Here is a 72,089-nt window from a genome sequence, read left to right as displayed (position 1 = left end):
TGATCTATTTATCTTTGCAAGCTCTAAAAATATTCAATTGCTACGTCTATGTAATCACATTTATTTTTGTCACATAAATCACTGTTATTTTAATGTTATTTTTTATTTTGCATAATTAATTTTTTCTTGTATACAAATTTTAGTTTACTAACATTATATACACGTGCAACGTATGTACCGTAAGACTAGGAATTGATCTATGGACCTATTCACTTTTCACCATGCCTCCCAATTCGCTCTAATCTTCCTCAAGGTACGTGGCTATCCTACCACATAATCCATATGCTACTCTGCCACTTCCACTTCGGTCAAACCATCTCCTTTAAGCAACTTCTCGACCTCTGCTTTTTATACTTGGCCTGCTAGTAATCCAACCACCGTGAGACACCTCCCGTCATGTCCTTCCTCATACTCCACTACCCAAATATTGCCTCAAATCAAATCCATACCTGTAGCACCGGGACTAATGAATTGCTACCAAATCTAAACCTCCTAGAAGATCATCTTTCTCGAGCCATCAACACTAGAAACACCAATTCGATTCTGAAACTGCTACACTCCGCTATCTCTGACAACCGCTTCTTAGGCGCTACTTTCCTAACATCCTGCCCCGAAGGCAAATTGAAGAAGACCATAACACCGGCGAATCTTAACGCATTCCAACAAGGACGATGATACCACATCACAAATGAGAATTCCACCACGGTTGAAAATACCAAGTCCCGTCACTTCATCAACCAAGGCCTAAACATCCATAGTCTGATTGCCTTTCTTTTGTTGGAATTAAATGCTGAACCTCTAAATCATGCACTGGGAAATCCTCCTTTCAAGTCATTCATTGTCTCGACACATAAACAAGCACCCTACTATTACACCAACATTATTTGATAACAACACATAGACATCATAGTAATCCGTGCATAATCTCAAAACCATAGGGAATACCGATACTGAGCCGAAACAACAGAACATCCTTCCGCAAGGCGCTGATAATGGCCTGCCCGAACACGCAAGGAAAAGCATCCTGCACCACGTGTGCGGTACCGCTAAAACTCCTCAATGCCCAATTGATAACAAGCGCCCCACGTCGCATAAGATTGAGTAGAAAGGAAATAAAGGCACAGGCCTCAATGGAATCAAACTGAACAATGAGGAAATCAAGAAGGGAAGTGCTCCTAACAGTCTTGTAGCCTCTCGAAGATAAGTACAGATGTCTCTGTACCGACTCGCAAGACTCTACTAGACTTGCTCATGACTCGTGATACCTAAGTGAACCTAACACTCTGATACAAAGATGTCACGATCCAAAATTCACTATAGGTCGTGATGGCGCCTAACGCCGTCGTCAGGCAAGCCAACGGTGATTGATCAATTTAATTACTCATTTTATTACTTTGAAATCATAATTTTTATTAATTAAATATTATGAAATATAATTTACAGGTAAATGATAATATTTACATGAACTACAATAATGAACAACCCGTAGGAACCCCCAAAACCTAGTGTCACAAGTGCATGAGCATCAACTAGGAAATATAATAAAATACAACATCTGTGTGGAATACAAATTATACAGGAGAATATAAATAACTCTGATGGAGACTCTGCAGGCTGCGGATCGTAACATGGAATGCAGCTCACGGTGAAGTCCCCGCAATAGCCATGCCTTTGCACCCAAAAGGCCACCAGATATATATGTACCTGCATAATAAGTGCAGCAAGTCTAGCAGGAGTATGTAAATCAACGCGTACCCAGTAAGTATCTAGCCTAACCCCAGAGAAGTAGTGATGAGGGGTCGACATCGACACTTACTAGTGGTCCAATGAGACAGATACAATAAAAGTACACAGATGTGAGCCAGAGTAAATAAATGAAACAACAAGTATAAATACATAGAAAAATTTTTCTCTCAACAATAACTCAAGCTCTCAGGTAGTAGTTACCTCCTCAATTGGAGTACATATATATGATGGACCTCACCAGATAGGTCGTCATAGTTTAAATCAGGAAACCTCGCAGATATACTGGCTTCTTGTCAATTATTACTCACTATTTCGTTAGAGTATTTTTATAGAAATGCCGAGGCGTATGGCCCGATCCCATCATAATATGTGCACTGCCGAGGGTCGAACAGCATGAACCATAGATACATCTATTATATTGCCGAGGTGAACGGCCTGCTCCCATGAGAGTGTGATACATAATCCTACCGAGGTGAACGGCCTGATCCCATCATAATGTGCGCACTATCGAGGGTCGAACAACACAAACCATAGATGTATCTATTAAACTACCGAGGCGAACGGCCCGATCCCATTAGAATAAGAATATTTAATGGTTCCTTGACCCCACTCACGAATAGACGTGTGAGTTATACATTTTTAAGGGAAACATTTTGATAAAACGCATAACGCGGGAGAAATTCGTAAGAGGAGTACAATTATTTCGAGGCAAATCATGAAGCACGGCGAATCTCTACAATAGCAAGTTTATCACTCTACACAAGTCTAGTCTCAAGTCGCAACCTAAAATAAAGGAATTTCATAGGCAAGAGACAACTCAAATAGTACAATTATAGCATAGCAGGAGCCTAAGTCTACCTGGACATAACATGAATCTAGCTACGTACGGACTCTCGTCACCTTGTGCGTACGTAGACCCCGCAACAAGTAGCACATAACAAATACATCACCTAGGGGTAGTTTCCCCCTCATATAGTTAGACAAGAGACTTACCTCGCTCCGAAGTTCCATAGCCGTCTCCAACGCCACTCTAATACCTCAAACGGATGCCCGTCTCTCCAAAACTAGTCAAACAAATGTGCAAATCCATAAATATATACTCTATTACCCATAATTAATTAATTTATAACAATTCTCCACTTCGCTCGAATAGTCGATAAAGTCAACCCTAGGGCCCACGTACACAGATTTTGAAAATTTTCGAAGATAATCATTACCCATAACACCATGAACTCAAATATATAATTTATTCCAAATTTCATTTCCAAAATTGTGGTCAGAATCCAAAATTACCAAATTTCTATGTCACAACCCAATTTCACTTATAGGTCGTGATGCGTCCAATACTACAACTAGGCAAGCCAACTTAATAAATTAAGCATATACTGACAAAATTTAAAACCAAGAAAATAATAAAACCCAAATTTTACCAATGTGTGTACCAAGACCTGGTGTCACAAGTGTATGAGCATTTAGTAAATTATACAAAACTTCAAATACTGTTTGAAATAAAAATAGACAGAATGAAAATACAAGGAGAGACATTAGTAGCTGCAGAACGGCTCAGAAAGTGCAGCTCACCACTATGCCCCTGGATAACGTAGGTGTAAGACGATAGGTCCCCCACTAGTACTTGCCCCAGGTCCTGCACAAAGAATAAAATGTGCAGTAAGTGCAGTATGAGTACGAAAATAACGTGTACCCAGTAAGTATCAAGTCTAATCTCGAATTGATAGAGACGAGATGGTCGACTTTGACACTCACTATGGGTCAATAATAATAATTTACAATACAACTAGGATATTTAAATCAATATGATTTACAAAATTTCAAATAATTTATTTAATCAGCGAAAATAATCAAATTCCTTCAATTCAAATAATTTCCAATTTATCAATTAAATATCATTTACAGGAATAACAATTAATTCTTTAATGAGCAAGAATAATAATTCATTAAATTTCAAGGATTTTTCCAATTTATCAATTAGCTTCGCAAGCTGAAATAAGCTATTAAAGTATCGTGTAATTATTATTATTATTAAGCACGATTTCTGCCGAGGACGTACGGCCCGATCCAGAGTTTCGTGTACAATACCGAGGGATGTGCGGCGTGATCCATAGATGCATCTATCCTGCCGAGGCGTTCGGCCCGCTCCACAAGAAAGGAGGACATTTTCTTATGTACTTCCAGAAGGAGAGTATTTTTATTATAAGATAAATTCGGGAGGAGAACAATTTCTTTTTAGCAATTAATTGATTTAAACAGAAAATCAAGCATATGAGATTTCCATCCTTTAATATTTTTATCTAACAATTCACAATATATATTCATATATATCAATTAATATTAATTAATCAAGGAATATAATTTATACAAGTATTTCATGCTTTGAGTCCTAAACTACCCGGACTTTAGCATTTATAGTAGCTACGCACGGACTCTCGTCACCTCGTGCGTACGTAGCCCCCGCAATTAACAATAATATTTAATTTAATCCCTATGGGGTAATTTTTCCCTCACAAGATTAGACAAGAGACTTACCTCGTCTCAAAGTCGACTTTCTGATTATCGCGTCGCGTAAAATTCTCGATTCAATGCCGAAAAATTCGAAACTATCCAAAAGTTATATAAAATAATTAATATATGTTCAATAATTCGAAATTCATCTATTAAATAAATTACCCTATCCAAAATGGTAAAATTCTTAAAATTTACCCCGGGCCCACGTGCTTGGATTCTGGAAATTTTCGCATGAAAACGTTACCCATAATCTCAAGAACTTGAATATATAATTTCTACCCAATTCCATAACTATTTTCGTGGTTAAAATCTCATTTTTATAAAAATCTAGGTTTTTCACCTAAACCCTTGATTTCTAAGATTTACTAGTTATAATCTACTCATAATCTATGTATTTAACTCAAGGGGTGTAGAATTAACTTACCTCCAAATTGCTAGTTGAAATCTCTTCTCAAAAAGCTCTGAAATCGGTCAAACATGGAAGAAAAATGAACAAAAATGGACTAAGCTTCGTCCGTTTTAAGGTTCTGCCCAGACAGATTTTTCGCACCTGCGGAAGGTGTTCGCACCTGCGGAAAAGCCTCGCAGGTGCGAGATTTTCCTCTTGGACTGGCTTTGCACATGCGTCCAAAGGACCGCACCTACGCGTCCGCTTCTGCGCCCAATTCTTTGCATCTGCGATGGCCGGGCAGATCCTCCCCTTCGCACCTGCGGCTGGTGGCTCGCACCTGTGGCTGACCATGCGCAGGTGCGATCATACCAGAATCTGGAAGCTTTAGCTCTTCTTCAAAATTCCAAAATTGATCCGAGCCTCGTCCGGTTAACACTCGAGCCCCCCGGAGCCCTGCCCGAACATACCAACAGGTTTGAAATCATAAAACGGACTCGCTCGAACTCACGGAACGTGTAAAACAACATCAATCTAAGAATCATACCCCAAACCAAATTGAATCAAACTTAAGAACTTTAAGTTCTTCAATTTACTTCCAATGCGCCGAAATATACTTAAACTACTTGGAATGACACGAAATTTTGTGTGCAACTCTTAAATCACTATACGGAACTATTCCCAAACTCGGAATTCCAAACGGACTTCAATTACTCAAAAACCTACTCCAAACCAAATTTAAAGAACTTTAAACCTTCAAATAGTTGATTTTCACTATTAAGCGCCAAAATGCTCCCGGGTTATCCAAAACCTGATTCGAACATACGCCCAAGTTCGAAATCATCATACGAACCTATTGGAACCGTCAAATCTCGATTTCGGGGTCGTTTTCTCAAAATGTTGACAAAAGTCAAACTTGTCCATTTAAAGCTAACTTAAGGAACCAAGTGTTCCGATTTCAACCCAAACGCTTCCAAATCCCGAACCAACAATCCCCGCAAGTCATAAATTAATAAAAGCATGTTCGGGGAATTATATTTAGGGAACGGGTTTCTAAAAGTTAAAATGACCGGTTGGGTCATTACATTCTAGGTTTCTTAAAAACTCCCACAATTACTACATTTTCCATGTTTAAATCCACATGTAGATCATGTATTTAACTCACAACAGTAGGGATCACTTACCTCATGACGGATGAGAAAAATGGCACTCCAAAATTGCCCCCAAGGCCGGCTCCAATGAGAGAAAAGAGGTAAAATGAGAAAAAACCCGATTTTGCTAACTTATACAATCTACCCAGGCGGCCTTTGCATCTGCGAAGCCAATGGCCGCTTCTGCAGCACAAAGTCTGCTTCTGGGGAAAACGCTGGAGGCCGCCCCTTCGCACCTGCGGACAAGGTCTCGCTCCTGCGACACCGCAGGTGCGCAAATCTCTCTTGCTCCTGCACTCCACTCCGCTTCTGCGCTCGAGGAAACCGCATCTGGACCATCGCAGATGCGGAAAAAGTCTCGCACCTATGACCACTACCAGCTCGCCCAGGACCGCTTTTGCGACTCAATTTCGCTTCCGCAATCACGCAGGTATGGAAAACATCATCGCACCTGCGACCCCAGTTCAGTCCTGCACAGGTCGCTTATGCGAGCTACTGCCCCACTCCTGTGGCACCGCACCTGCGGTCTTTCCTGCGCAGGTGCTAAAACGCCAGCAGCCAAAATTCCTAGCATTGCCTCCATTTCAAATTTCAATTCGATTTCGATCTGTTTCAAACCCGAGGCCCCCCGGGACCCCGTCCAAACATACCAACACATCCCAAAATATGATATGGATTTAGTTGAAACCTCGAATCACGTCAAACAACCTCAAATTTACAAATCGACGGCTAACCTTTCTTTCAACTTTCCAACCTTCAAATTTTGCCGAACGCGTCCGAATTACACTTAAACATCCCGGAATGATGCCAAACTTTACGTGAAAGTCACAAATCACTATAAGAACCTATTCCAAGGATCGGAACTCCAAACGGATATCGATAACATAAACATCCAATTCAAACCAAACTCATGAAATTCTAAAACTTTCAAAAATGCCAACTTTCCATAATAAGCATCGAATTACTCTCGGGTGATCCGATACACAACCCGAACATACGCCCAAGTCCGAAATCATCATACAAACCTATCAAATCTTCAAATCTTGATTTCGAGGTTGTTTAGTCAAACTTTAGTCAACTCTTCCAACTTAAAGCTTCCGAATTTAGAATTTTCCATCCGAATCAACTCCGAACTTCCCGAAATTAAATTTCAACCACACGTACAAGTCATAACACCTGAAGTGAAGCTACTCAAGGCCTCAAACCGTTGAACGACGCGCTAGAGCTGAAAATGACCGGTCGATTCGTTACATTCTCCCCCACTTAAACATACGTTCGCCCTTAAACGTGCCAAGAACTGCCCCAGAGTTGTCCTAAATCATAGTTTAACACCTCGTGCACCTGCCCTTGCCACCACTACCTAGTTGAGCATATTAGCTCGAGCCAGACTGAAGATCCTCCCTATAACCTTAACTAACAAGCTTTAGAACCAAATTCCAACTTTCGAATTTCTCTACAAAACCTGATTCTAACATATGAACACCATATCAATCACTACACACTGTACCAAAACATGATCGTACACCTTTGTTGATTTCACACCATGCACCGCATAATTCACATATCCATAATACATCCTCAGACCACAACAGCTGAAATTTCAAAAATTTGATACCCGCAATACACCTCATAATGTGCATAATCCCTGATCCAACTCTCACAATACTGCAACGATGAAAGGGAAACATAGAAGCTCATAACCACATGCCACATCAATAAATCATAGAGTTTCTCAGCTTGACAAGAACCATTACCTCATTCTAAACTGAATAGTGATATTTTCTCTTTAATATACCTTACATAAATCTAATTGCACCGATTTCAGGTCCAATAAGCTCGTCTCACCCTGTACAAGCTGCTCGGGCAATAAGCCACCTTAAACATCGTCTAGAATCTCATATGATGCCACCAAAGTGCCAACAAGCTACAAACTCGAATGTGATACATAAGGAAAAATGAACTCTGGAAAAAGAACTACCCGACCCGCGTAACGAATAAAACGGCCGAAGCGATGCAATGAACCTTTCTCAGATAATGAGAAACAAATACACAAAATAAGTATAGGGGGACGTACTCAACATCTCACTGTTGCGGCGTGCAACCCGATCCACACATGATACAGTTGCGGGATGCAACCCGATCCAAATAACGTAACAGTGGCGGCATGCCACCCGATCCACACATAACAATAAATAAGGACGTACCCATCAAGCCATAATGCTTATACCTACGGAATACCGAATATCGTCCACAAGCACGCCAAGTGCAAAGATACAACTCCGGGGAGACGAATAACGCAATATGCCACAAACCCAAGCACAACTAAGGCGCGATAAATGACCTAAATCTCGAGAGCCATCCTGCTCATATAGCACCACAAGCTACATGGGACCTCAACACATGTTTGAATAATCAAGACGTCTCAATCCGGAACAACTCCCACAATTCACAACCAAAGGAATAGACTCTCACATTAACGATAGTACCATAATCTCCATGCTTGGTTTCAATCTTTTACAATCAAGTGACTAACATGTCACATTTATACAGATTTCCCCGCGGGATACTCTCCCACGACCCTTCGCACCAGGTAGCAAAGTCTGCACATCCATACCACCAACCGTTCTAATTCTGTAAAGCAAATCAAGAATCTGCAAATCAATACACCAAGCTGCTTTCACAGAACGCCGTTCTCATGTGACACTAAAGAAAATGTCAGCTTACTCTGAACATCTAAATTCTCCCCTGCTCATCCGAGCTCGTGACATTCTTGTCAACACTGAACCGCAACCTTGATCCTCAACTTTCAAATTCCCATGCCGCTCACTGCACCTATCATACCGCTACGCGAGAATACACGAATTCATCATAGCCCCTGAACTACCAGTAGAATAAATACTTCATTGGCTAGAAACCTTTCACTTAGCTCATTTCAGAAGAGCCAATGCAATACGCAACTGAATCCCCGAACCACAAAAAAATACAAACCTTAAGTCGTCATCTAAACCGCCATGACTATTCCAGAATCCATTTACACCACAAGGCCATTTGAATCAAATACCTCCCAAATCAATCAAGTTGTGGTGGCTGTCAAGCCCACGGGTACAACCACAAACCACATGTATAACTTCACGCGCTGAAGGAACTGATCATTGCCACAATCATGCTGATTCAACCATTACTAACCAACCCAACTTCTTCCAATTTACTCTCGACCTACCTTGGAAATAATAATAGCTCCATTCACAAACATAATGAACCAAATCCGCACTCATCCCGAGTGACCCGTATCACGAGACCACATCGTCTCAATACTTTTGAACCATCTCATACTCTCCTCATGCACACAATAACATCTCCGACTAGTATACCCATTCTGCATGCCTTCCACGAATCCGAAGCTATTTCTTCCTTTACTCCAATACTGCACCGCATACCCAATGATAACATAGAACATTCCAAGTTTCGTTCGCAATCTACTGCGAAAACTTGGTCCTTAATCACACTACGAACCCGAAATCCTTAGGCACTATACTTTAATTCTTGAACCCACTAGAACCGTTGTTGAGAGTCACTCATTCTAACCTAGTCCCGAATATAATCAAACTCTAACACGCTGCTAGCACATGAACACCCTCTCAGAGAAGCAACCGGCTTCCCTTGTGCATCACATCCACAAAAAGCATAAACTCTAAGTTTTCCCAAAACCTGCACCTAAATCGATAAAGTGAAGTATAGCACATATTCATCACGTTCCTTGATCGAATTACCCCTGATATTTTCTTTTCTTAGTCATAAATAATCCACTAACGCATTGATAACCAGAAACTGCACAAGCAGACAACCACGCAATCCAATCGTAGACGGTGGGCTCCCCCACTTAGCTCTAAGCTACCATCACTCTTTGTAGAAACCTCATCAAAATCACGCAACTGCTAACATGTTCACAGGGGATAACCTACCTGTGGTATTCCATGCCGACATCTTCCAATAACGTTGCACCGGGTACAACTACAACGAGTTCAGTAAACCCTCCTGAGCCCATGCTCGTCCACCAGCTGTACAAGTATGTTCCTTCCCCATTGACATCAACTGAAAGTCCAACAATACCTTCTAAACTCAAAGTCATGTTGCATCCAAAATGATAATCAAATCTTCACACCCCTCTTCATTTCAAGCAAACTCCTTTCTATTATATTCAATCTTTCTCTGTACAATAACCATTATTCCAATTATAATCTGTGGACCTAGTCACTTTCCACCATGCCACCCAAATCGCTCTAATCTTCCTCAAGGTACGTAATTGTCCTACCACATAATCTATATGCTACTCTGCCACTCCCACTTCGGTCAAACTATTTCTTTTAAGCAACTTCTCTACCTCTGATTTTTATACTTGGCCTGCTAGTAATCCAACCACTACGAGACACCTCCCTCCATGTCCTTCCTCATACTCTGCTGCCCAAATGTTGCCACAAATCAAATCCATACTTGTAGCACAGGGACTAATGAATTGCTACCAACTCTAAACCTCCTAGAAGATCATCTTTCTCGAGCCATCAACACTAGAAACACCAATTTGATTCTGAAACCGCTACACTCCGCTATCTCTGACCACCGCTTCTTAGGCGCCACTTTCCCAACATCCTGCCTTGAAGGCAAATTGAAGAAGACCATAACCCCAGCGAACCTTAATGCATTCCACCAAGGATGACGATACCACATCACAAATGAGAATTCTACCACGCTCGAAAATACCAAGTCCCGTCACTTCATCAACCAAGGCCTAAACATCCATAGTCCGGTTGCCTTTCCTTTGCTGGAATTAAATGATGAACCTCTAAATCATGCACTGAGAAATCCTCCTTTCAAGTCATTCACTGCCTCGACACATAAACAAGAACCCTACCATTACACCAACATTGTGCGATAACAACGCATAAACATCATAGCAATCCGTGCATAATCTCGAAACCATAGGGAACCCCGATACTAAGCCGAAACAACAGAATATCCTTTCGCAAGGCGTCGATAATAGCCTGCCCGAACATGCAGGGAAAAATATCATGCACCACGTCTACGGTACCACTATAACTCCTCAATGCCCAATTGATAACAAGCGCCCCACGTCGCGTAAGATTGAGTAGGAAGGAAATAAAGGCACATGCCTCAATGGAATCAAACCGCACGATGAGGAAATCAAGAAGGTAAGTGCTCCTAACAGCCCTGTAGCCTCTCGAAGATGAGTACAGACGTCTCCGTACCGATTCGCATGACTCTACTAGACTAGCTCATGACTCGTGAGACCTAAGTGAACCTAACGCTCTGATACCAAGCTGTCGCGACCCAAAATCCATTATAGGTCGTGATGGCGCATAACGCCGCCGTCAGGCAAGCCAACGGTGATTGATCAATTTAATTACTTATTTTATTACTTTGAAATCATAATTTATATTAATTAAATAGTATGAAATAGAATTTATAGGTAAATTGTTATAACCCATGTTTTCGTACGTACGAGTACGTCGTAAGTCAATTGATGTAAGCTCAGAAATGAAATCATATTTGAAAAGTTTACAAAGTAAGTTAATCATATTACCTCGGAGGTTACAAATATTGAAGATCATGAACAACAAGTACAAATATGGTTGGAAAGTTCAGAAGCTAAAGGAATTGAAAAACATAATGTTTCGTCGAAAATCGACAAATTGGGAATGTTATAGCATGTACTTTTGGAGTGAGACCAGGGTGTTTAACATGATAAAGAGGCTATGTTATGATTTATGTTAGTCGTATGATAGTCGTGTGTTATATTCTGAAGTCAAGCGAGTGGTGGAACAAAAGTCGATGAAAGTTATCACAAGTTACGTTCATAAGTTTTACTGAAACTTTGGGTCCAATGTAACTGACATTTTCTCCCAATATACGTAGATTTATGGGGTTTTTCACCCATCAAATTAAAGATCTATGAGTCTAATTTCCAACGCATTAAACTGTTTGTCAATACGACATCGGAGTAGAGAGATATGGGAGTTTTTCCGAGACTGCGTAGACTATCACCTACTTGCTTAAACGAAAATCCAAAAAACTGGGCCTGTTCGGGTCGTCCATAAATGGGCCAATTCGGGTCGTTCAAAGAGGCCTTTTTAAAGGCCTATCCCCTTCATATATTAGGCTGATAATAGGGAAAAATAACCAGACTTAATCTCTGCAAAAATTCTCCCAAACATTTCCCACAAACCCCAATTGATTTTCTCTCCCTTTCAAGTTCTAATTGGAGGTAAAGCCTAGAGTTTGAAGAACCAAGATAGGAGCTGAGTTATCCAACAAATAAGGTAAGTTTACTGCTCTCTTTCATCCATTTTTTTCTGCTGTATATGCATAGTAAGTCGTTCTATATTTGTAAGAACTCACGGGACGGTGATCGGAAGCCGTGAGTTTGAGTTATTCACTTGTAGTGGACTGTTTTGTGGACTGCTTTATGGACTGTTTTGTGGTGCTGTTGGGCAGCGTGTTTTACTACTGTTTTGTGGAGTTTTGGAGGAGGAAGGGTGTGGAGAAACACCACATAAATGCAGGATGTTGGGCTGGTCGTTCATCATAACAATTTCGGGTTGTTGACACTACTACGGTGGTCGTTTTGTGTATGAAGAGATTGGGTTGTGTTGGGCTGTTTTGTAGTATTGTGTGGTGTGCATAAGGTTAGAAACTAATGTATATATGTTGTTATTGTTGTTTTTGGTGTTGTGGTGTTATCTTGAATTTGGAGGAAGTAAGGATTATAGGGGAGATGCTGTCCGTTTTAATACAAAATAAGCTTGCCGTTCGTTGTGCGTTAGTTGTACCTTTTATAACTTAATGATAGTATTATTATCGTTGTTGTAGATTAAGGTGAGAAAAGGCGAGTTCAAGTTGGTGATTAGAAAGATTGTGATAAGGTATGTTAAGGCTAAACCTTTCTTCATTTTGGCATGATCTCGTAACTACATGAGTTTGATAACGAGGCATAAAGAGAAGTTCGTATTCCTGAATTTATTCACATTATCCTAGTCTCAGAAGTTACAGTATTCTCCCATATCGGTACTTCATATTCAGTTTAGTATTGTCCTATTTCAGCTAAGAGAGCAGAAAGTATATATATACAGTGTTACAGTATTTTTTACCACCATCGAGCTATAATCGGTGGGCAGGCCCCTATTGGGCAACCTCTGATCAGATGGTAAGTTATATACCGAGCCTACTGTGGCCGAGCGCCTATGAGCGAGCCCAGAATGGCCGAGATACAGAGCCTAGTATGGCCGAGCGCCTATGAGCGAGCCTACTATGGCAGGGCAGTTACACATACCAAGCCTTATAAGGCCGGACAACTATTTTACATACTATATGGAGAGAGTTGAGTCAGTATTAGTAGGTAAGCATATCTTCAGATTATTTTTGACTCCCAGTTACATTCCGTTATTATATCATCAATTCGGTTTCAGCTTTCAGTTATTTTGTTGCCTTACATACTCAGTACATTATTTGTATTGACGTCCCTTTACTGGGGACACTGCATTTCATGCCTGCAGGTCCTGATAGACAGCTGGATAGACCTTCCCAGTAGACAGAGCCAAATATCAGCTTGATTGGTAAGCTCCACTTCCCCGGAGTTACCGGGTCTAAACCTTGGAGTCCGTTTTATATATATACAGGTTTGATGGGTAGGTCGAGGCCCTGTCCCGACCATGATACAGTTCAACTATCTCTAGAGGCTTGTAGACAAGTCCTATATAGTTTGTATAATACTATATGAGTTTTTGGGTATGTTTACCCTTTAGATGAGACAAACGATATTTTCAGATGATTCAGAATATGGCCTCATCGGCCTAGGTTGAGGGTTATTCCTCTAGAGTTCACAGTTACAGAGTGGTACGCTCGGGCCGAGTATGGTACCGGGTGCCGGCCACGCCCCTTCAGGTTTGGGGCGTGACATAAATGATAATATTTACACGAACTACAATAATGAACAACTCGTAGGAACCCCCCAAACCCGGTGTCACAAGTGCACGAGTATCAACTAGGAAATATAATTAAATACAACATCTATCTGGAATACAAATCAGACAGGAGAATATAAATAACTCTAATGGAGACTCTGCAAGCTGCGGATCATAACATGGAATGCAGCTCACGCTGAAGTCCCCGCAATAACCGCGCCTTTGCGCCCAAAAGGCCACCAGACATATATGTACCTGCACAATAAGTGTAGCATGAGTACGTAAATCAATGCATACCTAGTAAGTATCTAGCCTAACCCTAGAGAAGTAGTGACGAGGGGTCGACATCGACACTTACTAGTGATCTAATAAGACAGATACAGTAGAAGTATACAGATGTGAGCCAGAGTAAATAAACGAAACAACAAGTATAAATACATTGTAAAATTTTCCTCTCAGCAATAACTCAAGCTCTCAGCTAGTAGTTACCTCCACAATCGGAGTGCATATATATAATGGACCTCACCCGATAGGTCGTCACAGTTCAAATTAGGAAAACTCGCAGATATACTGGCTTCTTGTCAATTATTACGCACGATTTCGTAAGAGTATATTTATAGAAATGCCGAGGCGTACAACCCGATCCCATCATAATATGTGCACTGTCGAGGGTCGAACTACACGAACTATATATACATCTATTATATTGCCGAGGAGAACGGCCCGCTCCCATGAGAGTGTGATAAATAATCCTGCCGAGATGAACGATACGATCCCATCATAATGTGCGCACTGCCAAGGGTCGAACGGCACGAACCATAGATGAATCTATTAAACTACCGAGGCGAACGGCCCGATCCCATTAGAATAAGAAGCTTTAACGGGTTATTGACCCCACTCACGAATAGACGTGTGAGGTATAAATATTTAAGGGAAACATTTTGATGAAATGCATAATGCAGGAGAAATTCGTAAGAGGAGTACAATTATTTTGCGGCTAATCATGAAGCCCGTCGAATCTCTACAATAGCAAGTTTATCACTCTACACAAGTCTAGTCTCAAGTCGCAACGTAAAATAAAGGAATTTAATAGGCAAGAGATAAAAAGGTTCTGGTAATTTTGTGAAATATAATTTTCTTATTTCTTTGCCTTCTTCTGTATTATATGTTCCTTTATAATAATATTCTTTAAATGCACAAGTATATTCGTCTATATAGCACATATTACATATTGCTAATTTTGTTATTAGGTTTCTATTTATTTGTTTTTCCTTATTTTGTTCTTCAATTTCTGTAGTCATACTACTAAATTCGTTTCTTATGGCTATTTCATATTTGTATAATATTTCTATATTTGTTGTTGCTATTTCACCATTAAATTTTTTATTACTTCTTAAGGTATCTATACTTTCTTTTGTTAAATTGTGCAACCATAATTTTACTGTTCCTATGAGTGTTCTTTCTATATATCCTGGTGTTTCTGCCATTCCTATTTTATTATCTACCAATTGTTTAGATAAATATCCTATCCATAGTTGGATTGTTTTATTTATATCTGCTACGCAATCTAAATCTAAAAAGTTATATTGTTCAGATATTGGTTTTGGTGTCCATTTCCTATTTAGTCTACTATCCCATAGTGTATTATTTCTATCATGTTGTTCATAGTTAGCTGTATAATAATTTGGGTATAATCCTTTTGGATTTTTTACACCTGATGTACTAGGTTTTTCATCCATATCTACATCTCCTGTATTTATTTCTATATTTTTTATTTTTTCTATATTTTCTAAAAGTTCGGTATATGTTTCACTTATTTCACTTGATTCTGACTTTTGGTCATTTATATTGTTATCTATTTCTTCAATTCTATCTATTTCATCAATTCTGGGAATTTCTTCTTGTTGTAATATTTGTTTAAATTTATTTATCTCATCTGTTAATTCTATTTCTTTATTTTTCTCTCTTTGCTTGTTTTCATATAGTGCTTTTAACATGTTTAATTCTTTTTCTAATGCAATAATTTTTATGTTTTTAGTTTCTTCTAATTGTTGTATTTCCCTGTTTGCTTGATTTTTAATAATTTTTATTTCTTTTTTCTTATCAATTTCTTCATTTTCTTTACTTATTCTCGTCATAGCTGTTAAGCTATCTTCTAATCTTGCTGTTTCTTTTTCTATCATTAGGTATAATTGGTCTCCTATTTTTTTATATCTTCTACCTAAATTTGACATACCTGTTTTTGTAAGTTCTTGATATCTTCTTGTTGCTTCATAGCTTTCATATCTTCTTGTTGATCCATAGCTTTTCTTGTATTTTTATCTTTAAGTATATTTAGTGAGAAGAGATAGAGAGAAGAGAGAATCCCTTGGCCTGAAGATGTAGCCTGTTTTTTTATTCATAATCGAAAGGCTATTTAAAGATTACAAAATGACTCTTACTGTTCATGAACGACCTTTACTGTTCATGAGACTGACTCTTACTATTCATGAACGACCTTTACTGTTCATGAGACTGACTCTTACTTTTGTAAAGTAAAGAACTATTTACTTTACGACTTTTACAAAAAACAAAATAACATTATTTAAAAAAGAAAAAGAATCTAAATCTTTTGCTTTATCTTGTCTGCCATAGTTTTTTTGTCGTCTAGCTTGTCGTCTTCTTCTCGGTTATTCCAGTTGTACGTCTGGAACAATGTTATCTTCTTCTTTGCATTTTGAGCATATGTGGTCTGGATATTTGTGGCTGATTAGCTTGCAATATCTTGTTAACAGTTCTGGAGAAATGAAGTTTGTCCTTATAGCTCTTGTAGTTGTAGGTTGTTCTGGTTTTAAAAGACTTAAGACCCATTGTCTTAATTCCTCCATATCTGCTTCTCGTATTTCTCTGCAATTTGAATATATCATTGTTTGTTCTCTTGAATAATAACTCCAAATAGCATTCTGATTTAGGTAGTTGTTTGCCAGCTCATTTAGTATAGTGGATATTCCAATAATCCTTTTATTTGCATAAAAGTCTGGAATATTTATTTTTTCTATCTCTTCTTGTTCTTCTATTCTTTCTGGTACGAGCATTTCTCTTGTAAGTCCGATCTTGATAACTTGTATGATAGGCTTTATCTCTTCATATAATATCTCTGCTGTGGCTGAATAAAATCGTATATAGAATAATGTTCCTTTAGTTATTCTTTTGTATTGCATAAATGCTCTGTGTAGCTCTGGTATGGTAGCTATCTCTTGTCCTGTTTGTGTATATACAGTATCTAGTAATCCATAATTATAGCAAGTGGCTACTAGTTTTGCATTTGTATTTGGTAGGGCTATTAATTTATTGTATCCAGTTAGATAATGGGTAATATAATCTTCATTTGGATTCTGGGTAGTTTGGGATCTTGGGTTTTTGTTTAAAAAATTTTGTATTTTGTGTATATTGTCTATATATGTACGGGTTATATGGTTGTATGTCTTTTTGGCTTGGTTCAGACTTTCTTTGTAGGTATTTATCTGAGGTGGTAGGAATATTTCGTTCTGGGTATTTTGGATATTTTTCTGTACGAACGGTTTTGAAAATAAATTGTTCATATTTATGTTTGTGTATCTGGGTTTAATTTCTTCCTTCTTCTTTGCAGATGTACTGCTAGCTATGCTGCTTCCTGCAACTGTATTTAGCAAACTGTTATGAGTTTTTAGGTGTTTCTCAACGTCACCTTCTAGCTCTGGAATTTTAGAGACTTCCGATCGTCTTATCTCCGCATTTTTTGAGTCATGCTGTTGACTACTAGCTGTTTTTCTTATTATCTGTATCTCTTCATCCATACTTTCCACTTTCTTACAAAGTGTAGTCATGGCTAAGAGTAGATTTTCCATTGTATTATCTGGGTCGGTTTGGGTAGCTTTGTCTTGACAAGTAATCTGCAACAACATTCTTGTTAGTAGTGATTATTTCAATTGTAAATGTAAAGTTTAATATATTTAATACCAGTCTTCATATTTCTTTTGTTGTAACTGAATCTTGTACTTTTCTGGTTATCTACCATTTTACTTGGGTATTATCTGTTCTTACAATAAATCTGTTGTAAACTATATATGGTTCAAATGCTAATAAATATTTATATAATGCAAATAATTCTTTTCTATTTATCTCCCATTTTTCTTGTGGTTCAGTATAAGATCCTGAATAATATCTGCAATGATGTTCTATTTTTTCTTTATCATATTTATATTTAAGAACTCCTCCATAACTATGATTACTCGAATCTGTTTCTACAATATAAGTAAATTTCTTGTTCTCATCTGGAAAGTATAATTTTGGTAGTTTCTTACACAATATTTTAATCTTTCTTATTTGTTCCTTATCTTTTTCATCGAACCCATATTCTACATCCTTTTTCAGTTTTTTCTGTAAAGGTTTTAGGTTTTCTGCTAATTTAGGTATATATTCTCTTACTTGGTTTACTAATTCTAAAAATGATTGTAATTTCTTTTTTGTATCTATGTTTTCATCAAGATTGATTATTTTTTGTACTATGTGTATTTGCATTTTTATTCCATTTTTATCTATTTGTATTCCTAAAAATTCTATCTGATTCTTCATAATTTCTGCTTTGGTTTTGCTTAAGCTTATACCGGAGTTTTCTATAATATGTATGAATTTTTCTAATAATTTTATATGTTCATCTTGTGTTCTTGAATATAGTAATATATCATCTATATATACTATGCAATTCTCTAGTTGGTTAAAATAGTTATCCATAAAATGTTGGTATCTTCCTGGTGCATTTTTATATCCAAATGATAAAACATTCCATTCATAAAATCCTTGTGGTACTGTAAATGCTGTTAGTTTTTTAGATTCATCTTCTAGTTTTAAATGGTAAAATCCTGATTTACAGTCAAATTTACTAAAGTAATTATATCCTTGGATTTGTCTTATTTTTAATATCTTGTTAGGTATTGGGTAATTATATGTTTTAATTTTTGCATTTAAATTTCGGTAATCTATAACCATTCTGCTTTTTCCTCTTTTTTGTTCACTATGTTTATTTACTATAAATACTGGACTTGTATGTTTACTATTACTTTCTTGTATATACTTGTTATCTAATAATTCTTTTATATGCATTTTAAATTCTGCTAAATCATCAAAGTTATATTTTAAGGGTTTTTGTGTTATTATACTATTTTCTTCTATTAATTCTATTTTTATTTTTGTCTTATGTTTATTCCATCCTTTTAGAGGGTTATCATTATATAATTTTTCTAATTTATTTTGGATTATTTTTACTTTGTCTATTGAAAATATGATAATTTCTAATTGAGTAGTTGTATTTCTACTTATATTTTCTAATTTTTGTGTGATTTTTTCATTTCCTCGTATCCATTCTGTAGTTTTTCGTTGTTTATTATTTACTCTTTTTGCTCCTACTTTATTTTTACATGGTGTGGTAAACCACCAGTGTGTTCTTGTTATTATATGTGGGTATAATTTATCTAAAAATGGCATTCCTAGTAACATATCTTTTGTAGTGAATTCAAAGTTATATATTTCTTCTATAGTTAATATTTTATCCCATATTTATATTTTTACATTCTTGGCTTTGTAGTTAATCATACTACCTTCATTATTAAATCTTGTTACTACCATAGGTGTTTTTAATTTTTTCCATTTATCCGTTGGTAAATAATTATATTTACATATATTAGCTTCTGCCCCTGTATCTATCATTGGTGTATAGTATCTATTATAATATCCTTCTACTATGACTTTTGCGAGTATATATATTTTCATTCTTCTGTTCTTTTTATTATTATTTTCTTATCTTTGTATGTTATGGTTAATTGCTTATCTCCTAGACTGTATGGTTTTACCTTTTCTAACCATTTTATTCCTAGTGTAATATTTTCATTTTCGTTTTCTTGATATATTTTAAATTGTATTATTAGAGGTATTCCTCCAATAATTATTTCTTTTTCTGTTATTTCTTCGTTTATTATTAATTCTTTAGGTAATTCAGGGCATAATTGTTCAGTAGTTATTATTTCAGTTTCTGTTACTAATTCTCTTGTAATATAGTTTTCTTCTTGTCCTGTATTTATTAATATTTAATATTTTTTTTGTTCCATGATTCCAGTTATATAGTAGTGGTATGTATTTATTTTTTCTTTTGTGTTTTTTATTAAAATTTTTGGGATTATATATTCTCTTCTTGATGTACTTATTCTTGATGATGTTGGTGTTTCATAAGTTAATTGGTTTGGCATACTTGATGTACTTAATCTTTTTTTTACTATTTCTAAATCTTCTTCCATGTCAATTTCTTTATAACTATATTCATTATTGTCAATAACTGTAACTATTCTTTCAAACGGGTTTTCTATTTTAATTTTATTAATTTTATTTTTTGCTGCTATTTTATGTTTTGTTGTTAAGACGTATAGATTTTTACATCTAGCTGTAAATATTTTATTTCCAGATGTTAATTCTATTCTTGACATTTTTCAGTATAATACTAATGATTTATCTATATTCCTATCGTTTATTGCTATTGAATAATTGGCACTTATTATGAATTTGAATTTTTGATATATGAGATTTCCTTTTATTGCACTTATTATGCTTTTTTCTATAGGTTGAATTATTCTATCATCTGCTAAATATATTTCTATAGGGGTATCTATTCCTTCCCTAAAACATGCTTTTATTAGTATTTCAGTTCCTCCTAGGTGTACATATTTAATTGGGTTTTTTGCCTTTATATCTTGTATTTCTTTATTTATTATTCTTTTGTTTATTATTGGTATTTTGGCTTTTCCTTTTGTATATTTACAGTCAATTATATGTTCTTTTTGGCTAACCACGTAATATTCTTCTTTTTGTCTTTTGAACCAATTTTTTATTGTAGGTACTTCAAATATTTTTTCGACACTGAGGTCTAATTCTTTTCCTTTTATTTGTTCAAATATATTATTATCAAATATAATTTTTTGTTCTGAGGATTCTTCATCCTTATATTCTTCTCGTGTTATTACTTCTATTTCTTTTTCAGTCATTAGGTTTCATCATCTTCTTTAATTATTTCATCTTCTATTTCATCTTCTATATCTGATATTTCATATACACTATCTTCACTATCTAGTTCATAATCTATATATTCCATCTGCATATATTCTTCATCATTAATTATGATTTCGGTTATTTGCTTTTTCTTTAGGTTCCTAGGTGCTTTACAGTCTTTAGCTATATGTCCTAATTTTCCACAATTATAACAAGTACATTCTGTTAGTTTCTTTTTTGGTCTAAATAGTCTTTTAGCCTGATAATTTTTTACATAATATCTTTTTCTTGGTTTTTTATTTTTATATTTTGACTTATATTTATTATATTTCTTTGTTTTCCATTTTTTATTATATTTATCTGTATCTGTACATCCAAATTGTGGTGCTGTTTTATTTTTACAACATCTTAAGTTTTTTATTAATATTCTTTCTATTTTTGTTTTTTCTTTATATTTTTTACATAACTGTACAAACCATTGTTGTAGAAATTTTATCCTAGCTCCTAAAGTATCTGTTACTCCTGCTTCATTCCAATCTTTTATTATTTTAGTATTAAAAGGTTCTGGTAATTTTGTGAAATATAATTTTCTTATTTCTTTGCCTTCTTCTGTATTATATGTTCCTTTATAATAATATTCTTTAAATGTACAAGTATATTCGTCTATATAGCACATATTACATATTGCTAATTTTGTTATTAAGTTTCTATTTATTTGTTTTTCCTTATTTTGTTCTTCAATTTCTGTAGTCATACTACTAAATTCGTTTCTTATGGCTATTTCATATTTGTATAATATTTCTATATTTGTTGTTGCTATTTCACCATTAAATTTTTTATTACTTCTTAAGGTATCTATACTTTCTTTTGTTAAATTGTGCAACCATAATTTTACTGTTCCTATGAGTGTTCTTTCTATATATCCTGGTGTTTCTGCCATTCCTATTTTATTATCTACCAATTATTTAGATAAATATTCTATCCATAGTTGGATTGTTTTATTTATATCTGCTACGCAATCTAAATCTAAAAAGTTATATTGTTCAGATATTGGTTTTGGTGTCCATTTCCTATTTAGTCTACTATCCCATAGTGTATTATTTCTATCATGTTGTTCATAGTTAGCTGTATAATAATTTGGGTATAATCCTTTTGGATTTTTTACACCTGATGTACTAGGTTTTTCATCCATATCTATATCTCCTGTATTTATTTCTATATTTTTTATTTTTTCTATATTTTCTAAAAGTTCTGTATATGTTTCACTTATTTAACTTGATTCTGACTTTTGGTCATTTATATTGTTATCTATTTCTTCAATTCTATCTATTTCATCAATTCTGGGAATTTCTTCTGGTTGTAATATTTGTTTAAATTTATTTATCTCATCTGTTAATTCTATTTCTTTATTTTTTTCTCTTTGCTATTTTTCATATAGTGCTTTTAACATGTTTAATTCTTTTTCTAATGCTATAATTTTTGTGTTTTTAGTTTCTTCTAATTGTTGTATTTCCATGTTTGCTTGATTTTTAATAATTTCTATTTCTTTTTTCTTATCAATTTCTTCATTTTCTTTACTTATTCTCGTCATAGCTGTTAAGTTATCTTCTAATCTTGCTGTTTCTTTTTCTATCATTAGGTATAATTGGTCTCCTATTTTTTTATATCTTCTACCTAAATTTGAAAATATTATTTTTATTTTCAATCCATCTTGATTTTCATATGTTTTTTCGTCTATTGCAAATTCTTCTTTATTCATTTTTAATCTATAGCTCTGATACCATTTTTAGTTGCCTTTGTTTATTTTTAGTGTCCTTTCTATTTTTATTTAATTTCATTTATAATTTAGTCAGATGTAAAAGCTTTTTCATAATATTATTTTTGTAGTGGAATTAGTCTAATTATTTCTTTTAAACTTTCTAATATATATTCTATATATTCTATATCTTGGGTTCTTTGATATTCTTCTATATTAGTTTTTACTAGATTTGTTAGTAATTTTATACTGTCGGTAGTTTGTTGCCAATATTGTAGGTATATATTATTCATTATGTGTTATCGAAATACAAATCTAATTCATATAAATCTATTTTTGGTATAATTAATTCTATCCAATTCTGGTCCATTATTTCTGTTATTTCAAAGGTGAGTAATTTTTCATAGATTATTCTTCTTACATCATTATTAATATCTTTCAGTATATATAGTATAAGTATTTTATAACTAAGATCGTCATCTATTAAGTAGGTGTTCATTTTATCATATGATTTGCTAAACATATTCCTTTTAATCTCTATGTCTATTATCCTTATTCATCATATTATAATAAGTTATTTTAATCATCTTTTCTGGTCACTTTTATAGCATGGCGGGAACCTAAGTCTACCCGGACATAACATGAATCTAGCTACGTACGGACTCTCGTCGCCTCGTGCGTATGTAGCACCCGCAACAAGTAGCACATAACAAATATATCACCTAGGGGTAGTTTTTCCCTCACAGAGTTAGATAGGAGACTTATCTAGCTCCGAAGTTCCATAGTCGGCTCCAACGCCACTCTAACACCTCAAACCGATGCCCGTCTCTCCAAAACTAGTCAAACAATTGTGCAAATCTATAAGTATATACTCTATTACCCATAATTAATCAATTTATAATAATTTTTTACTACGCTCGAAAAGTCAATAAAGTCAACCCCCGGGCCCACGTTCCCAGATTTCGAAAATTTTCGAAGATAATCATTACCCATAACACCACGAACTCAAATATATAATTTATTCCTAATTCCATTTTCAAAACCGTGGTCAAAATCCAAAATAACCAAATTTCTAGGTTTCTTACAAAATCTCACAATTACTACAATTTTCCATGTTTAAATCCACAAGTAGATCATGTATTTACCTCACAACAGTATGGATCACTTACCTCATGAAGGATGACAAAAATGGCACTCCATAATCGCCCCCAAGGCCGGCTCCACTGAGAGAAAAGAGGTGAAATGAGCCAAAATCTGATTTGGCTAACTTATACAATCTGCCCAAGCGATCTTCGCATCTGCGAAGCCATTGGTCGCTTCTACGGCATCGCTTCTGTGGCACAAAGTTCGCTTCTGCGGAAAACACTGGAGGTCACCCTTTCGCACTTGCGGACAAGGTCCCGCTCCTACGACACTAAAGGTGTGCAAATCCCCCTCGCTCATGCGCTCCACTCCGCTTCTACGCTCCAGGAAGCCGCATTTACGCCATCGTAGATGCGGAAAAAGTCTCGCACCTGCGGCCACTGCCCAGCTCGCCCAGGACCGCTTATGTGGCTCAATTCCGCTTCCGCGATTACGCAGGTGTAGAAAACATCATCGCACCTGCGACCCCAGTTCAGTCCTGCCCGGGTCGCTTCTGCGAGCCACTGCCCCGCTCCTGCGGCACCGCACCTGCGGTCCTTCCCGCACAGGTGCGAAAACACCAGCAGCCAAAATTCCCAGCATTGCCTCAATTTCAAATTTCAATCCGATTTCAATCCGTTTCAAACCCGAGGCCCCCTGGACCCCGTCTAAACATACCAACACATCTCAAAATACGATACGGACTTAGTTGAAACCTCGAATCATGTCAAACAACCTCAAAATTACAAATCGATGGCCAACCTTTCTTTCAACTTTTCAACCTTCAAATTTCGCCGAACGCGTCCGAATTACACTTAAACATCCCGGAATGACGCCAAACTTTACGTGCAAGTCAAAAATTATGATATGAACCTTTTACAAGGCTCAGAACTCCAAACGGACATCGATAACATAAAAATCCAATTCAAACCAAACTCATAAAATTCTAAAACTTTCAAAAATGCCAACTTTCCATAATAAGCACTGAATTGCTCCGGGTGATCCGATACTCAATCCGAACATATGCCCAAGTCCAAAATCATCATACGAACCTATCGGAACCTTCAAATCCCGATTCTGAGGTCGTTTTTTCAAAAGTCAAACCTTAATCAACTCTTCCAAGTTAAAGCTTCCGAATTTAGAATTTTTCATTGGACTCATCTTTGAACTTCCCGAAATTAAATTCCGACCACATGTACAAGTCATAACTCCTAAAGTGAAGTTAATCAAGGCCTCAAACCGCCGAACGACGCGCTACAGCTTAAAACGATCGGTCGGGTCGTTATAAAATCAATAAATACACTATTTTAAAAAAGTTATATAAATTGTATTAAACAATGTGTTGATTTATAAAATTAAACTTAATACAAACACTCATCAGATAAAACTCTAAAATAAAATATTTATAAAAATTATAATTAAATAACACATACACTTAACTCCGATTTTGATCAACCCATAACTTCTTCCTTCGCATCTCATAAGAATGCTATAATCAATTTGAATACCACCATATATTTCTTGTTGCTAATTTACCGATATTTTCATTTGGCGAAAATGACCGAATATTTATTATTTGCTTTTATCACGATTTTTCAAATATTTTTCAAACAACACAATTTTAAAAATTGAATCTTCTAGTTTTTTATAGATTCGAAATGAATAAATTGGATAAGTATAAATGTAAAATATAAAAATGACTTATATTGAGTTAATATTTTGCAATAAATGACTTAATATTAAAAAATACAAAGAGTCATTTTTTGGCAACAAAAACTACAAATAATCAATTGCTTGAATGAATAAAAAATAAAAGAAAAATAATTAACTTCAACTCATTAGAATATAGTTTGTCTTCACTGTCTCAATCTCATTTATTCAAGTTTGCATTTAACCAATGTGGTTCTTAATATTATATTCTAATCGAGTTTATTTTCCGATTCTTTTTACCGCTCATGTTCTTATTATAGAAATAAATTTATGTACTCAAAAAGTTATGTCAACTTGGAAAATAACTTTAATTATATGAAGATTTAGAAAATAATTGAATGAGATTCATTTTCTAATTAGTTAATTTAAAGTTAGTTATTTATTCTCAATAGTGAAGAAAATATTTTATCTTTTGTTTGATGCAAAATTTTAATGTTAGCTCATCCTGAATTTGAAATATTTAATTTTAATTTTAATTTTATCGAGTCAATAAGAATTATATTTTTAAATAGTTGAAAACCCAATCACTATTTTATTCTTGGATCTTTTTGTTTGCAGAGTTGTAGTGTTATTGACTTTCGCCAACCATCTCTCTCATTTGTTTTACTTTTTTTTTTAGTTATTAGTTCTAATTGTTGAGTGTAGTTTTTAAATATTATACAAAAATCGATGAACTATTTGAGTAGGAAAGGAGTTCAAACATAATATAAAAATATATTGTAGTTTATATATTAAATTTAAAAACAATATGGAAGAAATTGTTGTTATTTTATATTGTTCAATAAAAAAAATTATATTAAGTAAAAATTTAGTTGATTTTAAAGTCCTAAATATTAAATTATAATTTCTACGTAATTCAAATAGGAAGGATTGGATATTTTGTCATGATTTTGCGAATGACAAAATATAAAATCATTCTATCTACATTATATAACTCAAAGACGTAAAATCCCAATTTAATACAATTGACATAATTCAAGAAAAACCTAGGGTTATTTAATCTTCATAACTTAGTGAAAAAGTGTAATATAATGAAACATCATATTTAGGAGAAACTTTAGTATAATAGTCAAGAACGTAAAAAAAAGTAAACAAACATAAATTTGCACTCTCAGATAAGATCAAAATAAGAAGGTGAAGTAGTAATGCGGAACTCGACAGACAAATTGAAGTCTCATTTTTTAACTATTTTAAAATCCTCACTATTCCGACATTTTCCTCGTTGTGTTTCGATTTTCCCCCTTATAAATATGTTATATTATTTAATAATGAAAGAGTTTATATAAGGTAGAATTTTAATTGATTTTGAAGTCCTACATATTAGGATTTTCTAAATAACTGAAATAAGAAAAGATTTGATAAGCAATAATTTTAAAGTTTTAAATATTAGAAAATAATTTAAATGACTATTTTATCGAATGTGAAATCTAATTTTAAAGCAAACTAACATTTCGATATATATATATATATATATATATATATATATATATATATATATATATATCTCCCAGAACCCGGAAACCCATGAATCACAGCTAACTTTCGGAAATGACTTAGGCCAAGCTCTATTTTTTTTATATTTTTTCAAAACCCTAGTTGTCCTCTTTGCTTCCCTTTCTTCATAGGCATTCCCATCGCATCTCATGGCATCCCTAACCCATCTTGTTTTGGTCTTAAGATCTCAACTGTCTCCATCGACACCATGACTCCTCTAACGCATTATAACTCATTCCCTTGGTAGAGTTGAGGATTAATGTAACGACCCGATCGATCGTTTTACTTTATAAAATCCTGTTCCCTTAAATAAGACATCCCGTATGTGCTTTTATTAATTTATGACTTGCGGGGATGGTTAGTTCGGGATTTGGAAGGGTTCGGGTTGAAATCGGAATACTTGGTTCCTTAAGGTTGGCTATAAAGGCCAAGTTTGACTTCTGTCATTATTTTGGGTAAACGACCCCGGAACCGGGATTTGACGGTTCCAATAGGTTCGTATGATGATTTAGAACTTGGGCGTATATTCGGATCGAGTTTTGGATGACCCGGAATCATTTTGGCACCTATTAGTGAAAGTTGGTTCTTTGAAGGCTTTAGAAGTTCTTTAAATTTGGTTTGGCGAGGGTTTTGGTGATATCGAGGTCCAAACGGAATTTCGAGAGCGGAAATAGTTCCACAATATCATTTAAGACTTGCACGCAAAATTTGGTATCAATCCGGGTAGTTTAAGTACGTTTCGGCGCATTTGGAGTAAATTGAAGTACTTGAAGTTTCTAAGTTTGATTCAATGAGTTTTGGGGTGCGATTCTTAGTTTTAATATTGTTTTGGGTGTTCCGAGAGTTCGAGCAAGTCTGTTTTATGATTTTAAACTTGCTGGTATGTTCGGGCGGGGGCCCGGGTGCCTCGAGTGCCGATCGGACGAGGCTCGGGCCAAGTTGAGAGCTTAGAGCAACAGCTTAAGCTCCCAGATCTGTCATAATCGCACATGCGCTTGGGCAGCCGCAGGTGCGGGCTCGCAGATGCGATCCACGAGCCGCAGAAGTGAAATATCGAGGGCAGCCCCGGAACCGCAGATGCGGAAGATTGGGCGCACCTGCATGACCGCAGGTGCGAGAGTTGTGGTCGCAGGTGCGGTTAGGCTCGCAGAAGCGTCCCCTTTTGTCCGCAGATGCGGAGTAAGGCCAGGTGAAGGAAAAATGCACCTGCGAGGCAATTGCCGCAGGTGAGAGACTGCAGATGCGGCTAAGGCACCGCAGGTACGAAAATCGTAGGGCAGTGAAGGTTCATTTAATACGGGACTTAGGCCATTTTTATCACATTTCTCCTTCACTCTTGGGCGAATTGAGAGCTTTTAAGGAGGGGATTTCACCTAGCACTTGGAGGTAAGTGATTTCTACCAATCATGAGTTAAATACATAGATTAAGGGTAGCTAATAACATGTAAATTAGTGAAAAATTATGGGCTTAAATAAAAACTTAGGATTTTGATAAAATGAGATTTAACCACGAAATTTGTTATGGAATTTAGTAAAAATCATATAATTGAATTCATAAGGTTATGGGTAACAACTTTCTTCAAATATTTTCGGAATCCAGATACGTGGGCCCGGGGGTGAGTTTTAGGATTTTTGCAAATAGGTTTGGGAAATCATTTTGATAGTTAGGGTATGAACTTTTAAGCTTGTATTAATTATTTCATATAACATTTGATTAGTTTCGAGTCGTTTGGAGTCAAATTGAGGGTAGGACACAAATCTTTGACCGGAAAGTAGGTCTTGAGATGAGGTAAGTCTTTTTTCTAACCTTGTAAGAGGGAATTAACCCCATAGATAAATTATAACTAATATGTGCTCCTATGTGTGGGGGCTACGTACGTACGAGGTGACGAGAGTCCGTACGTAGCTACTATTTATGCTATTATCCGGGTAGTCTAGGACCCATACCATGCTATACTTGAAATGTTTGCACTCCTACTTGTTGAGTTAATTGCTTAAGTCATATTGGAAGTTGATAAAAGAATTGTGAAAGGTTAAATTCATTTACTTAAAGTTACGAATGGAACACTTGACTATAAATGAGAATTTGTGTGTTATTTGAAATATTTTCTATTTGTGGAGTGGGCCGAATGCCTCGGTAGCAGATAGATGCATCTATGGTTCGTGTCGTTCGACCATCGGTAGTGCACATTTTAAATATTAAGTTGGATCGGGCCGTACGACCTAGGCATAATATGCGCATGAAAATCTTTGGAACTATTCATGATTTATATTGCTTAAAATGCGTTGAAATACGAGCTATTAAATAATGATACTAAACTCGGGATTTAATATTTGCAAAAGAAGAATTTACTATTTCCTGATATTTGAGCTTTCAGTATTGTTCATGAAATCCATGCTTAGTATAAAATTTGATATATCATTGTTGGCCCATAGTAAGTGTCAAAGTCGATCCCTCGTCACTACTTCTTCGAGGTTAGACTGGATACTTACTGGGTACATGTTGTTTATGTACTCACGCTACACTTCTGTACTTGACTGTGCAGGATCTGAGGCAGGTATATCTGGTTACCAGTTCGGCGCGCATATTTGGTCCCCACTACGAAACTATACAGTGAGTTGCCCTTCCGAATCGTCCTGCAGCAGCCGGAGTCTTTCTTTTGTTTATTTGTTCTGTCTATTCCATTTCAGGCAGTAGACTAGAATTCCTTTGTACATTCTACTAGTAGCACATATACTTGTGACACCAGATTTTGGCACACACTAGTAGACTTATGATTTTTGGGTTGTATTTCTATGGTTATGATTTCATTTAGCTTCTTTTCGTTTTGCTCACTTTAAATTTCGTTATTTGTTAAAAAATATTTAATTTAAGGTAAGTTAGTTGTTTGAAAAACTTATTGAAAATGGAAATCACTAGATTGTCCACTGTCGGCTTGCCTAGCAACGGCGTTGGGCGCCATCACGACCTAAACCAGAATTGGGTCGTGACAATTAATTAAATTTGGTGAATTGTAGATGGGTCTGTACCACCTCCGCCTCAGTTGGTCAGTGACAACTTCAGATGCTCTCGTTCCAATTTGGTGTACAATCAATGGCTTTATGCTGATGAAACTATATGCTCTTGCCTCTTTTCCAGAATTTCAGATGACTATTTGGTGAGGTACGTGATCTCAGATAGACTGGTTGTGCAGACTTTCTGGGTCCAAATCTGGTTTCCTCGCATTCTAAGAAGCAACCAACAGTCTCAAAATCCTCTACCAAAGCTAAATATCGTGTTGTTGCTTAGATGGTCACTAAGACACTATGGGTTTCTTATCTTCTACATGAATTAGATGTGATTATTCGTCAACCTACACTACTAAAAAAATCAAAATTATCCACAGACAAATTCTGTAACGACAGATTAGCAACAAATTATCAAGAAATTCTGCTAGCTATGAGCAATTTAGCGACGAAATTCGTATCTAATTCTAGTTTTTTTTTTGTAGTGTTGTAAAGGTCTTATGTGATAATATCTCTGCTACTTATATCGCTCCAAATTTGGTTCTGCTAGGTTATGTGCCCTGTTATGTTTTGATGATCTAACAAACTTAATGATGAGAACCAGATGGGGAACCTGTTACACATCCTCAAAGTGCTCAAGAACAATAAGTATCAAGTGAGACACAAGTTCCAAGAATCAGAGTCAAAGAGACGATGGGCGGAACAGATGGACATCAGTTCCCTTGCTGACTGTACCAATCAAGAGCTCACAACTGTAAAGTTGCTGCAACCGTTCCTCTGCACATACACAAAAGTGTGACCAGTGCAGCAACCACCTTCTAGGACATACCTTGCACCGGATATTTCTTGCATCATCCAAGTGACATCACTTGTGCAATATTAACATGAAGCAAAGGAAAAACAACACAATTGCACATTCCTGAATTAATCAAGCTTCCTCTCAAGTGTGTTGCTGATTTGCAAGTGATTTCCAGGCTTCAAGAACAATGAACAACATAACGAAGGACCAGTTTCCAGCATTGTATTATTATGTGTCCCTAGTTGTGTTGTACCTTTGTTAGTCTGATTTATTTGTAAATCCTACTTAACATATCTAGAAGCATTATGTAGGAAACCAATTGTAAAACCATAAATCTCGTGTTTGTGTCTTGGCTAGAGTTAGTCGAGTTCTGAACTTTATAATAGAGTTATTACAAAGAGGCTTGTAATAGAGTTATTATGAGTGAGGGATTAAGAGTTTAATTCCTAGGTTACAATAGGTTGTAATCTAAAAGTTGCTTGGTTAGTAAAGTTAAAATCCTACGAGCGTAGGTCGTGGTTTTTAATCCAGTGAGCTGGGAGTTTTCCACGTAAAACTCTACTGTGTCATTTACTTATCATTTTGTGTGTGTTCTGTGGAAATTGGTAGAGAATTCAGTTCTCTCTATAGTTTGGTGGATCCTAAGTTTCTATCAATTGGTATGAAAGCAGGTTCTTTCTATCAGGCTAACACCTAGTAAGGATCCTCATGGTTGCTCCACCAAATTTTGAAGAAGGTCAATCTACCTACAGACCACCAAGATTCAATGGTCAATACTACGGATGGTGGAAGACAAGGATGCATGATTTTATCATGGCTGAAGATTCAGAGCTCTGGGATGTTATCTGCAATGGACGCTTCGTCCCTATGAAAACCACTAGCGAACCAACAGTGAAAGTTCCCAAGATAAGGAAGGAATGCAATGATGTTGACTGCAAGGCTATAGAGAAGAACTTTCGAGCAAAAAAGATTCTCGTTTGCGGTATTGGACCAGATGAATATAACAGGATTTCTGCCTGTCAATCTGCCAAGGAGATCTGGGAAGCCCTCCAAACAGCACACGAAGGGACAACTCAAGTCAAGTAGTCGAAGATTGATATGCTCACCACTGAGTATGAACTCTTCAGATTGCAGGATGATGAGTACATTCAGGACATGCATACTTGATTCACCTCGATTATCAATGAACTCCTCTCTCTGGGAGAGATCATTCCTAGGAACAAACTTGTCAGGAAAATACTCAGTGTATTACCTGGTTCTTGGGAAAGCAAAGTGAATGCTATCACAAAGCCAAAGGATCTACAAAAGCTGACCATTGAGGAAGTCATTGGTAATCTGAAAACTTATTAAATGAAGTAGAAGAAGGATCATGAAAGAAGAGAGCCCAAGAAGGAGAAGAACCTGGTCCTCCAAACAGACAACAATGACTCGAGTGGTGAGGATGCTGATATGGCTTACCTGACAAAGCATTTTCAGAAAATGGTTTGCAGGAATGAAGGTATTCCAAAAAGGGATAGCTCCAGCAAGCCAAGACGGTATGACTTATGTCATAAATGTTGAAATCCAATTAATTTCATCAAGGGTTGTCCTCTTCTCAAGCAAGATCAGTACAAGCACAACACAGACAAAGCAAATAAGAGGAACTCGGTTCCTGACAAAAGATTCAAGAGAAAAGAAGCCGCTGACAATGTTATGAAACAAGCTCTTGCTACATGGGGAGATTCTTCTAGCGAATCTAGAGAAGATGATGCACAAGGTGATACCTCCATGATGGCAGTTCAAAGTGAAGCAACTAATTATGACTCTATATTTGCCCTGATGGCAAAATCTGACAATGATGAAGTGTCACGACCCAATTTCCTCTCTGTATGGTGTCATAACGGCACCTAGTCTCTACGATTAGGTAAGTCTAACATTTGCGGAATAATGAAATAAAAACATAAATTCAATAACTAACTGTAGCAATAACAACATAACTGGATACCACGCCACTTGGCATATACAATAACTAACTCCTCAATATACTACACAGCATTCCTAAAACCAGGAACATCGTGAATTACAAACTACAAAAGGAAAATCTAGTGTCTCTATACATCAGAGTCTATCAAAGAAAATACAGAAGATAATGGACGTGGGGAAGAGTAGAAGGGGACTCTGAGGTCTGCGGACGCGGCAGATATACCTTGAAGTCTCCAAAGCTGTCCCAGCTCACTGATAGTGCGGCTGATAAGGAGTACCTGGAGCAGAAGAGTAGCATGAGTACACCACAATAGGTACCCAGTAAGTGCCAAGCCTAACCTCGATCGAGTAGTGACCAGGTCAGGTCAGGACCCTACTGGTATATATAATAATAAAGCAAGGCAGAAATGAAATATCGCAATAAAAAAAGGACTAAAATTTAACAAGAAAAAATTCATAGAAGGTAACAGCTCAGTATACAGAAATACAACAGGGGATCTCCCGAGATACCGTCTCGTAGTCCCAAACGTAAATGTGTAGGGGGATCTCCCTGAATACCGTTCCGTAGTCCCAAAGTAAATATGCAAGACAGGGGGATCTCCCAGAATACAGTTCCGTAGTCCCAAAATAAATATGCAGTACAGGGGGATCTCCCGGAATACCGTTCCGTAGTCCCAAAGTAAATATGCAAGATAGGGAGATCTCCCAGAATACCGTTCTGTAGTCCCAAAATAAATATGCGGTACATGGGGGATCTCCCGGAATACTGTTCCGTAGTCCCAAAGTAAATATGCAGCCAAACAATAGAATTCAATAGTTACGGCACGCAATTCTACAGTTCAACCTAAGTACCAGTTAAGGAAAGACATGTAAATTCACTAAACATGCTGCACGTAGCTCATGTAAACAGTTAAGGCAAGTAAGCATGCTATTCTAGTCTAGCCGGATACCACACATGCTGATGGAACTCGAATAAGAAGGAAATCAGGTTATTACTTAGTAGAAAAATTGGGTTTTTACACAATTAGCCCGTATACGTACTCGTCACCTCACGTACACGGCGCTCATATATCAAAAAATAGTACAAATCCTACGGGTAGTTTCCTCACACAAAGTTAGGCAAGCCACTTACCTCAAACCAAGCTCAAGCAATCGGTAAGAATGCCTTTTCCACAAATATCCGACTCTGAATGGCTCGAATCTATCCAAAATAATTTGAAACATTCATAATCCGATATTATACAAATCAATTTCATAAGAAAATACTATATTTTTCAATAAAAAATTCGAAATTAACTCAAAAATTGCCCATGGGGCCCACATCTCAGAATTCAGCAAAACTTACAAAATCCGATAAACCATTCAATTACGAGTCCAACCAACCAGTTTCACCCAAATCCGACTCCGAATCAACACCGAAATCTCAAAATTTCGTTTCTATGAATTTTCTAAAATGTTCCCAAATTTCCATCTCAAAAGACTAATTAAATGGTGAAAACAATGATATATTTGTGTATATTGACCAAATTCGAGTTAGAATCACTTACCCCAATGTTTTTCCTTGACAATCTATCAAATATTGCCTCTCCTCAAGCTCCAATTCATCAAAAATGGCAAATGGGACGAAGTCCCCTGTTTTATAATTCTACCCAGGCAGCCCTCAGTCCTGCCTCGATCCTGGCCCTCGATCATGTCCCTCGATCATGGCTTCGATCCTGAGCCTTCGATCATGGCCCTCGACCCTGGCCCTCGATCCTGGCCATCGACCCTGGGCTCAATTTTCGGGCTTCGATCCTTGCCTCGATTTCTGGGCTTCGATTTCTGCATTTCCAGCATAAGAAAATTGTAGCAGCTGTTTAAGTCCAACTTTTGATCCGTTAACCATCCGAAACTCACCCGAAGCCCTCGGGACCTCAACAAAAAATACCAACAAGTCCTAGAACAACATACGAACTTATTTAAAACCTCAAATCACATCAAACAATGCTAAAATCACAATTCACACCCCAATTCAAGCTTAATGAAACTTAAGAATTTCCACCTTCTACATTCGATGTTGAAACCTATCAAATCAAGTCTGATTGACCTCAAATTTTGCACACAAGTCATAAATGACATAAAAGAGCTATGAAAATTTTCGGAACTAGATTCCGACCCTGATATCAAAAAGTCAACTCCCCGGTCAAACTTCCAAACTTAAATTCCTATTTTAGCCATTTCAAGCATATTTGAGCTACAGACCTCCAAAACACAATCCGGATACGCCCCTAAGCCCAAAATATCTAACGGAGCTAACGAACCCGATGAAATTCCATTCTGGAGTCTTCTTCATACAGTTTTGACTACGGTCCAAATCCTAAGGTTTAAACCTCCATTTAGGGACTAAGTGTCTCAAAACACTCCAAAAACCAAAACGAAACCTACCGGCAAGTCACAATAGTAGGAATAGATATGGGAGAATCTGTAAATAGGGGATCGGGGCTATTACTCTCAAAACGACTGGCCGGGTTGTTACATCCTCCCCCTGTGAAAATAATCGTTCATCCTCGAATGAGCATGGAGACATACCTGAAGTGGTGAAACGGTGAGGATAATGGTTGTGCATATCCTGCTCGGTCTCCCAAGTCGCCTTCTCGACCGGAAGACCTCTCCACTGAACCTTCACGGAAGCAATGTCCTTTGACCTCAGCTTTCGAACTTGCCTATCCAAATAGCCACTGGTTCCTCAACATAAGATAGATCCTTGTCCAACTGAACTGAACTGAAGTCTAACACATGAGACGGATCACTGTGATACTTCTGGAGCATGGAAACATGGAACACTGGATGAACTGCAGAGAGACTAGGTGGTAGTGAAAGTCTGTAAGCCACCTCCCCAACTCTCTCAAGAATCTCAAAAGGCCCAACATACCTAGGGCTCAACTTGCCCTTCTTCCCAAACCTCATAACACCCTTCATAGGCGAATCCCGAAGCAAGACCCACTCACCAACCATGAATGCAACATCGCTAACCTTCCAGTCCGCATAACTCTTCTATCTGGACTGAGCTGTGCGAAGTCTATCCTGAATCACCTTAACCTTCTCCAAGGCATCCTGAACCAAGTCTGTACCCAATAGCCTAGTCTCGCCCGGTTCGAACCAGCCCACCGGAGACCTGCACCGCCTACCATACAAGGCCTCATACGGAGCCATCTGAATGCTCGACTGGTAGCTGTTGTTGTAGGAAAACTCCGCAAGTGGCAAGAACTGATCCCAAGGACCCCCAAAATCTATCACACACGTACGGAGCATATCCTCCAGTATCTTAATAGTGCACTCGGACTGTCCATCCGTCTGAGGGTGAATGATGTGCTCAACTCAAGCCGAGTACCCAACTCATGTTGTACAGCTCTCCAGAAACTTGATGTAAATTGCGTACCTCGGTCAAAGATGATGGATACCGGTAAACCATGAAGTCTGACGATCTCGCGGACATAAATTCGAGCCAACTCCTCGGAAGAATATGTAGTCATCACTGAAATGAAATGAGCTGACTTGGTCAGCCTGTCTACAATCACCCAAACTACATCAAACTTCCGCTGAGTCCGTGGGAGTCCAACAACAAAATCCATAGTGATTTGCTCCCATTTCCACTCCGGAATCTCTAACTTCTGAAGCAACCCACCTGGCCGCTGATGCTCATACTTCACCTGCTGGTAATTTAGACATCGGGCCACATACTCTACTATGTTCTTCTTCATCCTCTTCCACCAGTAATGTCGTCTCAAGTCCTTATACATCTTTGCGGCACCCGAATGAATAGAGTACCGCGAACTGTGAGCCTCTAGGAGAATCAACTCACGCAAACAATATACATTGGGCACACATAGCCTACCCTGCATCCTCAATGCACCATCATCTCCAATAGTGACATATCTAGCATCACTTCATCGAACCCTATCCCGAAGGATGAGCAGATAGGGGTCATCATACTGACGCTCCTTGATACGATCATAAAGAGAAAACTGAGAGACCACACAACCCAATACTTGACTCGGCTCAGAGATATCCAATCTCACAAACTGGCTGGCTAAGGCCTGAACATCCAACGCCAATGGCCTCTCTACTACTGGTAGATATGCTAAACTCCCCAAACTCTCTGCCTTATGACTCAAGGCATCGGCCACCATATTGGCCTTCCCGGGATGATAGAGAATGGTGACATCATAATCCTTAAGTAAGTCCAATCACCTCCTCTGATGCAAATTAAGATCCTTCTGCTTGAAAAGATGCTGCAAACTCCGGTGATCGGTGTAAATCTCAGTAGGAACACCGTACAAATAATGTCGCCAAATCTTCGAGGCATGAACAATAGCTGCTAATTCCAGGTCGTGGACAGGATAGTTCTTTTCATGCACCTTCAGCTGTCTGGATGCGTAGGCAATCACCCTACCATCCTGCATCAACACCGCACCGAGACCAATCTGCGATGCATCACAATATACAGTATAAGACCCTAAACCTGTAGGCAACATCAATATTGGGGCTGTAGTCAAAGTTGTATTGAGCTTTTGGAAGCTCTCCTCACATTCCTCGGTCCACCTGGACGGAGCACCCTTCTGGGTCAATTTGGTCATAGGTGCAGCAATAGAAGAGAAACCCTCTACAAATCGACGGAAATACCCTGCCAAACTAAGAAAACTCTGGATCTCTATAGCGGAGGACGGTCTGGACCAACTCTGCACTGCTTCAATCTTCTTTGGGTCTACCTTGATCCCCTCATTCAATATTATATGACCCAAGAATGCCATTGAGTCTAGCCAAAACTCACACTTTGAAAATTTTGTATATAACTTCTTTTCCCTTAAAGTCTGAAGCGTAGTCCTCAGGTGCTGCTCATGATCCTCCTGACTCTGGGAGTACACCAGAATGTCTTCAATAAACACAATGACGAATGAGTCAATATAAGGCTGGAACACACTATGCATCAAGTGCATAAAAGTTATCGGAGCATTGGTCAGCCCAAAAGACATAACAAGAAACTCATAGTGACTATACCGAGTCCTGAAAACAGTCTTCGGGATATCTGGCTCCCGAATCTTCAACTGATGATAACCTGAACGCAAGTCAATCTTGGAAACACTCTGGCACCCTGTAATTGATCAAATAGGTCATCAATACGAGGCAAAGGATATCGGTTCTGCACTGTGACTTTGTTCAACTGGCAGTAATCAATACACTTCCGCATAGAACAATCCTTCTTCTTCACAAATAAGATAGAAGCACCCCAAGGTGACACACTGGGCCGAATGAAGCCCTTATCAAGCGACTCCTGTAACTGCTCCTTCAACTCCTTCAATTCAGGAGGAGCCATACGATATGGAGGAATAGAGATGGGCTGAGTGCCCGGCAACAAATTAATGCCAAAATCAATATCTCTGTCGGGCGGCATGCCCGAAAGATCAGCTGGAAACACATCTGGAAAGTCTCTCACTACTGGAATTGACTCAACCGTAGGGGTATCAATACTGACATCTCTCACATAAGCTAGATACGCGTCACACCCCTTCTCAACCATTCGTTGAGCTTTAAGAAATGAAATAACTCTGATGGGAGTATACTCTAAGGTACCTCTCCACTCTAATCGTGGTAAACCTGGCATAGCCAGCATCACGGTCTTAGCGTGACAATCAAGAATAGCATAATGGGGTGACAACCAGTCCATGCCCAAGATAACATCAAAATCTACCATGCTGAGAAATAATAAGTCAGCTCTGGTCTCTAAACCTACTAAGAGCAATCAAACACGACCGATACACGCGGTCCACAACAAGAGAATCTCCTACATGAGTAGACACATAAACATGAGAACTCAAAGAATCCCGCGATACGCCCAAATACAGGGCAAAATAAGAGGACACATAGGAATATGTAGAGCCCGGGTCAAATAATACCGACATATCTCTATAACATACTTGAACAATACATGTAATGACATAATCAGAAGCAACTGCCACTGTACGAGCAGGAAGGGCATAATATGTGGCCTGGCCTCCCTCTCTAGGATGACCTCTACCTCCCCGACCTCCACCTCGGGGCTGGCTGAGCAGGTGCGGTTGCAGCTGGTGCTATAATCATAGCTTGAGGACCCGGTGGAGCACGCTGTGGATGAGAAGTCTGTGGAGGTGCACCCCCCTAAATCCGGGGCAATCCATCACCATATGACAAGTGTCGCCACACTCAAAACAAGCTCTGGGAGGACGTGGCTGTTGTGACTAGCTCTAGCCAGATCTGCTGGACTGGCTGCTAGGAACACCCCGTGCATGAGGCACACTAGATACTGACGGTGCATAATAAGGCTCCTGGGGCCTAGAAGGGGCTGGGACACCATTGGCGGCTGGAAGAGCTGAATGAACGGGGCGACTCACATAACCCCTACCACGGCGAGCTGCGGGGGCACGAGCACCAGAATAAGAACCAGCCTCTCGAGACCTCTTGGCCTCCGTCTCCTCTCTATCCCGGGCAAGCATGCCCTCCAATCTCCTAGCAATACTCACAACCTATTGATAATAAATATCCATCTCCAACTCCTTGGCCATACTAATTCGGATACTAGGTTGCAGTCCCTCAATAAACTGTTGAACCGTCTCTCGAACTGTGGCAACCAAGGCCGGTGCATGTCGGGCCAAAACACTAAAACGGATTGCATACTCTGACACATCCATGGATCCCTGGCGCAGCTACTCAAACTCCGCGCACCATGCGTCCCTGAGGCTCTGAGGGACATACTCTCTCAAAAACATGTCCGAGAACTGAGTCCATGTAAGTGAAACTGCCTCATCCGGACTACTCAGCTCATAAGCACGCCACCACTGATAGGTTGCTCCTCTAAGCTGGAATATAGTAAAAGAGACCCCGCTCGTCTCCACTATGCCCATAGTACGGAGAATATGATGACACTCCTCCAGAAAACCCTGAGCATCATCTGTATCCAATCCACTGAAGGTAGGTGGGTGGCACTTCTTGTACATCTCAAGTCTGAGCTGATCCACCTCAGAAGATGCTGCCCTAACCTCGGGCTGAGCTGGAGCTAACGGCTGCATTGGTATAATCTCTGGAACCTGGTCGACCTGAACCCGCTGCTGTGGAGTACCGGCGACGGGAGTCTGTTCTCCTCCCCCGGACTGAGATGTGGCAGGAGCAAGTGGGATCAATCCAGCCTGAGCTAAGGTGCTGAACATGCTCAGAAACTAGGCTAGAGTCTCCTGGAAGACTGGTGCAGAAATAAGTACCTCAGGTGTATACCCTCCAGCTGGAGCTACTAGGGGATCCTCTGTAGCAGCTCATGCAGGTGCTATGGTTGCACCACATGGACGTCCTCGGCCTCTACCCCGGTCCCGGCCTCTCACGGCTCTAGCAGGGGGCGCGGGTGCCTGGTCATCAGATCCGCCCGTACGTATCATCACCATCTGTGAGAGAATAGAATACAGAAGTTTAGAAAAAAAAAATTTTGCACCTCAGCAAATTTTCGCACGATAAGGAATCAAAGTAGTGAAATTTTCCTAACAATTCCATAGCCTCCCGAAGATAAGTACAGACGTCTCTGTACCGATCCGCGAGACTCTAATAAATTGGCTTGTGACTCACGACACCTACGAACCTAGAGCTCGGATACCAACTTGTCACGACCCAATTTCCTCTCTGTATGGCATCGTGACAGCACCTAGTATCTACGACTAGGTAAGCCTAATTAAACTTTGAAACTTCAACTCCACAACCGATGCCGAAACCTATCAAATCACGTCCAATTGACCTCAAATTTTGCACACAAGTCACATTCGACATTACGGACCTGCTCCAACTTCCAGAATCAGAATCCGACCACGATATCAAAAATTCCACGCCCGATCAAACTTTCCAAAATTTCAACTTTCGCCATTTCAAGCCAAATTTAGCCACGGACTTCCAAATCACAATCCGGACGCGCTCCTAAGTCCAAAATATCCCAACGGAGCTAATGGAACCATCAAAATTCCAATCCGAGGTCAAATGCTAAAAAGTCAAACTTGGTCGACTCTTTCAAATTTAAAGCTTCTAGTTGAGAATCATTCTTTCAAATCAATTCTGAATAACCTGAAAACCAAAACCGACGATTCACATAAGTCATATTATATCATACGGAGCTACTCATTCCCTCAGACAACTAAGCGAAGTGTAAATGCTCAAAATGACCGATCGAGTCGTTACAAGATGGTGCGTCAGAAAAATTCCAGCAGAGTTCCAAGTCCAAAATCCAACCCGTTAACCATCCGAAACTTACCCGAGGCCACCGAGACCTCACCCAAATACACCAAAAGGTCCTAAAATATCATACGAACTTAGTAGAATCCTCAAATAACCTCAAACAACATCAAAACGACGAATCGCACCTCAAATCAAAATCTATGAACTTTAAACTTTAAAATTCTATATCTTGTGCCGAAACATATCAAATCAATCCGGAATGACTTCAAATTTTGCACACAAATCATAATTGACATAACAGACCTATTAAAATTTCCAGAATCGAATTCCGACCACGATATCAAAAAGTCAAACCCCCGGTCAAACTTCACAAAAATTCAACTTTCGGCATTTCAAGCCTAATTCTACTACGGACCTCCAAATAATTTTTCGGACACGCTCCTAACTCCAAAATCTCCATACGGAGTAAATGGGGACTAGGGTTGTGATACTCAAAATGACCGGTTGGGTCGTTACATTACGAGTTCACCCTATAACAATCGGACCGGTCATTTTGCTTTCTAGAACCCCATCCCTCTAAATAAGACTTTCCATACATGATTTTACTGATTTATGACTTTCGGGGATGGTTGGTTCGGGATTTGGAAGAGTTTGGATTGAAATCGGAACACTTGGTTCCTTAAAGTTGGCTTGAAAGGCCAAGTTTGACTTCGGTCAATATTTTGAGCAAACGACCTCGGAATCGGGATTTGACGGTTCCAATAGATTTGTATGATGATTTCGTACTTGGGCGTATGTTCGGACCGGGTTTTGGATGACCCGGGAGCGTTTTGGCGCCCAATAGTTAAAGTTGGTTCTTGAAGGTTTTAGAAATTCTTTAAAACTTTTGGGTTCTGGTGATATCGAGGTCCAAACAGAATTCTGAGACCAGGAATAGTTCCGTAGTGTCATTTAATACTTGCATGCAAAATTTGGTGTCATTCCGAGTAGTATAAGTACGTTTCGGCGCATTGGAAGTAAATTGAAGAACTTGAAGTTATTAAGTTTGATTCAATTGGTTTTAGCTTGTGATTCTTAGTTTTAATGTTGTTTCGGGCATTCCAAGAGTTTGAGAGAGTCCGTTTTCTGATTTCAAACTTGTTGGTATGTTCGGACGGGACCCCGGGGATCCCGAGTGTCAATCGGACGAGGCTCGGACCTAGTTGGAATTTGGAAGTCTAAGTTGAAGCTCCAGCTGCTGTCATAATCGCACCTGCGCTTGGTCAGCCGCAGGTGCGAGCCCATAATCACAGATGTGTCCCAGCGTGGCTGCCCAGCCATCGTAGAAGCGGAAGAAGGACCGCACCTGCGAAAGCGCAGGTGCGAAGGAAGGCATCGCAGGAGCGGGCAGTGTCGCAGATGGGCGTCGTTTAGCTGATGTGTGGCCGCAAGTGCGATCACCTGGGCACAGAAGCGAGATGAGGTAGCCTGTCTTTGGTCTGCACCTATACGAGTTGTCCGCAGAAGCAGAGCCGCATGTGCGTCAATTTAACCGCAGGTGCGGAAGTCGCTGTAGGGTAGTGTGATTTAAATCGGACTTTGAGCACTTTTGCTCACTTCTTACTCTTCTTGGGGGCGATTTTGGTGCTGGTTAGTGAGGGGATTTCCATCAACTAGTTGAGGTAAGTAATTCCTATCAAATGTGAGTTAAATACATGGTTTATGGGTAGATTATAACATGTAAATTAGTGAAAATTTTGGGTTTAGATGAAAACCTAGGTTTTTGATAAAAATGGGCTTTAACCACGATTCTTACTATGGAATTTAGTAAAAATTATATGTTTATGTTTCTAAGGTTATGGGAAATAACTTTCTTTAAAAACTTCCGCAAATCCGAGCATGTGGGCCCGGGGTGAATTTTTGGAATCTTGCAATTTAAGTTGGGTAATCACTTAAATGGTAGAATTATGAACCTTTACGCATAGATTGATTAGTTTATGTAATGTTTGACTAGCTTCGAGTCGTTTGGTGTCAAATTTGGAGATTTGAACGCATTCTTGAATTGGAAAGTAGGCTTTGAGATGAGGTAAGTCTCCTTTCTAACCTTGTAAGAGGGAAATTACCCCATAGGTAAACTAAATGAATATGTGTTGTGTGTTGTTGTTTGTGGGGGGACACGTACGCACGGAGTGACGAGAGTCCGTACGTAGCTACTATTCCTGTTATGTCCGGGTAGTCTTAGGCTTACACCATGCCTTGTTGATATGATTATTGCTTTATGTATATTGTTTGCCTTGAGAAGGGCGAAATGGAGTGTGCTTATTAAATGTTTCAAAAGGAATTTGGAATTGAGGAAAAATAATGGGATCTTAAAAATTTTCATTTGAATGTCGTATTTTAAAAAGAATGGGAGAGTACTATAAAAGTTTATGATATTCTTTGTGTAACCGCATCGCATGTATGATTCGTGAGCGGGGTAATTCCTTAAATTTATGTTTGACCGCGACGCATGTATGATTTGCGAGCGGGAAAAATAGATGCATCTATGGTTCACGTCGTTCGACCCTCGACAGTGCACAGTTTAAATATTTTGTTGGATTGGGCCGTACGACCTCGGCATAATTGCGCATGCTAATTATTTGAAAATTTTTCATGGTTTATTCTATTTAAATGCCTTGAAATGTAAGTTGCTAAATGGTATTACTGAAATTTAAGTTATAATTATGAAAGAAAGACTTATCTCTTCCTGTTGTTGAACTGACAGTATCATTCATGATATCCATGCTTAGTATAATGCTTTAAATTATATTATTATTGGCCTAGTAAGTGTCAAGTTGACCCATCGTCACTACTTCTTCGAGGTTAGGCGGGATACTTACTGGGTACATATTGTTTATGTACACATATTATGCTTTTGTACTTAATTGTACAGGATCTAAGGCTGGTGCATCTAGTTACCCGCCCGGCACGCATACCTGATTTTGGACCGAGAGTTCACGGTGAGCTGCCCTTCTGAGCTGTTTAGAAGCATGCCGGAGTTTCTCTTTTATTTTATCTGTCTATTATATTTCAGACAATAGGATAGCTATCTTTTGTATATTCTACTAGTTGCCCACATACTTGTGACACCAGATCTTGATACGTATTAGTAGACTTTGATTTTTGGGTTGTAATTCGATAGTTATAACTGCTTTTAGGTGTTTTCGTTGTTAAAAATCCTTTATTTATTAGATGCTTTAAATATAAGTAAAGCTAAATGTCGGAATTTCTTAATAAATAAAAGAAAAAGAATGGAAAATCACTAAGTTGTTCACTGTTGGCTTGTCCAGCAAATGGTGTTGGACGCCATCATGACCTGACATGGAGTTGGGTCGTGACACACCCATACCAATTTTATCAAATTTCGATAACAACTCGACCTCCAAATCTAAAATTTTTGTTCTTGAAAAGTTCTGCAAAAATATTGATTTCTTCCATTTAAATCCGAAATAAATGATGAATATAACCATGGATTTATGAAATATAATCACTTTTGGATATAGGACACCTACCCAAGTCGAAGTTGTGAAGAAATCCCCAAAATCGCCCAAGAACCGTGCTCCAAATATCCAAAAATGAAATGAAGGAAATGACCATTTTTGGTCCTTAAGTTTCTACCCATCCGTCACTAAAAGTCCATTTTTCGTCACTAAAAGTCTACACCAGAACTTGATTGCACCAGCAGTTATTGTTTTCACTAAAAAGGCTCTAACTCCATCATACAAACTCGGAATTCGACGATTCTTGTTCCTATGAGTCACAAATAATATACAAACCTAGTCATTCAATTGAAACTCAATTCGAAGCTCATTTTCTTAATGCGATACCAATTTTGCCCGTTAAACAATTAACTCATATTTTTCGCTAAAAACCCAACCGCGACTTGATGAAATTAGACCAAACTTTCCAGATCACTCCTATAATTCATTATCAAAATCCAGAAGGCTCGAAATCAAATTTCGATCTCTAGAACTAAAAATTGACCTTTGGATCATTACAAACTTATGTTAAAAACATCAAACTCTTCCAAAACTCTTCCCCGATAGCATGTAGTATATGAACCATAACTTCTTATACTCAACTCCAACTGCCAAATGGTTTAAATTTCTGCAAACTAGATACAAAGGGTTACAACTTTCATGTTTTTCCTATTGCCGACCTCCTTATATATTGCGAGATATAAGCTTCCAAAATCAGTCATGTGCAGCAGAAATTTCGGGCGATGCACACTGTTGTAGCCAAAAACTCCAGTACCAGCTTTAGTCAATCAATCATAACTTTTTGTATAAATGTCCGAATGATAAATGGTTTATTATTCTAGAAACTAGAATCAAAGTAATACAACTTTCATGTTTTGATAATTTCCAGATTTCTTATAGATTTTGAGATATAAGCTTCCAAAATAGGCTCCACGCATCAGAAATTTCTGGCGAAACTGCTTTACTAGCCTTCATTCAGTCGACCATAACTTTATGTACAGACGTCCAAATGATAATTGGTTTAACTTTCTGGAAACTAGAATCAAAGAGCTACAATTTTCATATTTTGAAATTTTCAGATTCCTTATAAATTTCAAGCTATAAGCTTTCAAAATCGGCTCTGCGATTGTACTAATTGCTGTCAAAAAACAACTTCTGCAGCAGAAAAACTCCAGCAGCTCCTTTTTCCGAAATCCATTCCGTTAACCTTCCGAAATCATTCCGTTAACCTTCCGAAATTCACCTGAGGCCCTCGAGACCTTAACCAAATATACCAATATATTAAAAAATACAATATGAACTTAGTTGAGGCTATAAACCATGCCAAACAACGCCGAAATTACGAATCACGTATCGAATCGAATTATGAGTTTTCAAATCTTCCAACTTCTATATTTTGTGTCGAAACGTATCAAATCAATTCCGATTGATCTCAAATTTTGTACACAAGTCATAAATGACATAACAGATCTAAGAAAAGTTTCAGAACTGGATGCCGACTCTGATATCAAAAAGTCAACTCCCCGGTCAAACTTTCCAAAAATTCAACTTTCGCCATTTCAAGCAAAATTTCACTACGGACTTCCAAAAAATTTTCCGGATATGCTCCTAAGTCCAAAATAACCATACAGAGCTATTGGAATCATCAAAACTCCATTTTGGGGTCGTTTACACATAATTCACCATCCGTTCAATTATTTCAACTTAAGTTTCCAAAACAAGAATTGTTCTTTCAATTAAATCTTGAATCATCCGAAAATCAAACTTGACCACCCTCGCAAGTCATAATACACATTTCAAAGCTGATCAAGACCTTAAGCGGCCGAACGGAATGTAAATTCTTAAAATGACAAGTCGGGTCGTTACAGCAGAGGTGCGCAGTTTCTATGCCGACATGTTCACCGTAGAAGATGACAACATATGCCTGAAAATGAATGTTGTTGATTTTGTGATGGATGAGGTTGTGTTGGGAACAATTCTGGGAATTCCTACTGGTGGCATATCATCCATTGAGGGGACTTGTTCTCCAAACTTCATAAATGCTATTTTGAAGGATGATGCAGTACAGCAGGGGGAACGGGTACACAAGAAGGACCTCCTTCCGGTGTACCAACTATTGTTTAAGATGGTGAACAAGATTTTGCTACCACGCACAGAAAGGCATTCCATTACGTCACGAGCAGACCTTTCCTCATGGAAGCAGTGGATGCATACTCCATTATCAATCTGCCGGGCATCATGATTGAGTGGCAGATTTTAAGAATGGTAATCATGGGTTGCCCTACGAGTTCTTACTCACTATGGTATTTAAATTCTTCAAGGTCCCTTTGGGAAAAGCTACAGTGGCTACTCACAAGCAGACCTTCTCCAAGACCACCTTAGAAGAGTGTGAGTGCATCGATAAGAAATGAGGGGTTAGCAGCAATTTAATTATCTCTTAACTTATTGGAGCTTAGAATCTTGCCAATGAAGAGATAAGGAAGATGAAGGCACGGAATGTTATTCAAGAGGGACAGCTAAGTCAGGCCCAGGAGGCACCTGGTTCCAGCAGTACACAGGGTGCAGAGTTTTGCCCGTCTGACCAAGGAAAATGCTGATCTCAGGAAACAGGTCGAGGACCTGAAGGAGAGGTTGCCTAATGAGCAAGTGTCAGCAAATGCTCGAATGGATATCCTCCTTAGAACCCTTGCCTCTTCATCTCTGCCTTCCCTTCCAGTGCTCCTTAAAATCGTTCCCTTCCCAGTGTCTAGTTCAAGTTGTCTATCCTCTATTTTGGTCCTTTTATTTTGTTGTGTGTAGTGGCTGGTACTTTTTTAGTTGTTTTATTTTGTGCATGGTTGTGTAACAAATGGTACTGCTAATTCTTCTCCCTTTTATGAACAATTTATTAGAATCCCGTCCTTTTTACTATGCATGCTATACTTTTATGCTCTATTTTTAGCCATGTTTGTGTGCACACATGTGGTATGAGTTAACCATGCTAGACTTCGTTTTGCTTATTACTTATGAATAATCTTTTTATGATGCCAAAAGGGGAAAAATTAATTGAGGGGGAACAAGTTAAGGGGGAATACAGGACATACTATGGTACTTTGGTCTTTGGCTCTCAGGGGGAACTGTTCTCAGGGGGAACTTGTATTACAAGTTTGTCATCATTAAAAAGGGAGAAATTGATAGGCTATGTGCCCTGTTATGTTTTGATGATCTAACAAACTTAATGATGAGAACCAGATGGGGAACCTGTTACACATCCTCAAAGTGCTCAAGAACAATAAGTATCAAGTGAGACACAAGTTCCAACAATCAGAGTCAAAGAGACGACAGGAGGAACAGATGGACATCAGTTCCCTTGCTGACTATTCCAGTCAACTGCTCACAGCTGTAAAGTTGCTGCAACTGTTCCTTTGCACACACGCAACAGTATGACCAGTGTAGCAACCACCTTCTAGGACATGCCTTGTATCAGATATTTCTTGCATCATCCAAGTGACATCACTTGTGCAATATTAACATGAAGCAAAGGAAAAACAACACACTTGCACATTCCAGAATTAATCAAGCTTCCTCTCAAGTATGTTGCTTACTTGCAAGTGATTTCGAGGATTCAAGAACAAAGAATAACATAACGAAGGACCAGTTTCCAGCACTGTATTATTATATGTCCCTAGTTGTGTTGTACCTTTGTTAGTGTGATTTACTTGTAAATCCTACATAGCTTAGCTAGAAGCATTGTATAGGAAACCAATTGTAAAACCATAAACCTCGTGTTTGTGTCTTGGCTAGAGTTAGTCGAGTTGTGAACTTTATAATAGAGTTATTACAAAGAGGCTTGTAATAGAGTTATTACAAGTGAGTGAGGGATTAAGAGTTTAATTCCTAGGTTACAATAATTTGTAATCTAAAAGTTGCTCTGTTAGTGAAGTTGAAATCCAACGAGTGTAGGTCATGGTTTTTAATCCCGTGAGTTAGGAGTTTTTCACGTAAAACTCTGATATGTCATTTACTTATCACTTTGTGTGTGCCCTGTGGGAACTGATAGAGAACCCGATTCTTTATACAGTTTGATGGACCCTAAATTTCTATCACGCTCTTCATGGTCGCTATAAGCACATCAAGGTTGATTCTTATTTTGTTAGAGAACGTGTCTCCCATGGTGATCTAGTTGTTGATTATATACCCACTCAGCTGTAGCATTTGGCTCAATCGCAACTGGTGCAGATTCTTGCCCTTTGGTATACAATAATGCTCCATTCTGAAAAAACCAAGTGATAGAGGAAGGATAATATTGTTCATCAGGATGGAAATAATACAAAGGAGAGTAGGCTTGAAACAGTGCTTGAACTTGGTTCAAATTTGGCATAGCAGATAAATTAGCTTTGACATTTTTCAAACAAGCTAATGAATCTGCAGTTCCATTATTTGAAGCAACAAAAGCACCTTAATTAAAAAAATGTGCCTACAAACAAACCCCCAAATCAACGTTTGGTACTCCTCACTAAAAGTCACATCCCTTCATTCAAAACTTATCTTCAAATTTGATATTATTATCTATGGATAGAGTAAATTGTATCTTGGACTGAGAAGAATAAGTGAAGAGAGATTAATAGATAATCATGATGAATTATTTCTCTTTTCGCCATAAAAGCCTTTATCCCCTCTATAAGAAGATTGCCTTGTGTGGAAGGTTGACTCTGAACTTCAGTCAATGGGAGGAATCCCCTTATCTAAGGTTCTTTGTATGGCACTCTAAACTCTCTTTCTTACGCGAGACAGAAAGTGTAACTACCGAAGCTCTTTCAACTTGTCCTGTCTTTGGATAAGTATTGCGGTTAAGTCAGTTAACAAGATGAGAGTCGGAAAATAGAAATAAGAACTGTCAAGTGATTCTTGAATGCTTCTACTTATGTAGATGGAGTCCAGTTTAGAATAATAAAAAGATCCATGGCTTTCACTAATGCAACAAATTGAAATTCTCTTCTGCTTATCCATTGGCAAGATCATCATTGCCACATGGCCAACACACGAAGGAAGAACAGAAAATTTCTCATAAGTATGTGAAAGGATTCAAATCGAAGGGATGCGCCTCTTCAGAAAATTAGAAGATTTTTCCCCTACAAGACATGACTTTAACTACAGGAATGACCACAGCATCAAAGCAACAAATCAAAAAGAGACTGTCGAAAAATTCAGATTTTATTTTCTTAAACTCACTCCTCTATACAATTTAATTTCCTAACATTGTGATTTTGGAAGCATTAAATACATATTTGTTGTATTAAAGAAAGACATATTAGTTAATAGTACAATTAACTTATTCTATTGCTAAGTTAAAATCCATTAACTTATACTATGGTATATTCATAAATTATTTGAAAGTTTACTTTCAAGTTAAAGGATGATACAAAGTGAAATGTATTTTTTGGAAGATCATGTCCAAACTTGAAAATTTAAGATCATGATAATAAATTATATTTGTATTTAAACATTACAACTTTTCTCCATACGCATTGTATGTGTGTCACGACCCAAAAGTCCCACCACGGGCGTCGTGATGTAAGCCAATTATAATCATAATTCAAGCTAATCTTTTTTTTAAAAATATATAATTTAATACAACCTCCCAAGACTGGTAATATTGAGTTACGAACTCTAACTGAATACATGGAATTATCTCGGGGGTCTAATATGCAATATTGTTCGAATAAGAAATTAACAGTACAATAAAATGGAAAGACTCTAAGGGACTGCGATGACCAAGCAATCCTGCCTTGAATCCTTGCGATCATACTCTAATCCCTGTCCGAATCCAATATCTCCAATACCTGGCTCTGCACAAAAATATGTAGAAGTGTAGTATGAGTACACCACAATCAGTACTAAGTAAGTATCAAGACTAACCTCAGTAGAGTAGTGATGAGGTACAGTCAAGACACTCACTAGTCAAATAACCTGTGCAATATAACATACAAAAATAATAGAAAATAAATAGCAGTGATAGCAACACCAATCAACCAGTGATTTAAACAGCAAGGCAACAGGAACACCATAAATATTGTTCAAACGAATAATAAATACAGGTACAACAAATTAACCAAGTCGTTCAAAATATACATCTTTTATTTATAAGTTTTTCAATAAAAGTCTCTAGAATATAATCCTTTCCAATAAATATATTTCGAATATACTTCCTCCAAATAAATATCTTTCCATTATAATTCTTTCAAATAAATATCTTTCGAATATAATTCTTTCAAATATAATACTTTCAAGTAAATATCATTCAAATATGATTCTTTCAAGTAAATGCAAATATAATTCTTTCAAATAAAAGTCACCATGTGACAACTCATTTAACTTCCCTGGTGTGAGAAATATATTAAACATATCACATCAAATGGCACGGCAACACCCTTCGTGCATTTATCTCTTTCTCACCATGCATACATATAACAATACCAACTAGGTGGGAGAAAATTCAATAACAATAAAAGAAATAAAGTGGGAGGCACACAGTAAGCAACAACGACTACAAGTCACATAAAAAAAATAGGCGCATAATAACATCTCAAGATAAAGGCATGAATGTATACACAACAATATGATATCACAATATAATGTATGTCTCTCGTCCTTGCCTGCACGGAAACACCCTTCGTGCCATGAATATATGATAATATAAAAATAATGGCACGACATCACCCTTCGTGCTTTTACTCTCATCCTCACCTGATAATATAAATGAAATGGCACGGCATCACCCTTCGTGCTTTACACTCTCAATGGTACGGCATCACCATTCGTGCTTTACACTCTCAAATGGCACAGTATCACCCTTCGTTCTATACATTCTCCCTCACATGATAATATAACTCAAATGGTACGGTATCACCCTTCATGCTTTACACTCTCAAATGGCACGGCATCACCCTTCGTGCTTTACACTCTTCCTTACCAAGCACATGTATATCATTAACAAGCAAGGTAGGAAGCATAAATAACATCAAGCAGAGTGTTTAAACCACAATACAATACAATAATTCATATCATAATTTGCCATTGACCACAACCAAATTCCAAATATGTAGCAGAATCTATAAATTTCTCAACAAATAGCCTAAGGCTCCACGCAACGTATATAAAACCTCAAAACAATCAACAGAGATAGAAAATACTCAGTATAGGGCATCACCTTCATTAATATAAATTCTTAATAATTATATAAATACCTCTTCTTAAGCTTATTTAATTAATTATTTACACATAGAAAATTCATAATGAAATTAATTTCCAAGAAATATCAAATCATCAATTCATGGAATCCACATAAATATACAAGTCATAATCACATCAAATTGTCATATAAAAATAAATTCAACAAACACGAATTGAGGCATGGCAAAATAGATGATTTAATAAATGCCAACAATTATCCAATTTACTACACAATATGCCTAAGACCTTAACCCAATATATTTTGCACATATAAGCCCGAGTACGTACTCGTCACCTCGTATACACGGCTTTTCATATTTCACAAATGGCACATAAGACTCGATGCCTAAGGGGTAATTCACTCACTCAAGGTTAGGCAAGATACTTACCTTTTTGAAGTTAAGCCGATATTTCAAAATCACCTTCTTACTTGAATTAACCTCCAGACCGCTCAAATCTATCCAAATTAATTGTACAACTTCAATAATATTCATCGGAAATAATTCCGGATAATAAAACGTCGACTTAAAAATTTATTCTAAAAAGACAATAAAAGTTAACGAGGGGCCCGCCTCTCGGAATCCGACATAATTTTCAAGAAATCCGAACACCCATTCCGATACGAGTTCAACCATACTAATTTTATCGAATTTCAATGACAAATCGTCCTCCCAATCTTGAATTTTCGTTTTTAAAAAGTTTTACAAAAATCTTGATTTCTTCCATTTAAATCCGAAATAAATAATGAATATAATCATAGAATCATGAAGTATAATCACTTTCGGATACAGAACACTTACCCCAATCCATATGGTGAAAATCGCCTCAAACATCGCTTCAATCTGAGCTCCATTGCTCCAAATATGTTAAAAGTCGTTGAAACCTCAAAATATAGCTACTGCCCAGGTATTTACTCTTCGTGATCGCGAAGTACAACTTTTCTCAGCCCAAAATTTGTCTTTCGCGATCGCGGAAAATGCTTCGCGATCGTGAAGAACAAGTTCCCAACTCTTCTAGGCAGCCTCTAGTATAATGGTCATAACATTTTGTACAAAATTTCAAATTACAAATGGTTTAACTTTGTGAAATTTAGACACCAAGGGCTGCAACTTTCATGTTTTACTCATCTCCCAGTTCCTTATAGATTTCAAGATATAAACTCCCAAAATCGGATCAGTGTAGCAGGATTTTCCTCTACGCGATCGCGAAAAGGCTTTTGCGATCGCGATTCACAGTGTCCAAACAACAAAATTGCTCTTCACGATCGCGACCGTTTGTCCACGATCGCGATGCATACCTCTATGGCCAAAACCCAGCAACTAAAAATGGCCTAGAAATGGTCCGAAATCGCCCCGAAACTCACCTGAGCCACTCGGGACCCCATCCGAACATACCAACAAGTCTCAAAACATATTACGGACTTAGTCGAAACCTCAAATCACATCAAACTAACGCTAAAACTATGAATCATACCCCAATTTAAGTTTAATGAAACTAAGAAATTTCAACTTCTACATTCAACGCCGAAACCTATCAAATCAAGTCCGATTGACCTCAAATTTTGCACACAAGTCATAAATGACATAACGGACCTATAAAAAATTTTAGAACTGGATTCCGACCCCAATATCAAAAAGTCAATACCACGGTCAAACTTCTAACTTAAACTTCATATTTTCGCCATTTCAAGTCTAATTTAACTACGGGCTTCCAAATAATTTTTCGGGCACACTCCTAAGTCTAATATCACCATACGAAGCTATTGGAATAATCAAAACTCTATTCCGGGGTCGTTTACTCAAAAGTCCAACTCTGGTCAACTCTTTTCATTTAAGCTTCAAATATGAGAATTGTTCTTTCAATTTAATCCCGAATCTTCCGAAAATCAAACTCGACCACACCCGCGGGTCATAATACATATTACGAAGCCGCTCGAGACCTTAAGTCACTGAACGGGGCATAAATTCTTAAAACGATAAGTCGGGTCGTTTCATTCTCCATCTCTTAAACATACGTTCGTCCTCGAACGTGCCAGAAATCTTTCTGAGGACACTAAATTACTGAGTGTATTCTTACACACATACTCGCGGGTGATTCTATGTTCCACAATTTAACATGGGTCCGACAACACCATCTTAGTTGAGATTATTCTTTTATCCATACTTATAAACTTTAAAACCAATTTCTTATACTCTAAACATTTTCAAAAGGCCTGATTTTAACATCAACGTACGGTATTAGTCTCAATTGGCTATAGCAACTCGTGCCTACGCACACATCAACTTTCTTGATAGTTTTGAAGTACTTCAAAAAATTTTCGGGGTGTTACATTCTCCCCCACTTAGGATCATTCGCCCTTGAATGAGAAGTAGAGTCCGCCCTCAAACACATAACATAATTTATCTCTTCTTTCACAAGTCTCAATCCCCCAAATTTTACTAACTCCTAAATTTTTCAGAAATTTCGGCAGAGTCTCTCCTGTAAATGGGGCCTATCCACCTGCCAGAGTAGCACCAAAACAACTTCTAACAACCCAACAAAGCACCACGATGTATATATTAATAATACTAATCTCAGCATTACAAGTACCGCATTATCATAATGATATCAGGACATGAAGCATATCATATGTATGCCCATCACTACATCTCTGGTCTTAATAGTTGTTCATAATCGATTACAACATCGCCAATTAACCTCATATTAACCAAAACCTCGTTTTGAATTTTCACAACACTGACAGCAAAATGTGAGGCATGAAGACCTCATAACTATTTACCCGACTTAACGAGTCACATTTAACGCCGCCTGGGCACTCACCTCATAGGCTAAAACTCAATATTTGCCTCACAATTATGGATAAATATGCACACATAAAAGAATTATCAAATAAGCCTAACAGGCATGACTCCTTATTAATACTATAGTACAAGTTTTAATTTCACAAAGGGAGAATTTAAACACATAAACTTTCATCACAAGGATCTTGTCCTTATATAACTTCCACCATGGATTGTAGCCCAATTTAAATATTTCACATCATATAAAAATGCGAGAATCTCGTTCTCAACTCCGAATCACAAGTATTTCGCACATTGTGCCAACTAAAATTTTTAATTTCCTTTCTTTCTTCCTTTTAATAAATTTCGTAAATAATTTTTTTCTCAACACATAATGAACCCTCATATCGGTAGAGCATATAATTCATAAAATTGAATTCAATTATTCTGAAATCACATCGAAACCCACTGTAGAGAGTAATAGAAAGTTACCTTTGGACTCATAGCCCATAATAATGTATAAAACAAAAATGATACACACGGGCTAACACCATAAAATCTCCCAACATGGATAAACACGGGAGTGGAGTACAAATTCACTAATCCACCATATATAAGGAGCATGAAAGGAGTTCTCACCTCGATAATCAGAATCAAATCAAAATAAGAATGGTGCTCCTTTTATTATAAATTAAATCATATCTTTAACTACACCATCTGGTGTATCGACCTCAGCCAATTCATAGCAATTATATCAATGGGTCGGGCCTCCACCTCTTAGGCGCCCTCTACCCGTCTGTCCCCCGCCCCTAACTGGCTATGCACGTAGAGTATTAACTGGAATAAAGCTTGTAGCCTGAGTGTTCTGATGAAATCTACCCCTCCCAAGTCTGGGACAATTTCTCTTGATGTGTCTAGTATCACCACTCTCATAACAACCCCTATGAGGGCGCGGCTGCTCATATTGAATCTCTGTCGGATAACTGGAATAACCACTATAAGAACCTCGTACCGATGGTGCACTAAAAGTATTAACTGAAGCACTACGAGTATTCTGAATTGCGGACTGGGCTGACCGACTGCCCGAGCCTCCGCCATGATGAGTCATAGCTGTAGAGTAGAATCCACTAAATCCTCCAGAGTTTCGAGACCTTTTGGCCTCCTTAGCCTCCTTTCCCTCACTTCGGACACGTTCTAGCATCTTATAAATCTCTACTACTTGCTGAAATGGAATGTCAGTCTGCAACTCTCGAGCCATACATATTTTAAAATCCTAATCGAGCCCTTCAATGAATCTACGGACTCGCTCTCTAACTGTACAAAATGAGATAGGTTCATGACGGGCTAACTCACTGAACCTGATGGCATTGCCCTGACACAACCCTTCAAACTCTGTGCGCCACGCATCCCAGAGAGTCTGGGGAACAAACTCTTTCAAAATATCTCTGAAAATTGAGTCGAAGTTGGTGGTGTTGCATCGACTAGTCTATCCTCATCATAAACTTGCCACCATTGATATACTGCTCCTGACAGCTAAAATATAGTAAAGGAAATTCCGCTCACTTCTACAATACCCATGGCGCGGAGAATACGGTGACACTTTCCTAGAAATCCCTGAGCATTCTCGGTAGCTGTGCCACTAAAGTAGGTTGACTATATCTCTTAAACCTCTCAAGCCCCTTTTGTTCTTCTAATGCCTCTGGCCTGACCTCAGACATGACCGGAATAACAGGTTGTACCGGCACCACACTAGAACTTGACCAATGTAGACATGCTGCTCTGGAGTACGGGCTGTAGGAGTCTGAGCTCCTCCCCAATCTGTGAAATATTTGGTGCAACGGAGATCAACCCTGCTTGAGTTACTATACCAAATATGTTCAGGAATTGTGCTAAAGTCTCCTAAAATCCTGGGGTAACAACAGGTGCTTCCGGTACCTGTCCCCTGACCGGAGCTACTGGCGGCTCCTCAATTGTTACTCTGATAGGTGCTCTAGTTGCGACACGTGCCCTTACTCGGCCTCTACCTTGGCTTCTACCTCGGCCCCGACCTCTTGCGGCTCTAGCAATGTGCGCGGGGGTTTGCTCAGCTGACCCGGTAGTACGTGTCCTCACCATTTGTAAAAGAATATAGATACAAAGTCTCAAATTCCAAAATCAACAAATTCCGCACGACAGGAATGAAAGAAGTAGAAATTTCCTAACAGTTCTGTAGACTCTCGAAGATAAGTACAGACGTCTCTGTACCAATCCACAAGACTCTACTAGACTCATTCGTGACTCGTAGAACCTATGAACCTGGCTCTGATACCAACTTGTCACGACCCAAAAATTTCACCACAGGCGTCGTGATGGCACTTAGTCTCTAAGACTAAGCCAATTATAATCATAATTACAGCCATTTTTCTAAAACAAATAATTTAATACAACCTCCCAAGACTGGTAATAATGAGTCACGAACTCTAACTGAATACATGGAATTATCTCGAGGGTCTAATATACAATACTGTTCAAATAAGAAATTAACAGTACAATAAAATGGAAAGACTCCAAGGGACTGCGACGACCAAGCAATCCTGCCTTGAATCCTTGCGATCATACTCTAATCCCTGTCTGAATCCAACATCTCCAATACCTGACTCTGCACAAAAATATGCAGAAGTGTAGTATGAGTACACCATAATCGGTACTCAGTAAGTATCAAGACTAACCTTAGTGGAGTAGTGACGAGGTACAGTCAAGACACTCACTAGTCAAATAACCTATGCAATATAACATACAAAAATAATAGAAAATAAATAGCAGTGATAGCAACACCAATCAACTAGTGATTTAAACAGCAAGGCAACAGGAACACCATAAATATTGTTCAAACGAATAATAAACACAGGTACAACCAATTAATCAAGTCCTTCAAAATATACATCTTTTATCTATAAGTTTCTCAATAAAAGATTCTAGAATATAATCCTTTGCAATAAATATATTTCGATTATACTTCCTCCAAATAAATATCTTTCCATTATAATTCTTTCAAATAAATATCTTTCGAATGTAATTCTTTCAAGTAAATAACTTTCAAATATAATTCTTTCATGTAAATATCTTTCAAATATGATTCTTTCAAGTAAAAGTCACCATGTGATACCTCATTTAACTTCCCTAGTGTGAGAAATATATTCAACATATCACATCAAATGGCTCGGCAATACCTTCATGCACTTGTCTCATTCTCACCCAATGTGTATATATATATAGACCAAATTAATTGGCACGGCAACACCCTTCGTGCATTTATCTCTTTTTCACCGTGCATACATATAATAATACCAACTAAGTGGGAGAAAATTTAATAACAATAAAAAAATAAAATGGGAGGCACACTGTAAGCAACAACGACTACAAAAGTCACATAGAAAATATAGGCGCACAATAACATCTCAAGATAAAGGCATGAATGTATACACAACAAAACGATATCACAATATAATGTATGTCTCTCGTCCTCGCCTGCACGGAAACACCCTTCGTGCCATGAATATATGATAATATAAAAATAATGGCATGGCATCACCCTTCGTGATTTTACTCTCATCCTTACCTGATAATATAAATGACATGGCACGGCATCACCCTTCGTGATTTACACTCTCAATGGCACGGCATCACCATTCGTGCTTTACACTCTCAAATGGCACGGCATCACCCTTCGTACTTTACACTCTCCCTCACATGATAATATAATTCAAATGGCACGGCATCACCCTTCGTGCTTTACACTCTCAAATGGCACGGCATCACCCTTCGTGCTTTACACTCTTCCTTACCAAGCACATGTATATCATTAACAAGTAAGGTAAGAAGCATAAATAATATCAAGGAGAGTGTTTAAACCACAACACAATACAACAATTTATATCACAATTTGCCACTCACCACAACCAAATTCCAAATATGTAGCAGAATCAATAAATTTCTCAACAAATAACCCAAGGCTCCACGTAACGTATATAAAACCTCAGAACAATTAACAGAGATGGAAAATACTCAGTATAGGGCATCGCCTTCATTAATCTAAATTTTTAATAATTGTATAAATACCTCTTCTTAAGCTTATTTAATTAATTATTTGCAGATAAAAAATCCATAATGAAATTAATTTCCAAGAAATATCAAATCATCAATTCACGGAATCCACATAAATATACAAGCAATAATCACATCAAATTGTCATATAAATATAAATTCAACAAACACGAATTGAGGCATGGCAAAATAGATGATTTAATAAATGCCAATAATTATCCAATTTACTACACAATATGCCTAAGACCTTAATCCAATATATTTTGCACATATAAGCCTGAATACGTACTTGTCACCTCGCGTACACGGATTTTTATATTTCATAAATGGCACATAAGACTCGATGCATGAGGGGTAATTCCCCCACTCAAGGTTAGGAAAGATACTTACCTTTTTGAAGTTATGCCGATATTCCAAAATTGTCTTCTTGCTTGAATTGACCTCCGGACCGCTCAAATCTATCCAAATTAATTGTACAACTTCATTAATATTCATCGGAAATAATTCCGAATAATAAAACGTCGACTTAAAAAAATTTCTAAAAAGTCAACAAAAGTCAATGCGGGGCCGCCTCTCGAAACCCGACATAATTTTCACGAAATCCAAACACCCATTGCGATACGAGTTCAACCATACAAATTTTATTGAATTCGAATAACAAATCGTCCTCCCAATCTTGAATTTCCGTTTTTGAAAAGGTTTTAAAAAATCTTGATTTCTTCCATTTAAATCCGAAATAAATGATGAATATAACCATAAAATCATGAAGTATAATCACTTTCAGATATAGAACACTTACCCAAATCCATATGGTAAACATTGCCTCAAATATCGTTTCAATCCGAGCTTCATAGCTCCAAATATGTTAAAAATGGCTGAAACCTCGAAATAAAGCTATTGTCGAGGTATTTACTCTTCGCGATCGCAAAAAATGCTTCACGATCGAGAAGCACAACTTTTCTGAGCCCAAAATTTGCCTTTCGCGATCGCGGAAAATGCTTCGCGATCGTAAAGAACTAGTGCTCAACTTTTTCAGGTAATCTCTAGTATAATGGTCATAACATTTTGTACAAAACTTCAAATTATAAATGGTTTAACTTTGTGAAAACTAGACACCAAGAGCTACAACTTTCATGTTTTACTCATCTCCCAGTTCCTTATAGATTGCAAAATATAAACTCCCAAAGTCGGATCAGTGCAGCAGGATTTTCCTCTACGCGATCGCGAAAAGGCTTCTGCGATCGCGATTCACAGTATCCAAACAACAAAATTGCTCTTCGTGATCGCGACCGTTTGTCCGCGATCGCGATGCATACCTCTATGGCCAAAAATCAGCAACTAAAAATGGCCTAAAAATGGTCTGAAATCGCCCTGAAACTCACCTGAGCCACTCGGGACCCCGTCCGAACATACCAACAAGTCTCAAAATATATTACGGACTTAGTCGAAATCTCAAATCACATCAAACTAACGTTAAAACCACGAATCATACCCCAATTCAAGTTTAATGAAACTAAGAAATTTCAACTTCTACATTCGACGCCGAAACCTATCAAATCAAGTCCGATTGACCTTAAATTTTGCACACAAGTCATAAATGACATAACAGACCTATAAAAATTTTCAGAACTAGATTCCGACCCCGATATCAAAAAGTCAATTCCCCGATCAAACTTCCAATTTAAACTTCATATTTTCGTCATTTCAAGCCTAATTTAACTACGAGCTTCCAAATAATTTTCCGTACTTACTCCTAAGTTTAAAATCACCATACGAAACTATTGGAATAATCAAAACTCCATTCCGGGGTTGTTTGCTCAAAAGTCAATTCTCTGGTCAACTCTTTCCATTTAAGTTTCTAAATAAGAATTGTCCTTTCAATTTATTTTCGAATCTTCCGAAAATCAAACTCGACCACACCCGCAGGTCATAATACATATTACGAAACTGCTCGAGACCTTAAGTCACTGAACGGGGCATTAATTCTTAAAACGACAAGTTGGGTCGTTACAACTCATTTAGTACACACGATTCTAGAAATACAATCAATATTATTTAACCATATTATTCTTTTTGAAATTAAATTTACATATACTAAATCAAAAATAAAGATATTTTTATAACTAAATATAAAGGTTCATGTTTCGAGATATAGTTTACATGTTAGTAATGTGAAATCACTTATTGGAGAAGAACGGAGCAGGATAAAAAAAGAGATAATAGTTATAAATAAAATGTAAGTTAAAATTACACAAGTTTTCATGAAAAAAGTTCATTTGATGTACTATATAGATAAGTTAATATAATTTTAAATATATAGGTATATGATCATATAGATATACTTTATGGGGAGATGATTTTGCTGAATATGACAATAAAAATTTTGAAAATTTTGTTAGAATCTCAATTTACAAAGATATGATGCCAACAATCTTATGTACACATATATCTTACTTTATGGAGTAAATTTTTACTACTAAATTTCTTTATTTCTTCTTTAACTAGGAAATTTGTCAACAAAAGTCATAGTCATAATAATGAAAAAGCAATCTAAATAGATGACAAAAATATACACCATGAACATCATCTATTAAAAAAAATGAGATACGCTTCATTACATATTTTTATCTCATAAAATTAAAATAAGTAAAAGAAAAACATTATATAATTAATTTTGATTATTCTTTTTCGTAATTTCAGAAGATATCCAACAAGTAGTCACCATACGATTCATATTGATCATTCACAAAAAAAAAATATTTACTTTATTTTTTCATTTATAATACTTGCCCAAAGCTTTGGTTTACTATAATCGATACTATTGTAAAATCATAGATTACTTCGACATCATATGCAGAGAAATTAGTATATATATATATATATATATATATATATATATATATATATATATATATATATATATATATATATATATATGCAAGAATTATGTTCTTGGCGGACTGGGAAAATTAAACTTTTGTTTTTGTTACATTGCGTAGATAAGCATCAATTCTGATAGGCATAATTTACAATATCTAATTTGTATCTATATGTCACGACGCAACTCCCACCACAGTCGCAACGGCACCTAACACTACTCGTCGGGCAAGCCAACAGTCACATAATAGTTAAATATTTGAATAAACATGGTTTAATAAACTTATCAGCGGAAATATCATAATTATCTTAAAAATAATACGAAACTGTTGCAACCATCCCCAAAATCTGATGTCAACGAGTTCATGAGCATTACTGAGTACCAAAATACAACCAAACCCTTAGTACAATTATCTGGACAATAGAACAATAATAAGAGAAATAAAGGAAAGAGAGTCAGGGTTTGCGGACGTCATAGCAACTACCTCGAAGTCTCCAAATGCTAGTACTAACACGTGTCACACCTCCTTTTTCCAGGAAAAAGAATTTTTCCAATTTAAGTGACATTATTGAAAAGGGATTAATTTAGGGTCGCCACTTGAATAATTAATGTGTCACAAGCCACTGGTTTATTTTAAATCTCAATTAAAGGAAGTTTGACTCTTTTTAAGTCTGCGAGACATAGAAGACCGGGTAAGAAATTCTACTAACTCAGGAGAAGGTGTGAGGCACTCCCGAATTCTGTGGTTTTAGCACGGTCGTTTTACAATCATAACTTGGCTTGATTATCTAATTATTTCGTATTTTAAAGACCTATGTGTATTTTTGCCTTTTTACCGCTTTTAATTACCTGATTATTGAATTATGGAACTAATCTTTGAAATGAATCAAGTGTGTGTTTATCCGTCTTATTCGTGTATTAAAATCATGTTACGCACACGTGTACACAATTAATAACACTATATTTATTGTTAAGATTGTTTGGCTAAAGTCGCACGAACGCGTACTCTGATTTATTTTGGGGTCATATTATATCACGCGAACGTATACATAATCACGATAATAAATTAAAGTGCGGCTTAAATCATTCCACGAATATTCAAGAGATAATTACTTTACCTAGAGTTCAAGATTGCATGTGAAAGGCTCAAACGTTATGGAGTTTTTGTCGAAGTGCATACATCAGTGGATTACTACACCGAATTTAGGAAATCATTTGATTTTACAATTTAGGAGATTAGTGCCTTGCCTATATAAACATTTTTTTTAAAGCATGAAACTGTCGTGAATCTATGTGATCCTAAATTGAGGTCCAATTGTCTTTTCATTTTTTTTAGAAATAAAAGGTTTGTTAGTATTAAACACAAAAGCAATCTTTATTTGACTCGTGCTAACTGGTCTGGCCAAATGCATACTTCAATTCCAAACGTCAATGTAAACCACAAACCAAGCTAAGTAATAAATATCACGGATTACTAATCTAAAATCAAGTTTCATGCCTCTTACATTATTTTCCTGAAAATAGCTGCTCGTGTGATGATTGTTTTCCTTCTCCTCTCCAAACGAATCCTCAACTCACAAGGAGATAGCCATTAGGCTACCGTCACAAGTCGAATGTGGCTAACCGCTAACACAATATTCAAATAGATGAACAGTCAGTTAGTTAATCACTGTTTGTATGCTTGAAACATGACTCATCAATTATTATCGACAAACAAAGATCTAAATTAATCCAGCCTTACTTAATAGCTTGGACATTTAACTAGAACATATCAATAGGCAATTATTGAACCAACATAGCATAACACATTAGTTTTGGGGGTTAAAGTGTATAAGTGGAAACTTGTAACTTAATTATCTCTAGTCGGTTAGTTGGTTATTACTGTGTATATATAGGTTTTAGCTTCTTCTTTGAGACTTAATCTGTACATTTGCAGAGATATGAAAATGGCTCCACTTTGAGCTCGATCTCTCTCTCGTTCTTCTAGAACCTTCCAATTGCTTGCATGTGCACTTTTTCTTCTTCGTAGATTGCTTAATATGGTATCAAAGCCTTCCAATTAAGCTTCGATGACCAGTTCTGCTCTCGGATTCAGTGTTCTTCTCCATTGACGACCTAAATTTCAGAGCTAGCATTTTTCAATTCAGAGTAAAATGGCAATTGATGAAGCAACGAGTGATGACATAGTACTAAGTCACAATCATCCTCTGTATTTGCGACCTTAGGATTCGCCAGGTGGGCATCTGATTGAATTCAAACTATTAGGCACTGAAAATTACAATTTGTGGTGTCGATCCATGAGAATTGGACTTTTTACGAAGAATAAAATCGGATTTATTGACGGTACTTGTCGCAAGGAAAATTTTAAGAAGAATCTTTATGATCAGTGGGAAAGATGCAATGCCTTTGTTTTGTCGTGGATTATGAATGCAGTAACAAAAGAGTTGTATAGCAGTGTGGTTTATGCATCCTCTGCACATAATGTGTGAAAGGATTTGAAGGAGAAATTCGATAAAAGGAACATATTGCGGATTTACAATTTACTTCAGGAAATCGCGGGTTTTAAGCAAGGATTATCACCCGTATCAACTTATTATTCTAAGCTCAAGGATCTGTGGGATGAGTACGATGCTATGGCCCCTACTCCATCGTGTCCGCGTCCAGAATCGAAGGTGTTTCTAGAGCACATTCAACATCAGCGTTTGGTGCAATTTCTAAGTAGACTGAACGAGTCATTTGGCCGAGCAAAGGGTCAGATCATGCTTATGATTCCTACACCTACTATCAATGAGGCCTATGGGATGGTAGTTCAGGATGAGAGTCAACGAGCAAAGACAATGAATATTAATGGCTTGGAGATGGGAGCTGCGGCTGTGGCATACAACTCAGGACAAGGATTTCCTGGTGGCTACAAGCAGAAAGCTCAGGTATTCTGTGAATATTGCAAATTAAAAGTACACACTAAATATATTTGTTACAAGTTGGTAGGTTGCCCACCTGACTACAAGCAAAAGAAGAAATCTTTTAGAAGAAATATAGTAGCAGCACACAATGCATAGGTTGACTATTCCAAAGGACCAACAGGCCAAGGAAGTCCTGGAGTAGCAACTTCAGGGAACTTCTTCACAGAGGAACAATATAAACAACTACTTCAACTGCTCAACCAGAACACAACACCTGTTGAAATAGCAGCTCATGCCAAGGACACATGTATACCATTGTCACTCTTGAGCAGAGTTCAGCAGGATAAGTGGATCATAGACTCAGGTGCCACTAACCATATGGTGTCTAGTTTGGATTTTTTCACTGATTTTATAAATATTCCTAAAGGAGAAAGTAGGAAAGTGCAGTTGCCAACTGGTGAAACTAGTAGGATTATGCACCTAGGATCCTCTAATATTCTGAATGGTGTGCAAATTAAAAATGTCATATATGTGCCACAGTTTAGGTACAACTTACTATCTGTTTCACAACTTACAAGGGACATTGGATGCTTCATTGCCTTCTTTCCTGCTTGGTGTGTCTTCCAGGACATTTGCAATGGGAAGGTGAAGGGGATTGGTAAGCTGGAGAAAGGACTCTATGTGTTGGACCTCAAGCACAAATCAAATCCCAAGTTGCCAATTGGTGTTATTACTTCTGCTTTAGTAATGAATAGAATAAGTAGCTATTTGTGGCATAAAATATTAGGTCACATTCCTTTAGATGCTTTGAAGAGATTACCAGTATTTCACAATAAGACATTTATTGATTGTAATGAACACTGTCCAGTATGTCCTTTAGCAAAGAAGACAAGATTACCTTTTCCTATTAGCAGCAGTAGATGTGATGTTTTTGGTGACCTTATACATGCAAATATATGGGGACCCTTTAAGGTTCCAACTTTTGATGGTAAAAGATATTTCCTGACCATTATTTATGATTTCAGTAGGTATACATGGATCTGCCTCATGAACGCAAAAGATGAATCAGTTGTTGTTTTGAAATACTTTATTTAATTACTAAGAAATAAGTTCTCCACTACTCCTAAAACACTAAGAATAGATAATGGAGGAGAGTTTTTTAACAAGCAGTTGACAGCTTTGTTACATTCTGAGGGGATAGTGCATCAAAGCTCATGTTCATATATTCCTCAACAAAATGGAGTTGTTGAAAGAAGGCATAGGTACATTTTGGATACTGCACGAGCCTTGAGATTCCAAGCTGGATTGCCTTTAAAATTCTAGGGTGAGTGTATTTTAACAGCTGTGTATTTGATTAACAGAGTTCCTTCTAGAATTTTGTCTGGTAAATTACCTTTTGAGCTGGTATTTCACAAGAATTTCACCCTAGATCATCTCAGGATATTTGGCTGCCTGGCTTATGCTGCAAATCTTAAAAGACAACACAAATTCTCACCCAGAGCAGTACCAGCTGTATTTTTGGGTTACTCATTGGTACAAAAGGGTTACAAACTCTATGACTTGCACAATCACTACCCTTTTATGAGTAGAGATGTTATCTTCAAGGAAGATGTGTTTCCTTTTCTCCAATACATGAACAGCCCCATGAAGGATCAATAATTTCCTGTCATAGCTCCAGTCTATGATTCTGACTTTGATGATCTTGTTTTGCCTCTACCTCACCACTCTACCACATCACAAGACACTCCATCATCTGACTTGGAACACCTGGATGATTCTGTTGTTGTCACTCCACCACATATTCCACTCACTGAAGATCTTCAAGGTAGTTCTACCAGTCACACTACTATGCTTCCATTTCCTGATGATCTTCCAAGTAGTCCTACCAATCACATTACTCCAATTCCATTCACTTATGCTCTTCTTTCATATGTTGATGATGACTTAACTGCTGATGGGATCAGAAAGTCTACTAGGCCTTCTAGGCCTCCTATATGGACGAATGATTATGTAGTTAGGCAGACTGCTGGCAAGAGTAAGCCTTGCAATTATCCTATTGCTAACTCTATTAGTTATCAAGCATTGAAGCATGCCTACAGTCAATGCCTTGCAGCTTACTCAGCAGAGATTGAGCCCAGTTCTTTCTCATAAGTAGCTAAGGATCCTAAATGGGTGTCTACAATGAATCAAGAACTTCAAGCCTTGGAAGATAATGAAATATGGAGTATAGTTCTTTTACCTCCTAGGAAGCACCCTATTGGGTGTAAGTAGGTGTTCAAGATCAAGTATAAATCTAATGGAGAGGTTGAAAGATATAAGGCCCGGTTTGTGGCTAAGGGGTACACACAACAAGAGGGGTTGGATTATACAGATACCTTTTCACCTGTGGAAAAAACGGTCACAGTCAGGACCATCATTGCCCTAGCTGCACATCATGGCTGGCTTATCTACCAAATAGACGTTCATAATGCCTTCCTTCAGGGTGATCTTTTGGAGGAAGTGTACATGACCATTCCTCCTGGTTTCTCTCCTACCACTGCAAGGCAGGTGGAGTATCCAGTTTGAAGACTTTACAAGTCCTTCAATGGACTCAAACAAGCCTTCATGCAATGGAATCTTAAGCTCACAAATGCCTTGCATAAAATGGGGTTCACACTAAGTCACTATGATTATTCTCTCTTCAGTAAAAGGGAATGTTGTAGTCAAGTGCTTGTTCTCATCTATGTAGATGACTTATTAGTCACTAGTAGTCATGTTCGGTTGATTGATCAAACTAGAGCAGATTTACAGAGATTCTTCAAAATGAAGACCTAGGGGAGCTGAAATTCTTCCTTGGGATTGAATTTGCAAGGTCCTCTAAAGGCATATATATGAGCCAAAGAAAATATGCCTTGGAGTTGATAGCTGAACTTGGTCTAGCAGGATCAAAACCAGCTAGTACTCCTCTAGAAGTTAATCAGAAGTTGACTACTGTGGTGATGCTGATCATGATCCTGTTTTAAAATATGCAAGTGTATATCAAAGGCTTGTTGGCAGACTGTTATACATGACAATGACTCGACCAGATATCTCTTATGCTGTACAAATACTTAGTTAGTTCATGTATGCTCTTAAACAATCACATCTGGATGCTGCCACCAGAGTAGTGAGGTATATCAAGGCTGCTCTAGGCCAAGGTTTGTTGTTGCCAGTAGAAAGAGATGGACAATTATTAGCATATTGTGATGCAGATTGGGGTGCATGTTTGCACACAAGAAGGTCTGTTACAGGCTATCTAGTGTTCTATGGTGATGCATTGATTTTTTGGAAGTTGAAGAAGCAAGAAACGGTTGCAAGAAATTCAACAGAAGTAGAATTTCGAAGCATGGCTTTAGAAGCAGCAGAGATAGTGTAGCTGACAGGCTTATTCAGTGAACTAGGCCTTGAGATTAAGAGGTTAGTCGCCTTGATGTGTGATAGTAAGGCAGCAACATAAATTGCAACCAATCTTATATTCCATGAGCGTACAAAACACATAGACATTAATTGTCATTTTATCAGAGAAAAGGTGAAAGCTGGAACTATCAAAACTGTGCATGTCAACACTAAAGAGCATATTGAATACATACTAACTAAAGGCTGGGCGGAACTCAGCATGATCATCTACTTGGCAAGCTAGGAGTGAAGAATCTTTTTCTCCCCTCCAGCTTGAGAGGGAGTATTGAACCAACATAGCATAACACATTAGTTTAGGGGTTAAAGTGTATAAGTGAAAACTTGTAACTAATTATCTCTAGTCGGTTAGTTGGTTATTACTGTGTATATATAGGTTTTAGCTTTTTCTTTCAGACTTAATCTGTACATTTGCAAAGATATGTATATTCTTCATCATTGATCTCTCTCTCTCTCTCTCTCTCTCTCTCTCTCTCTCTCTCTCTCTCTCTCTCTCTCTCTCTCTCTCTCTCTCTCTCTCTCTCTCTCTCTCTCGTTCTTCTAGAACCTTCCAATTGTTTGCATGTGCACTTTCTCTTCTTCATAGATTGTTCAATAGAAATAGCATCAGATACAGATCATAAAAGGAAAACAAGCAGATCTGAAAACTAAACTACCAAAATCTGAGCAAACATACACAATTTCAACATGAGCAATCCAAGTTTCATCTATTGATCCAAATAGAACAGATCAATGGGCTATTTACATATGTAAAGCAGAAAACATCAATCAAATGACCAAATAAAGGTCTGGAGAAGAAGATGAAGAAGCTCAGCTACTTATCACAGCAGAAAACAACAATTTCCTTAGCTCGAACATCTTTCGCAAATCTAGAAAAGTATGCAGCAACCAGTAGAAATTGAAAACAACCTATGAATCTCCTTTTTTTGTTTTAGTTTTGTATTTTTGGAGTTTTTGGTTTTCAGATCTGAAATTCAAATTTTGAATCCAGAAATTGATTTAACTTATTGGGATTATTAACTTTTTTGTGTGAGAGTGAGAATGAATGTGAATTTCGTGTATGAATAAGAGTGTATGCATATGAGAAACCCTCAAAAATGTGTGGGTGAGGTGCTCTTTTATAGAAAGATTATGTTACAACCCTCTCCCTCATTTTCTTTTCCTTTACTCCCTTTTATTTCTGTTGTTTACTCATAGATCCCCTCACACCAGAACTGTTCTCATCTTTTAATTGCTAATATGCCCCTTTCTATTCTCTTCTAGAAGCCTTAAGTTGTTAACAGAAAAGATTCTCCTATATTTAATTTCTAAAATACCCCTTTTACTTTTCCAATATTTATAACTTCCTAATTTATAACACTAAACATGTCACCTTGGGCTCAAAGCCCATGAATTTCATATGCTTTAATAGCCCTGTTAATTACCCAGACCCAATCTCCTCTAACATGAACTAAAATTAACTAAGGCCTAATAATCGTAACTAATTACCAACAACAGAACACGGAAAATTAATAAAGAAATTTGCACAAGCTAATTCATGAGATAAACTAAACAGCTTAACATGAAAATATTTAGCTTCTAATACCATTGGATCAACAATTAAATATGTAATTATTCACCTATGAATCCAAACAAATAACAACACCTAAGAAATGAAAATAGGAATGAGAGAAACAGGGGGAAATAGAACATATTAGGTTAATACTGACGGCCCAAGAAAATTCTGACGAGCCGGAGGAATTGTTACACACGCATTGGCAGAAATCGCTTTATGCCTGCCAGTGTTATATGTAGCAATGACTCTCGCTAGGCCCGAGGAAACGATGCAAGGCGATGAAGGGAACTGGCCGGTCAACCATGGTTTGACCAAATTTCGTCGGCCACAAAATGGGATGAGAACACCACGAATTGACAGTACTCATCAAGATACGTCGATTGGTGTGAGTTTTAACTTCAATCGGGCAAGAATTAAAGAGAAATTAAGAAAGGTGCAGTTTTATGTTTTGGGCGATCCTAGATCTACTAAACGAAAAGATTAGAAGGGATCTCGGGAAAACTAATAATGGATTTAAACTGAAGAAAGGTTGGGGATTGTAGGGTGAGGATTTGGAGTTGTTTGGAGGTGGCCCACAGCCGTAGGCGATTTCCAACGGGCGACGGAGAGAGGCGGAGTATATAAAGATGATAATGGGGTTCTGAGAGAGATTTTCAGGGGCGGGGGCTGGTTAGGATAATCTTATGTGGAGCAGGCAGACAGTTCGGAGTCGTTCGATCATGATCGAAGAACGGCTTAGATTGAAAGGAACAAAAATGGGGTCGTTTGCTTTTAAAACAAGATTGGGCCGTGTAAAAAAGTTGACTGGGGCGGGTAATGTAAGCAATTGGGCCAACGAAATTGGCCCAACCAGATCCTCTTTCTTTTCTTTCTCTCTTCCTCAGTTAATTTCGCAACTAACCACTTAATTAAGTAACCTAATTTAGCCAATTTGTAAAATTAAACCAACTATCCACTTTAACTAACAATTAACTAATTAATGTGACTTGACCAATTAAGCTAATTGATCAATCAAAGCAACTAATACATTTGTTTTTTGTGATTTTGTATATTTACAATTAAATCTAAAAATTCAATGAATGAACTTAAAAGGTATTTTTAATGAGTTTTCTTATGATTTTAACATGTTTCTAATAATGCAAATAAGAAAATCTTAAATTCTTTTATTAAAAATCAAAATAATTTGACAAAACTATTTTTTGACCTTTTAGGAGTAATTTAGATGAAGCAAAAATCACGTGCTCACAACACGGCTCTAGCAATCACCACGTCCAGATGTACCTAGATATGCACACGAAGTGCACAGTGTAGTATGAGTACAATCGTACACATATACTTAATAAGTAACAGAACGAACCTTGGGTTGAAAGCAGTGACGAGCTCAAAAGAAGACAGTCAGAAACCAATATAAACGGCAACACAGATATAATGATGACAATAGCAATAAGTAACTCAAAGGAATTATCATAATCATCTCATTCATATTACAGGAATTTTAGACATGCTTTCAAGGATAACAATCAAAGCCCAACACTGATAAGAACATGTCAGTTACAACTAGCATGAGGAATAATACATCTCTATGCCTACATGTCAGGTATGCATGTCAAATGAATTATTTCATGGTGATATCCCCAGAAGCTCTCACTCTCAACATACTTAAGTTGTCTGTCTCAAATGCCACCTCATCACAACTTCATCACACACTCACAATCACTCAGCAATGTACGGGTGACTGGCATCAATGGCCCTCACCAAAGCACGTATATATATATATATATATATATATATATATATATATATATATATATATATATATATATGTTCCTAGATATTATTGCTGGTATGTCAGACTTCGGAGGGGCGAATCCTGCCCAAGCGCTAATCAAAAGCTAATAAGACCTGTTGCGGCGTGCAGCCCGATCCACATAAAGCCAAGCCAATATGACATGTTGCAGTGTGCAATCCGATCCACAATAACACTCTCAACACGGCCTAAGGCCCACCGCATTCATCAACCTCTCAAGTCCTAAGGGCTCACAATCTCATATCACTCAGCCCAACAGCATTACATATGTGAAAATAATAGCATGCGATGTAACAATGAATGATGAGCAAAGACTGAAATATGTTATGCAAATGAAGAGTCATGACTGAGTCTATAATTACAGTTAAATCTGATAACCCAAAACAATAGAAATAGCCTCACCAGGTCTTAATCAACTAACCACACAACCTAAATATGATCTCTAGCATGAATCATGGCTCAATTAATCTAACAAGTAGGAAAAATATGGACAAAATAAAACATGATAGCAACACATTATAAAAGTCAACCTGGATCCTTATTACCCCAACACATCACAAATTACATGTTTCCCAGGGATAAATACCCCCAATTTCAAGTTTAGAAATGTTACTTACCTCAAAACGTGCAAATCAATACTCTAACAAGCTCATTCCACGTAAATCGGCCTCCAAACTAATCTAATCTATCCAAAAACAACTTAATATCATCAAATAATGTCGTAGGAAACAACTTCAAACAAAAATAAAAAAAGTCAACCCCGAGCTTGCACCCCGAAATCCGGTCAAACTCACTAATTTCGAACACCCATTCAATTAAGAGTTCAACCATTCCATTCAGGTGGTCAGACGAGTGTAAGGAGAGCTTTCAGAAGCTCAAGATGGCATTGACTATGCTCCAATATTGGTTTTGCCTTTAGGATCAGGATCATATATGGTTTATTGTAATGCTTCGAATATTGATCTTGGATGTGCATTGATGTAGGACGGTAGGGTGATTACTTATACATCACGCCAGCTTAAGCCCCACGAGA

The 72,089-nt window shown here is 37.5% G+C and overlaps 2 protein-coding genes across 2 annotated transcripts; one reads left to right on the top strand and one right to left on the bottom strand.

The window, feature by feature from the left end:
- Window positions 1–16,453: 16,453 nt before the first annotated feature.
- Window positions 16,454–17,650, bottom strand: LOC107759689 (uncharacterized). The gene has a single exon (XM_016577678.2). The coding sequence runs from the start codon at window positions 17,648–17,650 to the stop codon at window positions 16,454–16,456; it is 1,197 nt and encodes a 398-aa protein (XP_016433164.2).
- Window positions 17,651–47,490: 29,840 nt separating this feature from the next.
- Window positions 47,491–66,413, top strand: LOC107759690 (uncharacterized). Its single transcript, XM_075231590.1, has 5 exons — window positions 47,491–47,550; window positions 47,638–47,787; window positions 63,852–64,286; window positions 64,419–65,250; window positions 65,935–66,413. Exons 1-5 carry the CDS (start codon window positions 47,491–47,493, stop codon window positions 66,411–66,413), a joined length of 1,956 nt encoding a protein of 651 aa, XP_075087691.1.
- The last annotated feature ends 5,676 nt before the right edge of the window (window positions 66,414–72,089 follow it).

The sequence above is a fragment of the Nicotiana tabacum genome, chromosome 15 (genome assembly GCF_000715075.1).
Source record: "Nicotiana tabacum cultivar K326 chromosome 15, ASM71507v2, whole genome shotgun sequence".
NCBI classification, from domain to species: Eukaryota; Viridiplantae; Streptophyta; class Magnoliopsida; order Solanales; family Solanaceae; genus Nicotiana; species Nicotiana tabacum.
This window is presented reverse-complemented; position numbering and strand designations above follow the sequence as displayed.

What these genes read in the sequence shown, in the direction of transcription:
- LOC107759690 (XM_075231590.1), top strand. Translation starts at nt 47,491, where the DNA reads ATGGTACTTTGGTCTTTGGCTCTCAGGGGGAACTGTTCTCAGGGGGAA. An exon ending in GCTACAAGCAGAAAGCTCAG is followed by an intron (nt 64,287 to 64,418) that starts GTATTCTGTGAA and finishes CACAATGCATAG; the next exon opens with GTTGACTATTCCAAAGGACC. An exon ending in TAAGGTTCCAACTTTTGATG is followed by an intron (nt 65,251 to 65,934) that starts GTAAAAGATATT and finishes TTCCTGTCATAG; the next exon opens with CTCCAGTCTATGATTCTGAC.
- LOC107759689 (XM_016577678.2), bottom strand. Translation starts at nt 17,650, where the DNA reads ATGGAAAATCTACTCTTAGCCATGACTACACTTTGTAAGAAAGTGGAA.